Source organism: Porites lutea, chromosome 14 (genome assembly GCF_958299795.1).
Source record: "Porites lutea chromosome 14, jaPorLute2.1, whole genome shotgun sequence".
In the NCBI taxonomy this organism is placed as follows: Eukaryota; Metazoa; Cnidaria; class Anthozoa; order Scleractinia; family Poritidae; genus Porites; species Porites lutea.
Genome location: NC_133214.1, coordinates 2,349,122 through 2,414,935, shown reverse-complemented (window position 1 = coordinate 2,414,935; position 65,814 = coordinate 2,349,122). Strand labels below are relative to the sequence as shown.

Here is a 65,814-nt window from a genome sequence, read left to right as displayed (position 1 = left end):
TTCATTTCCTCCGGGTCTACTGTTTATTATGTGATTGTGTTTGTCAGATTTTATTAGCACTTTAGAATATGTTTATCATTTTTCTTTCCGGTGATGATTTGATTAATTCTCAAAATGTTCTCTCTTGATGATGTATGGATATTGTTAGGAGAAATTTGATGTTGGTCACTCTCGGGACGTAAAGGGATAAACTGTAACAGATCGTGTTGACTACGGTTAAACTGATCACAGAATAGAGAGAAGTCTTTACGTCACGTTGCCATGGTAGTAAAATTTTTGGATGACAGCAAATAAAAACGTCTCTTAAAAAGTGAATTCGCACTGTTTCAACTTCATCGATCTTATTTAATTTCATTTAATTTGTCAAATGTTGGCGAAATTTTCTGGGTTGAATTCGAAAGGACCGTATCTGAGTTTACAAAAAGAAAACGAAAATTTGCGTGTTGTGCTTACCTACTCCATAAAACGGGCGCGTGAAGTTAGCAAGTTTCATGTCGTAGTCGTGCAACAACGGCTAAGAAATCTACAAAAAAGCGTAATGCACGTGTAAAGTTGCTATCTAAACCTATTGCTTTTTTGCTGTTGCAAAAACTCTCTATTGTTAAGATCCATAAATTTTGCTACCATGGTAACGTGACGTCACTATTCAGGCCATTCTTCTCTTTTTTTTTCTTGGAGTAATAACGTGTCTGAAATTTACATACACTTAGAGCTGACCCAGAAAACATAAAGGGAATAAATAAACATACAGTTTCTGGGACTAATTCTTTCAAGTATATAGAATTTACTATCTAAAATCTTAAAACTCTAACTAGGGTTGTAGATAAATTTCCTCCCAGCGCTAATTACTTTTAAATCTAAATAAAACATAATTCAAACCTTTTGAGATATCGTCAAACTGTATCATAATAAAAAAACATTTCAATTTGTTATATAGCTGAAAATTACTTCCCAACGGCGCGCGCTCTCATTGGTTACTTCGAGGTCACATGACAATCAATCAATCATTTATTTTGACACGTTACGTCGAGGAGTTCAAAAACTCGTTCGAAATACGAACGTGTATAAAAATCTATAATAATTACAGCTATATTATAATATTATTCAATTTTAAAAACAACTCAAATTATAAAAGCTTAGTTATAGAAACGTAAAATATAACAAATAAAAAGCGAAAACCTACTAAAGAGCCATATACTAAAAATGTGACTGGAAAACTATAATACACGTTCTAAACAGCTACAATCTTGCACCATAAGACACGTTCTAAAAAGCTGCAATCGTGCAATTTACTTTTGAAGTCATTAGCAACACTTGAGTACTTGAGAGGGTAAACTGTTCCATAACTTAGTTAATGAATAAGTGAAAGAATTCTTCTTAAATTTAAGATTAAAGTTAGGCAATTCAAAATTCAAGCCCTCGCGTCTTAGCCCATACGGTGTATTTCTGTATTTAAAAAGGTTTCCAATATAAGTAGGTCCCGTACCACTTAGGCATTTAAAAAGAACTATTAATGCCTAGTGTAAGAGCCTACAATATAAGGATGTCATGCTAGCCGTAGTAAGCACCTTGTCAGGAGCACCCAACGACTCTTCTCTGTAAAATATCTGTTCGGGGAAGCAAAAATTCCCTACAATTTTCTATAGCTTGAGGAAGGCTAAAAATTTCTAGATGACCGTTCCATTTATGTACAATTTTCGACGCATATGAAATAAATTCCCTACGATTTTTTAAAGTTCAATTTTTCGCATTTCAGTCCCCAAGTTAGGCTATTTTTTTTTATAGAAAAAGGAAACCTAAAATTTTCGGGTTCGAAAATGCGATGGAGAGAGGGATCAGACAATTTCTCACTTTCGTAAAACTTAAAATTTCATGTAAAATTTTCAAGAAAATAAGACTGAGACCCTTGTAATTTCGAAAAGACTGAAGTTCCCCTAAGATGACCGAACAGATGTAAATTTTATAGTGCCGCTTAGAATTCATTGCTAGAGATCTAGAAGTACTCTGGATAGCCTACAAAGTGTTTTCAATGCATTTAGGAGGAAACCGTCGGTGGGTGCCCCTGCCTCGTCGTATGACATTAACTTGTTGTGCGCGATTAATGATCTCAAAATATAACAGTTGCCATCTTCGAGACGGTTACGCTGACCTATACCTATGCCTGCAAATAAAGGACTGCAGTATTCTATATGAGGTAATATAAATGCCTTATAAAGTTTGATCATTGCATCGCGAGGAAGAAAACCTCTTACTGTTCTCAGCGCAGAGGCCTTCGCGTAGGCTTTCTTTAGTTGACCTGATATGTGTTCTTTATAGGATAGGTCCTTGTCTAGAGTAACTCCAAGAATCTTAATAGATTTTAGAAGTTCTATTCTAGCATTATTAAGAAATAGAGAATAGTCACAGGGTCCGACAGATAATGCTTGAGTCTTAGTACTGTTCACTGTTAAATGTTTACTCAAACCACGACGAAAGAGTCTGTAGATCTTTGTCGACAATGAAACTGTTTCCCACCAAAATCTCAGAGCGGGCAACAGTGCAAAATCTCTAACTTTAGAGGGTAATAGTCCACTAGTGTTACCAGCAAATGTTGACCGACGACCGCCGTTACAGCGAGAAAGGTTTAGTAAATTTTCAGCTATATAACAAACCACTTTATGACTGGTGCCTCGGAAAAAAGGTAATTTTGTTTGGATCAATTATTATTAAGTGTTTAATGTTTCAGCCTGTTGGCTCGGATTCCTGGTCTTGCAAATGCGTTAGTCCACTTTTTGTTTAGAAAAATCTTGATACTCTTCATTTGCAGCACCATTGTGAACTCGTAGATGTTTGACAAGGGATGACCTGTAGAAGATAAAAGTTTAATTTTGGGGGGTAATTAGAGGGTGTATGACCGTAAGCTGAAAGATTTTCCTGGTATCGACAAAATAATGGTGTATATATGTTGACATTATTACTACTGTGTGTCTAAGACTCTGTGAGGCCAATGGTCTGGGAAATTAGGTGCCCCCCTCCTCCCCCCACCCCCCTTGCCATTTGTCGTATCCAAATCTGTAGCTCCAGAGCAACGGACTCATAGAATCTCACTCAAACTTTAGAGATGTTCTGCCCGTCAACAAAACAGCGCCAAAATCATTGCTTTAGGCCCCCATATGTGTAACTGGATTTGATTACGCGCATGACCGGCCTGTTAAAAATTCTACCGTCAACTACAATCATGTTGAAGGGAAATTCGAAATGCATTTCTGCTGATTAGTTGAGTCCGTTGGGGGCCCAGAATATAAAGGATATCGGTGTTGCTTCGCAGACGTTACTAACGGGAGTTAGATAACGTCTGCAACGCAGGCTATCAAACTTCGCCATAAGGAAAGTCTCGTTTAGCTTTATATTTCATTATAAGTCCATGAACCGTTCACATACCTATCTGCAAAACACTTTGTACAGCATTGGCATTGAAATGGCTTCTCCCCAGTGTGAGTTCTTATATGGACTTTGAGCGAGTTGGACTGAGAAAATCCCTTGTGACAGAGTGGACACGTGAAAGGCCTTTCCCCAGTATGCATGCGCATGTGAACTGTAAGATTCCCCGACTGACTGAAGGACTGGGGGCAATGAGTGCAGCGGTACGGCTTCTCTCCCGTATGCGTGCGCATATGCACTCTGAGGGCCGAGGGACGCAGAAACGCCTTGTTGCATATTTCACAAGCCAGCTTCCTTACTCTGTCTTTTGCATCTTCTCTCTTCTTCTTGTACGACATTACAGTGGATCCCAATGGTGACATGCCATTTACGCAGGTAGGAAGAGCAGGTTGGCTATTATAGTAGAATACTTCCCAAGGAAGGTGCGATGAGAACCTTCTAGCTTCATGGATGTGCGTCAATGCGGCTGTTTGAGGGAAGTGCATTCTGCAGCTTCCAAATTCACAGCGGCAGGTAAATGAGGCGTCTTTAATTACTGGCCAAGAAAATGCAGAGGAATTCAACGGAATGCTGCGAAGAAAAATGAAGTACATTTTGAAGATCAATTTTTTAAATCAGATCCGATCAGGTTAAAAATTTAACATTATTGCCTCAGGCTCCCGCGGCCACCGTTGAACTGACCACTCACATTTAATTTCTTTGTGAACAACAGGCTATAATTGAACAAACCACATTCCGAAAATTTCTTAACCCATCAATTAATTTTGGTTGTCGGCGTGTACCGTAATCTCAGATAAAGGGAAAAATTCTTACTTTTTGAATTTAACAGGGTTACAAATTTTAAAGTACGAAGGATTTGAGTCAGGCAACCATGCGTGCGTTACCAATGAACCTTGGACTAAATCGTTGTTAACTTATTTATTTATTAATTAATAGTTTGTTTTATAAAAGTTTCAATATTTAGTTATGCATGGAAGAAAAAATTGCTGACAAATAGTTACATTACATACCTTTCATATTGATTCATTTCGTAGGCATTGAACCCATTGTTTACTGAGTGTGACGACATTTTGATAACGAAGAACGAAACGAAAGGATCCAGTCTTACTAGAAAGAAAAAATCAAAATACTGAGTCAACCAACATGTTTTCAGCAAAGCAAATCATGATGATAAAAAAATATACTCAGAGAAATTCAAGAAAATAATGACAAAATACTTGACACTGGTTAAAACTGATTAAGTGAAATGATGGCTTTGATTACGACCGCCACCAGTAACGAAACGTTTACTTGTCTGTCCACACTACTTCGTTTTTTATTCTAGCTCATCAACGAAATTGTTGTATGCTAAGGAAAATGCTATAAAAATGTTCAATGATAAAATTTCGCTAATTTGCTGTCGTCCATATTCTTGATTAGCTGAGAATTATGACTCGAACAATCCCTCATATTGTTTGTAAGCTTCCTTCTAATGTTCAGGTTAACACCAGATTTTTTCAAATCTCCAGTGAGATTTTGGCCTAGCGAGAAATTTTTTGCGGGCATTTTCCTCTAATTAACAATTAAGGATTTCTCTGCAGGCGAAAGATTTGCCCCTCCCGTCAAACAATAATTCATAAAATCTAGAATTCATAACTTAAAAACCACCCCCGTTTTCCATAAGGAATTTCCGCTCACTTTGAAAAGCTATCGACATCCTATCCAAAAAGGCTTTATTCTGTTGTTGTTGTGTTGCTGTTTCTTTTTTCTTTGACACACGCCCAGTTTATGCATGTCGTCGATGGATGGTGACATCGAAATGGCTTAGGACTAAGTTTATTGGGCGGAAGCTGTTTTCTCCATCGGAGCCATTATCTTTGCTCCATTCTAACCTCTAAAATAATATGAGGGGAGAGAACAGATAAAGCTCAGACGAAATTTCTAGTCGAGTTTTGCCAGTTGTCCGATAAGTTAATTTTTTTCGCTCCTAATCTTTGATTGCTACGCCAGTATTTCAGCATGATTTTCCAAGAACAATTACTGTGAATGTCCCCTCAGCTATGGCCTCAGGGTAAAAGAATTGGAGTTATTGACCTTAAATCCGCCATCGGGGACCGCACGGTATAAGAGAACGATGCGAAGCAATCCAGCACAGGAAGAAAGGGATTTCATGATGATGGTGATTCCGAATGCGAAAAAGTCTCTCGACAAAATTTGCTTTCTGTTTAATCGTAGTGTTGAATTGAATGTCGCTATTTCGCAACAACATTTCTTGATACTTAACAATTAATCCGAATGTGCTAACGTCTCCTCTCGTAACTTGAGGTGGTTAATATAGTAAAAAGATCGTACGTACATGTCATTATCGCTTTTTTAACTCTATGGAACAGACGCGCTCTTTAAACTTGAAATCTTTTCATTTCTTTCCTTTTTTCCGTTTTTTTTTTCGGCACTATTAAGAAAAATTCAATTCACTCGGTTATTTAGTTTTAAATCACCCTAAAAGAGAGAAAAAACCTCTGTAGCGCAGTTACCCGAAGGCAATGTTGTGAAGTTTAACATTGCTGCCTTCAAAATGTATAGGTTGCTGCAAAATTCCAAACACTAAAAAACATACCTTGTTCGCCTCACTAGAAGATGAAATAACTCCAGGTGACCCGTCAATGTTCTTATAGCGGCGGCAGGAGAAGGAAAACCCTCATGGACATCAATTTTGGCTACGCCCTACGAATAATTTACGCATGCGCCTTCATTGTTCTTAGAGCGGCAGTTTGGAACGAGAGCCCAAAGTGCTAAAATAAGGTGACGCCCTTGTAACGGTTATTGTGTTGATTACAATGGAGAGCCCCTCCCCTTCCCACGCAGGATTAATTATTCCCCTATAAGGTTCGGGTAGCTTGCAATGCATGCAGGTTCATTTGCCGTATTGCGAAATAACTTTATGCAAGATGATATTTACGACATGCTTTAGAAAACACAAACGCAATAAAATTGTCAAAAACCTGGGAAATAACCTTTGTCATAAGATATGTGCGTCGTAAGCTGGGTTTAGAGTGGACGGTCACTAAAACAAGCTAAGGCAATTAACTGGTGTGAAGGCTGAACGAACTGGTTATGAGAAAGCTGCATAACAAATTAATAGAGATGGAGTGATGTAACAGAGGTTGAAATACCGAGTACAGTGGAACCTCCATATAGCAAAGAGCTAAGGGTCTTTTCCATATATTTTACTATCACTGAAGTAAAGAAAATCGTTCATTATACCGAGGTCTTCGCTATATAGAGGTTCGTTATATCGAGATTCCACTATAAGGTCATGTTTAGGGAATGACGTAACCCGCTTCAAAGAAAAGACAATTGACAGAAATAAAAGGGAAATTTATTTCTACACGGATTTGCAAATATCGGGATTTGTATTCAAAGCTTTTAGTGACAAGCATTTTTTCAACTCCGTACGTAGTTAATAGCCCTATTTTCTAAAGTTAACTTAAAACTTGTGCCAATATATTAAGGGTGATGAGTTTTGGCATTAATTATTTCTCTACATAAGTTCTTCTGGCCTGTTTAACTCAAGCAAGAATTGTCAACCTCCGCAATATCTTTGGTTAAAAGACTTTTCCTTAACTTTTTAAGTCAGTATTTTAGCAGAGATCGATCATCAGAAAGTTTCATCATTTTTAACTCATACCTACAGTATATCGCTTTCAAGCACCTACATCAAACATGAGAAGGAGAGTTTCATCTGTTATCCAAACAAAGAGAAGTAATATATCAAACTTAATAAGGAGTCTTGTGTTTGACATCCAAACACTGAAAAGTAGTGTTTTTAAAACACTAGAAGGAGTGTTTCTTCTGATATCCAAACGTAACACTGAAAGGTAATTTTTTAAACACGAGAAGGAGTGTTTCATCTGAGATCCAAACACAAAGAAGTAGATATATGAAACACGAGAAGTAGAATTTCATGCAGAATCCAGACACTAAGGAGTAATATCTTAAAAACGAGTAGGCGTGTTTCATCTGGTATCCAAACATATCAAGACAACACAAATGAACTGGAAAACGAGACACAGCCGCGTTTTTAGAGCTCCTTCCATTTGTCAGAACTGACCAGCCAGACCATTCCCGTCGCAATGAGAATTTCCCCTTTAATCAAAACTCTCCAGCCAGATAAGTCAACTCCTAAATAACATGCACCAAAGAAATGCTTTTTCGGCAAAAACTCTTGGGAAAAGCCTACTTCATTTTCAAACTGACTGGTCATGCAATGGTCCGGCCGGCCAGTTTTGACAAATGGAAAGTGCCTTTAGACTGACTTGCGGGACACCTATATCAGTATAGCAGATAATAAACTGTGTCGAGTGTTTGGTAAAGCTTCTCAAATTAGCGATAATTTTCGATGAAATTTGAAACTTAAGTTCTGAACACAGCAATTAGTGAGTTTACGCAAGAGGACGGCAAAACGCTTGTGCGTGACAAACGTGACAAGGCTACGTGTTTTGTCGTGATCTTCACGTAACATTAATGTTTTCTGCTCTTTTACAAAAAGATTTGTTTGTCACACCAGTTTTGCCGTCCTCTTTCCTCTCCCGCCCTGTTGCGTTAATTCACTATAAATGTAGTAAAGGGTGTGAAATAACAGTAGTGATTTCCTTTTCTTCTCTTCCAGAAAAACCAGCGATAAGTTTAAGAAAAAAACCAAACGCATGAAGGTGCGCTTTGTACTAGGTACGATCTCCCTAAGAGGAAAGCTTAATCTTCATTTCTGATTTGGTAAAAAAGTAGTCATAAGATTTTAGCCAAGTGTACCACGTGATTCCAGCACCAAAATGATTGGGATCCTTGTCGCTTCCATTCAGATACAAACCATTCAGGCTGCTCTGGTGACACTTACCATGCCACCAGCCGCTCTTGAATCTGCGCGCGCAGTTTCCCGCCCATCTGTCATTGTCTTGGTCTACTGTAGAGAACAGGTTGCCATTTTCAACTGTAAAGGAATCGCCGCCATTCCCAGCTGAAATCACAACAATAAACGTTGTGTCCTCACTAAGACAAGTTTGGCCAATCACAAATATATAAATTTTTTTAACTTTCGAGGTTGAAATTTTAAAAAAACAAACAAACAAACTAATCAGCAATTACTTTGAGTTTGTGAATGAAATCATATTCTGTGACCATATAAATTAAAAGCTGCCGAGGAGTATTTACCTGTGGCAGTATTCATTATGCTGTACAAGGTGGTTCTAACTTTTGAGTCTGTGGATGAAATCCTATGGTGTAACCATTCAAATGAAAGCTACTGAGCAGTACTTTACTGTGGTACTGTTTATTACGCTGTACAAGGTGGTTCTAACTTTTGAGTCTGTGGATTAAGTCCTATGGTGTGACCATTCAAATGAAAGCTACTGAGCAGGACTTTCCTGTGGTACTGTTTATTATACTGTACAAGGTGGTTCTAACTTTTGAGTCTGTGGATGAAGTCCTATGGTGTGACCATTCAAATGAAAACTACTGAGCAGTACTTTCCTGTCGTTTATTATGCTGTACAACGTGGTTCTAACTTTTGAGTCTGTGTTAAGAAATGAATAGCGTTGTCATTCAAAGTAAGCCCCTTCGATGATTGCTTTGAAATGGATTTGTATAAAATTATCTTACCAAAAAAAATTCACATTTTTCTCGGCATATTTTGACACCCGGCACTTCTTAGAGTCAAAGATTCGACTTTTTAGTTACCTGTGAACCTTCCACTTGTCAGCTTGTATTTCTGGTCTGCTCCAGAAATCGTAAACCCTTGGTAAACCGCAAATATATTACTCCCATTTGGAGCCCCAAGACCAATCCGAAGCTTCATCGGATTCCTAGTCAGCAGATGAATTTTATCCAAACCCAGCCAAAATTCCCCTGTCAGATTACCAAACCCATTCTGATACTCCACCCATGTACGATCACTGAACCTTTCCGAGCCATCGAAGCGTTTCTGAAGCACTATCCAGCCTCCCGGGGGCGTAGTTTGGTCACAAAAGACTGGAAAGGAATCCTTTGATGTAACACCTGGAGGCTTTATAACGTAGACTCCGCTGGCAGTAAATCCCGCGTTGTAAATTTCCGTACAGTCAGCGAAAACTACAATTCAATGACAATTTATAATTAATACAATGTATCACTTATGAGTTATAAGCGACCTCATCCTCTCTCAATAAAATACGTTGTGTCGTAGGTGTGAAAGGATACGACGCAAGCTCAAATGCAAGCACAAGAGTATATATATATATATATATATATATATATATATAGAAAGTAAACTTCTGTGTCGAATGAAGATACTAAAAATAATGAAAAACGAAAGTCTTCTTTGCTTTTGCGCTACGCGTTTCACCGCTGATGCCTGAAGAGCCGCAACAGCGGTGAAACGCGTAGCGCAAAAGCAAAGAAGACTTTCGTTTTTCATTATTTTTAGTATATATATATATATATATATATATATATATATATATATAAAGTTGTCCCAAGCATCTCTCTCTCCCGTCCTCATAAACACAAATATATCTTAATCACAAATGAAGACAGAAAACATTTAAAATAACAGTCATTTCAGTTGTGATGCGCGCGCGTTACCTTCGTAATTCAGCAATTTAAAAGTTCTGTACGTTAACGGCTAGTTAGTCACCCTGAAGAAGATCACTGAATGTGATCGAAATATAGGTGGATTGAAAGGAAACTGTTTTCTGTCTTCATTTGTGATTAAGATATATATATATATATACCGGTTTGCAACGCAGCCGTTCACACGTAACTTGTGCCAGCTTTTATCATCACTTTGAACATCTTCGTGTTGAAATGTGAGAGTTCAAGGGGAGGGGATCCTGGGAAGATAAGGGGGAGGGGTACGGGAGGCGGGAGAGGAAAAAGAGAGGAGGTCTAAAAGGGAGGGAATTAAGCAGAAGAAGTCGGTGGAAATTACACGTTTTAACTCTCCATGACGTCATGTCATGATGTAACAACTGACCTGGAGTTGGCGTCGTTGGAGGAGCTTCTGTCACGTGACTATTACCAACGCCGAAGCTGCAATTTTCGAGTTTCTCCTGAACGGCATTCAATTGAAGAGACATATTCTTAAGCTGAGCCCATATGGCAGTCAAGTGACTCGTGTGGTTAAATATTTCTGGTATGAGTCGTGTGTTGTTTAACAATTCGCTTACTTGTTGCTTGTCTACTGCGGCTTTTCAAAGAAAAGCGATATGACGATTAGCTAATGTTCAAACATTATATGGTGAACAAATTAATCAACTCAAATGCAAATCTAGTACCATTCAGGTTTTATAGAATATTACTTATGACTAGACGTACTTTTCACTACAAATCATTTCATGAACCCCCTGCAAGAGTCATTCAGTAATTGCAAGAGTAATTTTTGGAGTCTGTGGATCCGTGAAATCCTATGGTGTGGCCATTCAAATGAAAGCTACTGAGCAGTACTTTCCTGTGGTACTGTTTATTATGCTGTACAAGGTGGTTCTAACTTTTGAGTCTGTGGATGAAATCCTATGGTGTGGCCATTCAAATGAAAGCTACTGAGCAGTACTTTCCTGTGGTACTGTTTATTGTGCTGTACAAGGTGGTTCTAACTTTTGAGTCTGTGGATAAAATCCTATGGTGTGACCATTCAAATGAAAGCTACTGAGCAGTACATTCCTGTGGTACTGTTTACTATACTGTACAAGGTGGTTCTAACTTCTGAGTCAGTGGATGAAATCCTATGGTGTGGCCATTCAAATGTAAGCCACTGGGCAGTACTTTCCTGTGGTACTGTTTATTATAATTATGCTGTACAAGGCGTTTCTAATTTTTTAAGTGGCGTGACCCCTCAAATGAAAAAAAAACTGTTTAGCATTGGGTAATAGTATGCATTAGTATTTACCAAATCAGTGAATAGCGCTTTTCGTCAGACCACGTGATGGTACCACAGAGCACATTTTTTTTTCAGATTTGGTCATATGCACGTGCTTCCATGTGCATAATCATGTGTGCATAATTTATGAAAAGACAAAAGGCAAATTCCCTGGAGAACATTCAGTGGTCTGAATTAGGAAAACAAAACATACAAGCTAAAAAGGTCTATACCTGAGCAGTATGTTGGCTTTGTCACAGAAGGGAAGACAAAAGCAGCTTGAGTCGAGGTAGGGCATACAGTCACAGTCTTTGTCGGTGGAACAGTAGACACAACTGGACTTGTAATACACTTTGAATCTATAAAAAAATATGAGAAATATCATCAAGAGGTACAGAGACAGCGTGAGTTCAACGTCACGAGTACGTGAAACCAGGTGATGATTAAGGTTAACCTCGTTCCTATTCGTCCCCGGCAAGCTGTGATGTGTATGACGTCACCACGCACGTCACATTACGCTTGTCGGCTCCAAGTCTCCTCCGCTCATTCGAATAGTGCGAATAGGCCCGGGGACGAGTCTGAAAGGCGAGGATAAGGAGGCCGACCCTGGGTTTGAAAGGGTGATGAGAAAAAGATTGCGTCATATAAAAATTGGATTTACCATTTGTATCTCTGCAAACGTAGATTATAAGCCTCATGTTGTGCGTAGAACATCTTCCACCTGATGTCTGACCCAGAGAAACTTCTCGCCCAGAAGAAGTGGCTGAAATATGAAAAAGCATTTGGCTGAGTCAACACTGAGAGAAAGTTATAGTTCTTCAGTTTGCGAAGACTCCTAAATCGACGGTATAGTGAAAAGCCATTTCTTTCTTCATTTTTTTTTCGCTGCACAGTAAAGTTGCTTGCTACACTGATTTTATAGTCTCTCAAAGTATAAAACACCAAAATGATTTTTTGCTTTTATCTCGGTTCCACATCCCTATTTTAACTATTTGAATAGTTTTCAAACACTGTTATAGTTACTCTTGTTTTCCTCACTTTGTTGTAGTTATTCTTAATGTATGTTACTAAGTATTCTTAATGTCTTCTACGTCACATTTTCCATTCACAATTAGCATAGAACTTGCGAGTCTGGAGCCCTTACCTACTCGATAATAGTAAGGAAAACAGCCCTTTAAAAACTATTCCGTCATTAAAAAAACGCAAAAACGGAATTTGAACGTGAAATATAACTTTGGAAAATTATTGATAAAAGGTTGCAAGAAGGTGTTAGGTCAGCAATCAGTATTTCAAACAGGAACAACCCTATTCAAATAAGTTTAATTGTAAGGTTTTAGTCTGTTTAGTGTTATTTGAAATGGTCTTTTCCTAAGGTTATCTTAACGAAGGAGGTTATTACAAGACTCCAAAAAATAAAACAAAAAAAACAAAAAACACTCACACAAAAAAAAAAAAAAAAAAAAAAACCACAGACACAACCAAGAACAAGAGAAGTTGCGCTTTAAAATGCATAAAACACAATTTCTAAGTAAAAATTAAACAAAGAAAAATAATATGTTGAGATACATGAATGAATTGTCATTTTACCAATGAAGTAATACTCCTTTCCTGGTTCAAACTCCAAGCCGCTTGGACCAACTGCACTAAACCGCTGAAATACCATTGTGAAGAATCGCAGGTGCAGCGGTGTATCACACTTCATTAGTAATCTGTTTTGATTGGAAGAGTTTATTGCGCAGTTGTCATATGCCTGCCTGTTGACCATCCACAAGTTCTCGTACATCTCTTCTTGTGGTATGCTTCCCATTACGGGCGTCGGGATCATTGCGGGATTCGGGCAAACGATTTTGATTTTGCTCATGGGTAGTACTGCAATGGAATAGTTCGTTTGAAATCTGCAAGAAATGAGAGCACTTGGTTCTGATCATAAACTGTGGTTTTAAGCAAAGCGAAGAATTATTCTGGCCCGAGAGGGTGAATAATCTGGTCACAAGTTTTCAAACGTTTGATATATGGCGCTTAATCCACCGCATAAATCATCCGGATAAGTATATTTAAGGGAAACAAATTGCGTTTTCTACTGGTCAGAGATTTATCAATAGGTCCTCAGTGAAATTCTCAAAAGATTGTAAACCATGCTTTCAAATTTTAAGTTAGAATTCTGAAATCAAGTTTTGCACAACACTATTAAACTACGAATTAGAATCAGTCTTAGGAGAAATAATGACACTATGTAAAGAAGTCATCAGCGCTGTTTTTAATCAATCTGTTTGGTATGAAGCTAATGATACGTTAACCTCGGTTAAAATTCCTCTCTGTTATATCAACCAAAGGAGGTACGATTAACATAGTTAGCCTACACTCCGCGAAGTTCACAGATCCAGCGTTTAGCATTATTATAATTGCCGACAAAATTGTCTTCCGCGGTGAGTATTGAGATGACTGAGATCGGATCGAACGTAGAACTTGGATCATTCTTTGAAAAAACGATTATTTCACTTATATATAGCCTTGTCTTTTTTTGACAGAGTATGGTATTTCTCCAAAGATAAAGCATTCAGGAAGATTTATGCAAGATCATGAAGAACAAAATTTGAACAAACTCTAAATTAAACAAAAGAAATGAAAAAAGAATCAAAGTTCACGCCACGCGGCAAAGCAAAGATTTTGCAATAAAAATAACCTAATCACAGCATTTAATACTTACATGGGATTAAACGGCGTCCATTGTATAGAGGGGTACAAAGGCAGTAAAATCGTCGATTTAAAGTGAAATAGTAAGACTAAAAACCTAACTAACGCCATTTTGCTTTGTTACAACCAGCCAGGCTGCAAAAGAGGATGTGGTAATTAGAATTCAAATTTTTTTTTCGTGTCTAAAATTCGGTGACGTTCTTAGCATAAGGGTGTAAAATTGGAAATCACCGCGTTTTTGTCGTAGATTTTACCTACGCTCTGCATGCAACTAAGAGAACAAGTTTAAGCCAGACCAATGAGTCAAAATGCTGGTACAAGTCTCGGGTAAAGGAAATAGCACTTTTCTTGTAATACATCGTCTTGCCTTATGACTGTTTTATTTCAATATATTATATAACCATTAGAGCAGGCTACTTCCTCAGCAGAATATAATTAGCACGAGGGTGTTTATCAATGAATATGAAATTAAACTGACAAAACCGAGCGGAAAATTGCTTTTAACGAGTTCACTGTGACTCATGTAATTAATTCTAGATGTCGTAGTGGAAATGACTGGCGTTTTTTATCAGGACTAGGCAAATTTTTGTCCTTGTATAGTTTTGTAAAGTAAAGATAAGAATACAAATATGACTACCATATCGAATCCGTGTAATACAAATATGACTACCATATCGACCTCGTGTAACATACATTCAACATCAATTTTCTAATTCTAAGCAATTCATAATTCTCAATAGAATGTCCGAGATTGTTTTATGAATCAAACTTTGCCTTAACCGACTAAATTGGCAAAACTCTTGTCCTTTCCCTTTTTTCCTACGTCTTGGACATCTTTACTTATAGAGTTACTGTACTTGAGAAATGATAACTGGAGCCGAACCCAATTACAGTTAAATTTATATCACGATGATACCGGACTAACTCCGCTTCTAATTTGTACCGTCTTATGTTGAAGCTCAGCCCCTTGCCACAACTGAAAAATCTAGAAAGTGGTTCCAAAAAAGTGTTTGCGGATTACCAGCACTTAGTAGAAGACTAAATATGGGGACTTTAACATACCGTAATCGCATATTTTGTAACGAGAAATAATCCGGATTAACGGATTTAGATTTAACTTGCGCATGACTGTAAGGTTAGTAACTCAGGATTTTGTTCGTTTTTAACTTGGTATAAAACAACAACAACAACTGCGTAGCGTTCTCAGTTAAGATTTCGCAATGTATTGCAAATGTTTTAGCGCAATCTTGAGCATGCCGAACTCGAGTCTTCACTTTCCTTTTCTCAATCAAGGACGGACGCGAAATTATCGGACGGGTACAATTCAGTCTAGTTGAACGATTCACGGAGGATCTATTAATGACCTAATCGCATTCGTTGTCTACTTTTTGTTAGTACTGAATTCCTTTGAAACTTTGCAAAAGAATCGTGACTTTTTTCTGAGTAAACACACTATGTGACATCAGTTATGCTGAAAAAAAGTTTTGTTTTGGAAGCAATGATTTGAGTCCCTGACTTGTAGGATCTCCTGATGTTAAGTTATCACAAAAGAAAAATATTTTTACATAAATCAGTGCATGATGTCGTTCCGAGGCTCTAGCCGAAAAGTTGCTAGCACAACAAACACAATAAACATTAAAATTGCTACTTACATTGGATTCTTTGAGTCCCATAGGATCGAAGGGTTGTTAACAGAATTTTGTACCAAAGCAGTAAATGCCAGGAAAATAGTGCCAAGTATTTCCAAATACTTGAACATAATCGTAGTAACAGAGCATATGCAACATATATGATCTCTACTGGTTACGGTGAATAAAATGCGTGCCTATACCACAATCTCTTATGACTTATTTCAAAACAGCGGAAGTTTGAATTTCAATAACAAAGGTATTTCGACGATTTCATGTCAACGCAATATGCGTAAAACAAACATCTTTTTCGAGATCTAGGCAAATACATTAAATACATTGTAGCAAGGTGCTACAGCATTTATCTATCTTTATAAAGTTAATTTTTCGGGGCAGACAAGTGACAACAGGAAATAGGTCTGCGTTCGCAGACTGGGTAAAATGCAATTAATGTTGTAACAATAAAAAGAAACCAACCTGTGTGTACAGCCACGCCCGGTCTCAGAAAAAAGTCGGAGAAGGGATCCCTTCTCCAATTTTAGGGACTTTAAGATGCCACGACGATGACGACAACGAGGCCTTTAAGAAAGTAATAGTTTGACAAGGCAAAACCACAACTCTGCACGTGTATCACGCTTTTTTGTACATTTCTATGCCGTCACTGCACGACTACGACGGGAAAATGCCTAATTTCGCGTTTTATGGAGGACGTAAACAAGCGACGGCTAAATTTTCTTTCTTTTTCTGAACTTGAATGTGGTTCTCAGGAATTCGGTTCAAAAAGAGTTCCGGCTTGCTTTACAGGACAAAGTAAATTAGTTGGAGTGATCGCGATAGACCGTTAAAAGAACGCAAATTCACTTTTTAAGCGACGTTTTTCGTGGCTGTTGCCGTCGTGGTATCTTGAACTCCCTTCTTTACTGTGGTGAGGGGACGGCTGTAAACAGGCTAGCGGGCATCGAAATGGGAAGTCAGGAAGGGAAGAAGGGAAGGGAAGGGAATTGGGGAGAGAAATTTCTCAGCTCTCGAGAAACTAATCGAACATGACGTCTGAAATCTTTCCACTGAAAATTTTGTTTTCAGAACGGTTACATTAATTTCTTTTAAAGTAAGTTTTCGTGTGAGGAGTTCGGCTCTCTTAAGGCTGGTCTTCACTAGCAACGGAGTCGGAGTCGTAATCAGAAGTGTAGAAGTTTGCGATTTAGTGAAAACAGCTTTTTGATCCCGCTTACGATCTTCGTCGTTTACGATCAAGTAAAAACTAGGTCCTAGGAGTCGCAAGCAGAAGCAGAAGAACTAGACCAATCACAAAGTGTGGTAACGCGCATTGTGATTGGTTCATCCTTCCGCCTCTGCTTGCGACTCCGACAATCTGGTTTTCACTAGATCGTATAAGCCGAGTAGGAGGAAAATGGAAATGTTCTGATTCTTCCGACTCCGATTCCATCGCGCTTATGGCTCTTTTTACGACTCCGAATTTTGATTTTCACTGAGTCATAAGCGCTCTCACGATTCCAGCTTTTAGCCCCCCCCCCCCTGAAATAGATGGACCTCGCAAAAAATTAACAAAAGCGAAGGTCTTCTTGCAATCTCACTCAAATTTCTCACTAACGATGGACCTTGTGGTAAAACATGGAATGGATTGATCAAAATTATTATGGATCAGTAAAATACCGATCCAGTCTAACTATCTCCTATCCAGTCCAGTCCAGTCCGGTCCAGTCCAGTCCAGTCCAGTCCAGTCCAGTGGATTTTTCCTGACAATCGTTGTTAAGTACTAAGGACGAGTGGGACCTGGAAACAAAGTTGTTGTGTTTTGAAGAGTTTTATACAGAGCATGGAATAGAAGGAAATGCATTTCAGAGGCAAAAGAAATTCTTCAGCTGGGTACAATATTATCTTGTTACAATACAGGATTTAAAAAGACTTTTAGTTAGTGCTATTATGGTTCCACGATCTTGAAATTGAAGAGTTTTCGAGTTTTGCCTACCGCTAATAGGGTGATCTTTGCGAATGCCAGGACAAGCTTGTTTTAATTTAGCAAGTCTAAGGGACATAAAGCTTTACAAATTGTGGCAATTTACGTGGCAAACCTGAGTGGAATACGAACTCGCTGTGATTACCAGTTTAAGGTAAGAATTGGATTATTTTAAAGAATACACAAAGTGTATTTGTCCTTAGAAAACACAATATAGGGGGTTTAACTTGTTTGCATGACAACTCTCACGACACCGAATGATGACCTGTGTCAATTAATATCCAGAAGTGATACACACACTGTCTGGGTTTGCATTGTACATCAGCAAGTTTGTTTTCTGTCTGTAATTTCATCGATATCTGAGTTGGTTGTCTCAACAAAAAGTAAATGACCTCCGGTTGTCAGCTTTTAATGCAAAGCACGACCACTCCTCGCGAATAGACCTTGGCACGGTTTTCGACGCCATCTTGACGAGTAGGCAAACCTGTGAGAAATTACAGTGTTTGTATGAGAATCTAATGTCGAATAATTTCCGTAAAACGGCTGTTCTTAAAAAAATATCAATTGTAAACTAAAACTACAACGCAAAGGATTGTCTTAAAAAAATTTAGGGGGCGTAACTGTGCGTAGATTTCTCCAGAGGCTTGCTTTAGATTTTCCATATATTTGTCTGTAATTTTCCCGGGACTTTCTTACAGACAAATGTATAGAAAATTTTAAAAAGTGGTTCTAGGTCTCCTCGTGCATGTAACGCCTTCATTTTTTTTCAGTAGAATTCTTAGGAGAGAAGCTTTAGTTTACAAATCATATTTTTGTCAGAACAGCCGTTCTGCTGAAATTATTCGACATTAGATTCTCATACAAACACTGTAATTTTTCACGCATTTGCCTACTTGTCGAGATGGCGTATAGTACACAGTGGCGAGGGGATATGAGTTTTATGTTGGAGTGACGAGAGCTAGAAAATGGTGTCTTACATCTAATATCTAATTTTCAATATTATGGACAATAAGAAATAATGTACTTGTTAGAGATTGAAAACCTGTGTTTCACACAGACACTGCTATTAATTTCCACAAATTAAATGTTTAGTAAAAAATTACAAAATATTATCATGGAACTTCTTATTATAAAGGGCAGAGAACTGTCATTTTCTCAGATGTAACCTGCTTTACTTTGAACAAAAACTCTGACAGATGATCAGCCCATAAATTCTCCCTCACAACAAAATATGTGAATTTTTTTTTATTGTTAAGGGATAGTAATATCTAGCTACTTCTCTCTCATTTAATCTTTTGAAAAATCCTGGAAGTCTTCATATCATTGGAATTGATCGTTAGGGAGACAGTGTGGCCGAGTGGTTTAGAGCACTGGACTTGCAATTTAGTGGCCTCAAGTTCAAGTCTCACTTTGAACACTAGCTGGAATTGTTGACAGTAGTCCCGAGTCCAAATCCTCGGCCATGCTTGTAAATGTCCAGCTCAGGTCTCCCTCTGGCCAGCCACTGACTTATAAGCCCCCCACCCCCCCAGTTATAGGTTTATCTTCCTGTAAACAAAGAATACTTCTGATCATAAGCCCCTGGAAGTAAGCCCACTTTTGCTTCAATTATAAGCCCCCTCGGATATAAGATTCTCCGCTTATAGGATCCCCATCCCCCAGTTATAGGCCCATCTTCCTGTAAACAAAAAGTACATCCGGTTATAATCCCCTGGATGTAAGCTCCCTTTTGCTCCAATTATAAGCCCTCTAACCAAAAAAAAATCGATTATAAACCCCCGGACGTAAGCCCACTTTTGCTCTAATTAGGAGCCCCAGTTATAAGCCCCCTAGGATATCAGATCCTCCGCTTATAAGCACTGCACCCCCCAGTCATAAGCCCATCTACCTGCAAACAAAAAAATTAATACATCTGATTATAAGCCCCCTGGATGTAAGCCTCCTTTTGGTTCATTATTATGAACCCCCAGTAATAAGCCCCCTCGAATATAACATTCTTTGCTAATACCCCCCCCCCCTGCCACCCCCCCAGCTATAAGCCCATCTACCTGTAAACCAAAAATACACCCAATTATATGCCCTCAAGATGCAAGCCCCCCTCTACCTTGTGTTGAAATTGAGTTTTATTTCTTGTGATGTTTTGAAGCTTACTGTGAATCACACAAAACCGTGAACACCAGAAATATTCATGGAATGTTATTGTGTTGCGAGAAATTAGCCAATAAGGCGCGAGATAACTAAACTGTAAACAGCAATGGTAATTAGTTTGTGGTTTTGAGGTTTGCTTGCGTATCCTGAACTTTATTGTAATTGGCCAGTGCACAATCAACACTCCTGAAATTTTTCAGGTGTTCACGGTTTGTCTGAGTTTGGCGGTAATTTAAAACCAGTAAATGCAAAACATATTTTGATCAACACTGCTATAACTTGTTTTGAAGCACTTTTTCTATTGTGTTTATAAGCCCTTCCATTTATACGCCCTCCCAAAACCCCTTACGAAGATGTACATTGTATATACCCAGGGCTTATAAGTGACATTTTACAGAATAACCCTCCACTGGTGGAGGGCTGTCTAGTTACATGTATCAGGGGAAGGGTTCACACTGGTCTATAGCCCTCCACTGGAGGAGGGCTGTCTAGTTACATGTACCTTGGGAAGGGTTCACACTGGGCTATCTCACTTAAGGGAAGTCTGGGTAGAGTTGTACTGTCAAGGCCTTGAAACCATGTCTAAGACAAAATTCATTTTGCTACCCTGTTTAAGACAAGAGTCTCTATTTCATGACTTTAATTCATTTTGTTTTACGTACAAAACTAAGTAATTTTCGAAACTGACATCATGGAAACTTACTACATTATAGTCACTCTATGAAAGACACCCTGTTCAAGGCAATAAATTGTGAAATTGTATTTAACCTTTTTAAGACTCAACACCCTGTAAACCATACCCCAACTGGCGGCACATACCCATTTAGGTCAAATATATGTAAAGGAAAGGCCCCACCCCAACCCTCCAACCCCCGATACCTTATCCTAGATCAAGAGTCCGGTCATGTTAGTATTTTTGATCATAGTTAGTAGATGAGATTGGTTAGGAAACCCAGCCATCATCAAAGTTGAAAACAATGTTGCTGTAGGTTATGTTGGAAGCTCCCTCACGGCCTGACCATGCACAATCCTTTGTTTTCTGTTCATAAATTATGACTGAATAAATTAATGCAATGATCCTATTGGCCAATAACTTCAAAATGATAGGAATGCTATTGAAATTTGTGCACGGTCAGGCCCCAAAAAGCTAACACAAACCTATAACAAAGGATTTCCCAACCATTCCACTTTAATTAACTATGTTTTGATCCACAGTCATAAATTTCTACAGGAGTGAAGGCATTAACATTATTTAGAACCCTAAAGCAAGAAGATTTGAATTAAGGTAAATATGAATATGAACGTTTTAAGGTAAATATGTTATAATATGTTTTGTTTATTGACACTGTATTTAGTTGTTTTGGGCCAGAGGCATGGTGGACTTTGTGTAAGTCTGGGGAAAAGTGCTTTCTTTCTTGAAAAATAACTTATGCTCCCAGTAAACAATAGTTTCATTGTTGACCAAGCATGATTTGGCCTTCGGCCTAATTGACTGGTAAAGATTTCTGGTGCCAAGAAAAAGGCCAATACACCAACTACTTAATTCTAACCCTTTAAGGTCCAATATCCGGGTACAAATTCTCCAGAGTGATCACAATACATTTCCTTAAAGTATTAGTGGAAAGAATATGATGATTGATCAAAGCATTTTCCCTTGGGTGATCATTTTATTACTTCTCTGATCTTATAACCTTTTTTCTTGATTATGAATCAATAGTGTTGGGAGAAAATTGATGTTGATGACTCTTGGGACTAAAAGGGTTAATGCTCGTTTAAACCTGGTAATAGCTGGGAGATTCCTTATATGGAGTTGTCTTGTGTTTATTTTAAGGGCTGAAAAGGAAAATGGCGGGAAACGAAGATCAACAAACTAACGTAACTGACGGCGAAGAGGGCACCATGACAAGTGAGTACATGAATAAGCTTCATAATGAACGTATGCAAAGGCAAAGGAATCTCGCCGAAACAGTCCTGTCACAGATGGAAAGCCAGTATAAAGCTTTCGGCGGAGAAAAGGAAAATCAGAAAAAATGGGAAGAGGCTGCAAAAATGATCGCTTATGCTCGTCAGAGGGAAAAAGAGGGAACGGAACAAGTGGAAAGCAAAAGAGAAAAGCTTTTAGAGGAGCAAAAAAAGTTAAAGGATCAATGGTTTCAAGAGGAGATGGAAAAGAAAAGACAGCTGGAACAACTACGCGAAGCAGAGAAAAGCAAAGCGAAGGAGGAGGCAGAAAAACTTGCCGCTTTGGAGATGCAGAGGAAGCAGGAACTTGAAAATGCCAAACAAAAGGAAAGTCAAGAATTGTTCACTATGAAACAGGAATGGCAACTGCAGGAAGATGCGAGAAAAGCCGCTGAAGAGCAGAGACGAATCGAAAAACAACAGCAAGTGGAACGAGAAAAACTGAAACACCTGGAAGAAGAAAGTGACCGTGCCATGGCGGAGCACAAACGAAAACAGGAGGAAATGAAGAAGCAAGAACAAGAGTGGATGAATTATGCAGAAGACCTCAAGAGAAAACAAGAGGAAAAAGCGAGGATTGAGGCGGAGAAACAGAGAGTTTGGCAACAGGAAAAGCTGAAAGAAAACAGTGAAATTAACCAGTTTGTTGAAACGAGAAAAGCTGTGGAAGATCAGAAAAAGAAAGAATGGGAGAAAGAGAGGGATAAAACAGCCGAAGAAGCGCGCTTACTCGAGTCAGGAGTGCGACAGCAGTTTTTGGACAAGCAGGGGAAAGTCGTCTCTGAACTACTGCAGAACGAACTGGCAAGAGAAGAGGCGAGAAAAAGAGAGGAGGCGGAAATGAAGAGGAAACAAAGAGAAGAGAGGCGACAAGAGGAAGAGAGAAGAAAGTTAGAGCTTGAGGAACAGTTGTTAGCTAAAGAGAAAGAAAAACGGGAAAGGGAACAGAAGGTCAAAGAACTTGAATGGAGACGTTACCTTGATGGGATAAAGGAGAAAGAAGACGAGAAAGCGCAGAGAGACACAGCGAAACAAAAACGGATGGCGGAACAGAGAAAGGAAGATGAACAGAAGGCTGCCGAGATGGCGGAAGCACAACGGCGTGCGAGGGAACAGCGACGGAAAGAGGAAAATGAAGCAATGCAAATAGCTGAGAAACTGAGGTTAGAGCAAGAGCAGAGGAGGAAAGAGCTGGAACAAGAGCGAGAAGAAGCAAAGAGGAAGGTGTTGTTACAAGAGAAAGAGAAGAAAGAACAGGAGGAGGCCAAACGCGAACTGGTCATGCGCAAACAAGAGGAGGAGGAGAGGCTAAGAGAAGAGAATAAAAAACACCAGGATATGGAAATGAAAAAACTTCTGGAGGTAAGGGACTGGTCATAAATTCGCGAACGGGGGAGGGGCGGAGGGGGCGTGGAAAGATTCAAAAGTTAGAGCTACCTCGTAGTAATGAACTGTTCCGATGGAGAGTACTGGTTATTAGCTCAGTTGTATTTGAATGATTACACCTTAGCATTTCGCCCACGAATTCTAAAGTTAGAACCACCTTGTACAGCGCACCACACCACAGGAGAATAGTACTCTGTAGCTTTCATTTGAATGGTCACACCATAGGATTTCATCCACAGTCTCAAAAGTTAAGACCACCTTGTACAGCATAATAAACAGTACCACAGGAAAGTACTGTTCAGTGACTTTCGTTTGAATGGTCACACCATAGGATTCCATCCATTGACTCAAAAGTTAGAATCACTTCGTGCAGCATATTTATAATAAACAGTACCACAGGAAAGTACTGCTCAGTAGCTTTCATTTGAATGGTCACACCACTGAATTTCATCCACAGACTCAAAAGTTGGAACCACCTTGTACAGCATAATAAACAGTACCACAGGAAAGAACTGCTCAGTAGCTTTCATTTGAATGGTCACACCATAGGATTTCATCCACAGACTCAGAAGTTAGAAACCACCTTGTACAGTATAATAAACAGTACCACAGGAAAGTACTGCTCAGTAGCTTTCATTTGAATGGTCACACCATAGGATTTCATCCACAGACTCAAAAGTTAGAAACACTTTCTAGCATAATTATCAGTACCATAGGAAGAGGTTTCAGTTGAATAGTCGCACTCAAATTGCAATTATTTTTTTTAGCTGCAGCGAAGGCGGCAAGAACGAAGCGAAGCTCAGGCAGCGGTGAATGAATCCGAGCTCCTGGAACAGAAAAGCCGAAAGGATGAGCGCTCCAAGGGAGCGGCGGATAGTGGGAAACTTCTGCTGGAGAAAACCTTCAAACAAGAGGAGGAATTTCGGGAGCAAGCTGAAAGGAGACGACGCGAACGTGTTGAGATGCAAAAGAGGCAGCTTGAGGAGATGAAAAAGGCTGAAAATGAACTGATGAAGAAAGCTCAAGCTCTTCGAAAAGAAACTGACCATGGTGACAGCCATATGGGTTCACCTTCGTCACGTAACGGTAATAAAACAGAAGCAGAGTCAAAGTGGAAGAAGGGTTTCTTTGCATCGTTGTTTGGACGTAAGTAGGAACTGAACTTTGCCATAAAAGTCTTTGTTCATGACTTTTTTTTTCGTCATGACTGTAATTTGATATGAAATGCAGTAATTTTGATTCAAGTGCTCATGGTACATAAAAACTCTCGCATATTCGCCACTTTAGAATAGAGAAGGGAACTGGGACGAGGTTACTTTCGTAAAGACTTCTGAGACTGTTTCTCGAGACAGAGAAAAATTGGCCAATAACTGACCAGTGAGTCCCTAGAACAATCCCAGAAGTCTTTGCGAAAATCCATGCTGCCCAGTTGCTTTCTCGTTTCTACAGTGGTGAACTTCCCGCTGGAATTTGGCCAATAAGAGCCAAAAGAACCATTCCAGTCGGTTGCCAAACAAAAATTAGGGGTTCTTATATGCTGGTTTTTACTGTAACTGGCTTTATTACACTATTTCGGTTCCCCTACTAACAATTGGCGAAGCCAAGAAACATAATTAATTAAAACTTCTTCCGATCATTTTGCATTCTGGAAGGATGCTTTCTCGACGCAGCTTACTCTGAAAATTAAGCAGTTATAACGTACAGTCGTATTCATTGGTATCAGATTTACAAAGACTCACAAAATTCAATGAAGCGATCAGAAAGGGATGCAAATACATTTTGCGGGTCCCAAGCGCGGGAAATCGCATGAGAGCAGGTGTCGATGCGTTTTGTCTTTTGATTGGTCGAGAAAAAAGTGACCGAGAAGCTTTTAGCCAATCATAAAGCGTTACGGTACAAAAAAGTATCACGATAGCGAGTTGTTGAAACAGTTCGAGGTAGTTACATAATCTGCAAATCTTTTTTACAGGCCTTATGTATTGAATGTATCTACGTGTCAAGGGCATCTTGTCTATGTGACATTTAACAAGGGTACTCGTTAGCTCTCGAAACCTTTAAAGTTATTGAAAATTCAGAAAAAAAAATTTCTGCCCAAGATTTTTGAAAGTCCTTTTTAAAATATATAGTCTCATATTTAAAGCCAATATATATAAATAATATATATATTTATAATTTAAGCGTTTCTTGTTTATGAAAACGAGTTGAAAACTCCGTTTTTAAAAATTTAACATATTCAGCAATTCGTGTTAATCTCTTCGTTGAACGTTTATTTTAAAATTCTATTATATTCCGACAATTTGTTTCTGAAATCCCACCAAGTTTTCTTGACAGAACCGTTTTAACACATTTTAAAACAATTCCCGAGGGTGGATCAACCAATTTTTGTACGCACAGAAATAGATAGAGTTTGCTTTGTTCCTCCGCCCTTGTCTTTTAATCGTCAAGCCTTTGGAATAGTTGGAATACTGTTGTAGAAATGTTCGGACGTTGGTCACCCGAACCAATAGTGTCGTCATTGGTGTGTTAAAATTCTGTGATTGACAAAAAACCTAGGTGAACTTAAGTTATAATGTTAAATCTGTGTAGAGTACTTTAAAGGTGCCAGCTAATCAAACTTTGCTAACACAGTGACGTCGTGACCTTAAAGCGCATTTGCAGGATTATTTCAGAAAAGTTTTTCTGAGGTATTTGGTTCTTTAAACTTTGTCCAGAATGCGAAGCCAAACCTGCACGTAAAGAAATATTATGGTAATTTTGGGAAAGATCGTTTACCGTATAATAAGATTTGAGGATTTAATTTCCGGAGAATTATGTAAAACATGGGGACGGGGGAATTCGACGGTCTCTCTTGGTAGCGAAGTATTCTTGGGTGGCCTATTGTGGCTGCTAGATACATTCAGAGCTAGACTGTTCACAGTCCCCTATTTTTCCTTAAGATAGTCCTGGATGAGTGTCAAATCTACTTAGGGGCCGGGGACGGTTTAAACCCCGACGCTCGCCCCGTAAGTACATATGAAACCAAGATGGCCGCCCCTACTAGTAAGGCGCTCGATCTTGACGATCTTACGAAAAAATAGGGGACTGTGACCAGTCTTTTCAGAGCAGAGTTATAAATATCTATAAAACTTTGAGTTAAATATTCTTTTACGGCCTTTAACTTAAACTTAAGTAATAGCTCTGAGTCGTTGTAACAAAATGTGCCGTCAAAATTAAACGGAAATTACAATGCATACTAGGAAAAGTTGTCTGACACTGTCAACGTCGTTTCCATCTTGGCAATTTGCTATGTAATTCCTGAGTTTGTACTCAATCGTGTTTGACAGTTTTAATATTACCTGTCAAATGATCTTAATTTTCCAATAAGGAATTGAGAAATATAAATCATGAATATGAATAACATTATTCTCACTAATTCCGCTTCTAAATGCAAAAATGCTCCCCTAATATGTTTAAATAAGACGAAGATAACGAGTTTGAAAGTGCGAATTTCTTTCTTGCCAGGATTTATAAGCTCTTGTATCTTCTCTAAAAGTTTGTGTAATTAACGCAGATGGTTACCAAATTCAAACTAATTAATTTTAAAGGAACCTTTATTTGACAAAAAAGTGACATTACCATCGGTCACTTATTGAAGAAACTTTCTTTTGGACTTCTCTCAGTAAATATTTACAACGCTTAAGGCAAAATGAGGAGTCCCTTTAGTACGCGAAATTTCTATTTGTCTGTTTCCCGCTGAAACGCTGGTTATTGGTTAGGAATTGATTCCATTCGTATCCAGTTTAACTTTGAGATTTATTTTCAAAGTTCCAGTTTTGAGAATTCTGTCGTGCTACGGCTCCACCGATTGTCGAATTTCTACGAAACGACAGCTCCATTAAACAGCAGGTAAAAATTTGGGTAGAATTTTATGTTTGAATATGAAATGAATGCCCAAGTGTTAAGCAAACCAGGACCTCACGTATCCAGTTATTATTGTACCGATATCACAATTTTACCATTCGATGCGTATTTTCTATGAATAAGGAACATCCCCTCTCTATGTTGGAAGAAAAGAGCAAGTTTATCAGCTATGTGTCTAGAGCATAAAATGTCCTCGGCGTAAATGTAAATTGAATAAAAAGTTAGCTTCAAGCAGCTGTGGACATTGAACTGAAAACTACCCAAGATTAATCGTCTTTGGTATCAGAGTAAAAGAAGACTCAGCTTCGAACTAGTGTGAGAGACTAACTTAAATGTAGTCGCGTTGGTTTTTGGTATGGATTTACCGCCGCGAAGCTCCAATTGGGTAGCGTTCGAGTCCACCTCTCTTCTCGTAATTGCCATTACAGCAGTTGCGGGTAATGTTTTCATATGTCTTGCAACAGCAAGAAATCCTAACCTACGAACGACGACGAATTTATGGGTAACGGCCTTAGCTGTTGCGGACTTAGCTCGCTCATGCATCACCGCGCCAATGACTGTCGGAGCTCTTATTTCTGGTCGCTGGAATTACGGAACAGTAGGTTGTGTCATACAGGGATTCTTCACGTACTTTCTCACCCTCGTTTCCTTAATAACCATGGCGTTTATGGCCTTGAACCGATACTGCCGAGTTGTCAAACCATCACTTTATTTGAAAATTTTTACCAAACGACGCTCTATCGCCTTGTTGTCAGCATCTTGGTGTTTCTTAGCGCTGACGGTCGCTTTCCCAGTGATAATAGGCTGGGCCGAGTTTTCTTTCTATCCCGGTTACGCCGCCTGCGTTTTAAAATTCCACACGCCAACTATGACAAGAACCTTTCTCATGATGGACGCTGGGCTGATCCTCTTCCCTTGCATGGTTACAATAGCCGGATGTTACTTCAAAGTGTTGCGAGCCGTACGCCTACACAACCTTCAGGTTGTATGTTCACTGCAAAGATCATCTCACAGTAAACTTATAAGCGGAACGAATATAGAAGAAATACGAGTGACAAAAACGCTCTTCCTCTTAGTTTCCACGTTTGCAATTTGTTGGATTCCCGCCTACACTATCGCATTTCTGTGCCGTGGAAATCTTGTGATGATTTCGTTTCAAGGGACCCTTGCTGTCACGTTTCTCGTGGGGCTCAACTCAGCATGTAATCCCTTCATATATGGGTACATGAATCGCTCCTTTAGAGTAGAGTTTTGGAAGCTTATTCCTTGCAAAAGGGTGGAAAACCAAGTGGTGCCGCAGTTAGAAATGGAAAACACTTCACCCCTGTCTTACGTTGGGACGCGGCATTAACCATTCGATCAGCATCAAAGTTCTCCTTATGATATCGATGCTTTATAAAACAAAGCTGGTGATGAGAATTAGGGACATGATCACACAGCTTGAATCTGGTTTTTACTTTAACAACTTCTTCCTAACAACCTCTAAAGGATGTCTATAAGAACAACAATTAGACTTTGAATTTTGATGGTAGAGTTTGAAGGATTAAGACCATGAAACCATCTGCTGCTCCGTATTGTACCAAAGCAAAAACTTTTTAAACCCAACTTAGCCTGCGAAAACAGCCGACGCCGCACTGGTTTCTCCTCGAAATAGGGTGCTTATTCCATCCCGTTTAATTTGTCAAATGATGGCAAATTTTTTTGGAGTTGAATTCTAAAGGACTGCATCAAAGTTCAGGAAAAGAAAAAGAAAGTTGTTGTCTTTTGTTCCCGTCCTCAACAAAGCGTGAAATTAGCCAGTTTCACGTTGTAGCCGTGCAACGACGGCAGAGAAATGTACAAAAAAAGCGTGATGCACGTGCAAACTTCTAAACCTATTGCTTTTTGCCGTTCTCGTTGCCGTCGCCGTCGTCGTTGCGTAAGCTACCTAATGATGTCCGTTGAACGACGGCAGAAATTCCATACTGGTGACGGTTTGTTTGAAACAAATTTCCCTCGTGGTACGACCAATCAGACGCACTACCCAGATCTGACTGGCAACACGTCATCAGTACTGAATTTCTGCGCTCGTTCCCCAAACGTCTTTTCGCGCGGAAACCACCGGTGGAGTCACGAATTGTCTGTTTCAGGCTAAAACCAACTGCGCTGCAAGTCAAAAATCGAGAAATATTAAAGTTTCGTTTCGTAAACGATTGAATTACAACTGGTATCATAGAAAAATAATGCCAAAGATGTGTTATTTGATGATCACACGAAAGTACTGCTCAGTAGCTTTCATTTGAATGGTCACACCATAGGATTTCATCCTCAGATTCAAAAGTTAGAACCACCTTGTACAGCATAATAAACAGTACCACAGGAAAGTACTGCTCACTAGCTTTCATTTGAATGGTCACACCATAGGATTTCAGCCTCAGATTCAAAAGTTAGAACCACCGAGTACAGTAATTCCGTTGTATACAGAACCAACTGTGAGTCTTCAGCCTCTTATATATCCTTTTTGTAAGTTTTTTTTTCTCCGGGTTTTTTTGCTTTGCTGAGGACTAAGAAGGGTTAGCAAATACTTAGATATCACGTAAATATTCTGAACGTTTTTCGAAAGAGAAGTGTTAAGTCTTAATGTTTCGCTATCCGAGCCTGTCAGTAGTTTTCTGCGGAAACGCTGGTTATTTTAGTTGCTAGTTGGTTATTTTAGCTGCTAGATTGCAGAAGAAAGTTCAAATCTTGAGAATTGTTTCGCTTTACACTACACGAGTACTTGACTTAACAGGAAACTGCATGGAAAATTTTGGACAGAATTTCAGTCTGATTCCTGAATGGAATCAGAAACAGCCTGCCGTTTGGGAAACCTGTGGCTAGCATTTACTAGCCCCCAATTTACAACAAAATCGTAAAAAATGCACTTGACAAAATCCCTGAAATGTTTGTAAATTGTAAATAAAGTTCCTACCAAGTGAGGTTTTTAATTTACAAAAAGCTCCTTTTTTCATTTGTATCCGACTGATTTGGTAAATACTAAAAAAACTATCCCCCTCAGGGTTGGCGAACAGTGCTAGATATATACCTCGACGCTTCGCGTCTCGTTATATACCCACCAGTGTTCACCTCTCCTTCGGGGGATATTTGTATACTACTTTCTTTGTACGCTGGGAATGTCAAAACTTAACTAGCTGTTTATCAGAATCTTCAGTTTCCTGGGTCAGCGCTGGTGAAAGTACACCGTCAGTTACAGCTGTAAAGTGAGTGTGCTGTCAACTGAGGACGACATGGCTAAGAAGTGATGACGTCACAAAAACTGAATTTTAGAATTTATTGGATTTGAGTGAAATTATCAGAAAGAACTAGGTGAAAACTGTCCGTGTGCCAAAAATCAGCTGGTTCGAGCAAATTGGCGCTGCGATATATCCAATGCAGACGACTTAAATAAGAATACTGGATAGAATAAACTGTCATTTTTGTCTCGCCATTTTAAAACACGCAAACCAAGCAAAAGGAAATACTGTTTTTTTATAACCACCTCCTTAGGTGCAAAAAGTGCACCTGGCTTGAATCTTACCCTTTACGGTCTAGAGTAAGAAGGATTTATATGGAGTTATTAAAGAATAACCTTGCGTGTATCTCACAGCCAATTTGCTCTAACAAGCTGATTGTTAGCAAATAGACAGTTTTCTTCTTGCTCTTTGTGAATATCTCTGTCAATGCCATAATTTCACAAATTTAATTTTTTGTGACATCGTACTGAGTCGTTTCCTGTTTGAAAATCATTCTGTGGATGATTCTAAGTGGACCCAGTGTGAGTAGAGTAGTCTTAGATAGTGATGAATCAAGCTACGTGATGAACATATATATATATATATATTTTCAATTAACTGTAAGCCGAAGAATAAACACGTCGCCGCATGTACGGATGTAGCACACAGGAAGCCATTAAAGAGATCGCCCTTGATATTTTGTTGATGATTTGTAAATACACACGTAATCCATAGGGGTGAAAGCTGTCACGCATCTTTAAGGTTAGAATATGTTTGTGTGAAGGATTTCAACGTGATAACGCAAGCCGGACACAGATTGCCGAGAACTCTGAAACGACTCTAGATTTCGCCGACTTTCTCAGCGTTTGACTCGCGAAGTTGTTTCGAAGTGAAAATGATCCGTGTACATGACAAACCTGAATAGTAATTATTTGATGGTATACGCTGACACAAATATCTTCAATTATTCAATACGTGCCTTTTCTTAATGAAAAAAAAATTAATGCTAAGATAATCGTTTAACCCATTCACCACTGGTACAGTCTCAGCAATGCGTTGCGACTCCAGGCAACGGGCGGGTGCTGCCACGTTTCTCGTGTTTGTAGAAAGATTTAGGCGAAGTTTTCACTTTGCTTGTCGATTATGTTTCCTTATATTTCATATCCATGTCAGTATTAACCTTAGAATTATTTTCGACAGTTTTTATATGCTGGTTTCATAAGTTCAGAAATTGTCTACTTGAATCTATAACGTTTTCTATTTGCCGGGAACGTTTTTCAAGGGCCCTTTAGATTCTGACAGAAAACAGCAACACTACTCGTGTGCCTTATAGTTGGTAGTTTTTTTTGTTTAATATAACATAACGAACATGAAATTTGAGTCGGTTATTTGCCGTTCGAGTTTGTTGGGTCCTATGTATTGTTCAATGCAGGAAATGCCATTAAAATTCAAATTTGAAATATTCACTACCATACCTTAAAATTGATGTGACTTGATCACGCATCAAATCGAAGATTTTATTAAGTGAGCAGGCTTCTCGTTTGTAACTACAGAAAGAGGCGTGGACATCATTTTTCAATCATTTCACTTAATAAAAGTAACGCGGTCCTGAAAATGCTGAACGCTTAAAAAAACGCGAAAAATATTTTTACTATATGTAAAAAAGCATAGAAATATCAGCCTTTACAATAAGATCTTTAAATAGAACGAATGGATGCTAATCGGTTGTCAAGAAATATGACTTTTATGACACCCTTTGGACATGAAGCGCTTTTATGACGTCGAGTGATTCCTGCCTATCAAAAATATTGCATCGGGTGATGTGTGCCCCCAGATGCCATTTTTATCCTGAACAGGACTCAGCGTTAAGGCGTATAATCGTGTGGATTCGCAGGTAAGTGAGAAAATGATTCTGTTTAGCTTTTTTGACTCCCTCTGCAGGCGGCCAAAGGCAAAATTTCATGAGAAATGTCCAAATTCCGCTCTGTAAAAAACTGACAAATAAATAGTATCATGTACAAGCGATGCCAAAGAGGTTACAATTACATACTTATCCAAAAGCTAGATGAAAAGATGTTACCAACACTGAACATTTCAACTGTTACAAAAGAACGAAACATATATTATCTGAGTTTGGATTAAAATGTTGGAAATGGCATTGAAAAAGTGTGAACCCTCGTTGATGCAAAATCACAAACATAAGAGATCACAACAATATTTTGAACTATTTATTTCACGAAAGACTTAGTGCATTAAGAAACGAGTCTAAAAGGCGGCTTTCACGACTCAGCGTTTACCTGCAGGATTGATGGATTTAAACCACGGAGATGAGAAACTCTACGCCTAACAATACTATCATAATTACTTTTGCCTTTCAATGTGTATGAGATTTAAAGGAAAAGCGTTAAATATACAGTTCACCTTTCGGTTCATTTCGCTTAAAAGCTGGCTTCAGGCGATTCAGTGTATTATCGAGAACAAATAACACTTAAAATCTTTAGCCGTATTCTACCTTTGATATGTTTCCAAGAAATGGTTGAATTTCCGCGCGTTAAACGGGAGGGGGATACCTTCTTTCCTCAGCAATGAAAGTCTTTTAAAGACATTCGCAACGATAACTACAATACATATTTCTTTTAGGTATATATTGTTTTCTCTTAACGACTGAAATGTACGCAAGTTTTAAGCTTTTAACTCCAGGCAAGTTAATTACTTAGTATATCGTAAGACCCCTTGTTAAAAATTGAAATTTACTAAATGTTTTTCGATTACAGACCCCGAAATCGAAAGAAGGAAAATTGAACTCATAACCTGGGTCCTATAAGCTTAATGGCATACACAGTTCTTTTGAACATCCTGCCGAGTTTTTAATTAATTTCTTGGTTTAAAATGATCCTACTTAATTGAAATAAGTGGGAAAAGATCAAAGAAAGGAAAATAGAAATTTCCCGACCATATGCACACGTATATTCATTCATTGAAGCGCAAGGAAGCAGGTTTAAGCTGCGGCCATATCAAATAAATACTACTTCTTGTGCATTTTATTCTTTTGACCATAAGTTAAATACTAAATCTTGAAAAGACATATTTAAACTTTAAAGAATGACATTTCGATCCGTACCAACCTTCTCCTTGAGTTAAAAGTAATTTTTTTATTGTTCTCGGTTAGCGATTTTTATTTATTTTTCATGAACTAATTGAAGACAGCTGTCGAATGAAAAAGCAAATACGATCTGCGAAATAAGGTTTTTTTTCAGATAAACTAGGTAAATAATATGGATACAACTGTCATCTTCAATTCCATAACTTATGTATTCTTGCTAATCTCACTGAACTGAAGATAATTATTTCAGTTCCAGTATTTCAGTTTAGTAGCTCCAGCGGGGCCATTTCCTATGAAACAGTTTTGAAAAAAAATTAACAGCGCAGAAGGCAATCTCGTGTTTATTCAGGTCCATTTCCACCATGCCTGTCAAAGTTTAATGGTTTAAGTATCATTTCGTTTCTTGACCTCATTTTGATGCTGTTTCACTCCAAACAACTGTTAGTATTTTGTTTGACTTTCGAGTGTGGACCTTCATGCTCTACCAATCTCTATAAACCATCTCTGTTTTTGAACTACCAGTTGTCAGGAACAAATCATGATCATCGGGGTTGTTTCACTTGCAAATTGGTTCTAGCATTACCGAGCCTTATTGACGAGATCAAGCAAAACTAACTACGAGAGAATGACAATGGCAGGGGCGGGTCTAGGGGGAGGGTGCAGGGGGTGCTTACCCTCCCCCCTGAGATGACCTGCGGTTTTCTAATACAACTGGTACTCTGCAAAAAAAAACTATGTGGTTTATTGGTGTTGAAGTAGAGCAAGAGACGAGTGCACCTCTCCTAAAAAAATCCTGGATCCGGCCCTGAATGTGACTAACAATAGACGACCGTTTAACTGTGACAATAGACGGATCGAAGCGCACCAATTACTGATTACGAGTCTTCATAGCCAATAACATCACGGCTTGGCTGACAGACGACCAATAACATCGCGACGTAATTGACCAATCAGATCAATAACCGGAGTATGATACCATCAACTGACGTGATACAACTCACGTTGACTCTGAAGATGACTACCGCACAGGTTGTCGAAACGTCATTCACTGTCAACAACAACAGTCCTATTCAGGACTACGTTCACCCGGACGATCAGACTCAACCTACTTTTGATTACTGATTCTGTGGACGAAATCCGTGAATGTGACCATGACAGTACTATATGCTCCTCATCGGTATTTATCAAGTGTTATCATCAAAACTGGCAATTTTGCTTAAACCCTTTCGATCCACGTAGAGTAATAAGTAATGGAGCCTTGAGCTTGATCCCTATAAATGAAACCGGCCTGCGGTCAGTGTGATTATTCAAACCTGACCTCTTTGGCAGTTAACTTTCACATGGTATCAACAGTTTGTCGGTATTTTGCAAAATGAGGTTTGGAAATTTTGTTGAATGTTGTTGTTGACCTCGGTTTCAACGGTCTCAGGAAAGGAGTTCATGTTAACCGTCGGCATGATTCCTGATAGGCAATAGTGTTGTGATGTCAGTTGTGGACGGTCGTACGGGGGGATCTCTGGCACGGTTCACGGACCAAAAAAGTAACTAATCACGAATCTCAGATATCAAACTTTTATTTCAGTTTCGAGACACATAATCAACATGTAAAGTACCGTTTTTTATCTGGTTCTTCCGCAAAAAGAAAAGTGGTAAAAGAGTGTCTAAAAAACAGCTCGAAAGTGGCGAAAAGAAAAAGCACGACTGCAAATAGCAGCTTACAAAAATTCATCATTTTCATTTAATGCTTTCACGTTCTTTATTTTTCTTCCGAAGTTCTCGAAACTAAAAATCAGGGAGAAATAAGAAATAAAATCACCAATATCGATTATTAATTCGAGCTTTTCTCGGGGCACGAACAACCATTTGGTCACGGAACACCACTACTGAATTCACGATTCGCGAAAAACAATAATCACGTATCACGAAAGTACTACTGTACGACCCTCTTTATAGGTTTGAAAAGCTGAGTGAAGCTAAGCGATTTAAACACGGTGCAACGAATCAAAGAAATATGTTTTTATACCATAGCCGTGTGTCTAGGTTGACTGGTTGGCTATCCATGTTTGTTTGTATTTTTGACAACTTCGTTGCTTGCAGGTGAAAATTCTAACGACTACTAGTAAAAGAGGCCTCGGCTGAATTTATTTTTAAGCGTTATTTGGCAAAAACGGTTGCGTTAAGATCTCTAACATCTTAATAATTAGTTTTAAAAATTGTCAGAATGACAACTGAACAACTCAAAATAGGTGTGGTTTTGAAAACAGCAACAGGCTCTACCAACATGTATAAAATTTCTGTTTAATGCATAATTGTTGATAGTCTTATTCTTGCGTACACCTTTTTTTTTCTATTAGATATTGCTTGCGCAAAAAAGGTTCAGTATTTATTGTTGTGCGGGTGATATATATATATCTCGTTTTCGTCTAGACCGTCCAATTAAAATTCTAGGATCTTTTTATTTGTAACAGATTTTTCTACAATTCAAACACCAGTTTTCTACCAAGATCAAAGATAAGCCCTCATGGCTAGTGGCGAGGACATCACTCTCTTAACACTGTTCTCGATCCTGGAGATAATTTGTCTTTCGTTCAACGTGATCGTCTGTGTAGCCATTTATCGGAGCAAGTCCCTGAAAATACCAATGAACAACCTGATATTTCACCTGGCAATCTCGGATTTTGTAATCGGTCTGTTTATCCTACCTCGACATGTGTTTACTGCGGCGTTTCGACATCCCGTTGGCATCGCTGGGGACTACCTTTGCAAGTTTATCACGGGTAGTGGAATTCTTTGGACTAGCTCCACAGCATCTGGGTTTCTGCTTATCGCCATCGCTGTTGAACGCTTTATGTCACTTAGAATTCAGAATCAGGGAAAGGAAATAACTACTGCGCGGCTTAAGCGAGTGGTCGCATTTTGTTGGATTACAGCCGTATTGGCGAATCTACCAACGCTGATTGTGTTTAGTTATGATGAACAAACGGACTTCTGCCATGAAAAGTGGCCGACATGGGTCTCTCCAAAAGCTTACGTTGCGTGTATTTTTCTTTTTGGTATAAGTTCAGTTTTGGTTATGTTTGTTCTGTACACTCAAGTGATATATACACTTTGGAACAGGCAAAGACGGGCGACAGAAATTTCCCAGGCGGCGCGAATTCGCGCGAGAAAAAATATCACAAAGTTACTGGTTCTAGTAACCTTTATTCATACAGTTTGTCGTTTACCCAACTACACGACTTATTTACTGGCATACTATGCTCCGTCGGTCAGCTATGGATCAAACGTTTACAATTTAACCGTGTTGCTGATCCTACTGAATTCCACACTACATCCGTTTATGCTGTTCTCGAATGTGCAGGGATTCACACGGCCATTGTTCGTATCGTTCTTCTGTTGCCGTGATAACAGAGTCGTTGTCGAGCCAGAGAGCGAGCACGTAAGTTTGCAAGCTGTACGACCGTCATTGTTTCTTTTACGTGACACAGAAACCGGTTTGATGTCCAGACCTTTGGCACCCCCCAGCCGGCCGCACAGCAGTTCGTGACAGAATTGACGAAGGCGCACAAGAATGCGATCATTATTCCGTTCAATCTCAGAAGCTGAACCTTTGAATCTTGCCTCCCTTTCAGAGTCAATCATGCAGACTTTGAGAACGGTCCTAGCTTTTGAATCTCCCATAAAATCCCATAGTGTGACCATTCAAATGAAAGCTACTGAGCAGTACTTTCCTGTGGTACTGTTTATTATACTGTACAAGGTGGTTCTAACTTGAAATCCTATGGTGTGACCATTCAGATGAAAGCTACTGAGCAGTACTTTCCTGTGGTACTGTTTGTTGTGATGTACAAAATGGTTCTACCTTATTTGGAACTGTACTTGAAATCCTATGGTGTGACTTTTCAAATGAACACTCTTCATCAGTATTTTCATATCGTTCTACTTGTTTATCAAGATGTACTCATAACATGAAGTTTCGCCTTTTTTTTTTGTATTTCAATACAATTTGAGTGAAATGAAAACGGGTTAATCTGACTGTAGCTTTTGCTTTTGTGTAATAAGAAACCCTTATCTATTGAAAGCACCTTTCAGCTGTATTGAGCGTTTAATATTAAATATATTACAAGTATCCAGTCGAACTGTGTTAAAAACGACACTCAAAAAGGTTACAGCAACTCTGAAGAAACGCTGTTGCATGCAGATCAGTTATTAAACACCTGACCTGCTCCCAACGTCAGTGGCTTCATAGCTCAGTTGGTAGAGCATCGCACCGGTATCGCGAGGTCAAGGGTTCAAGCCCCGTTGAAGTCCTGAAATTTTTTTTTTTCAGGCGTCTTTACGCAATTGCATAAATTGCGTTCACTGCGACGAGCATTTCTTCATTTTCACAAAATAGATGGACGGACGGAAAATCCGTTCATTCATTGTCTCCAGTGCGCGTCTGTCCCTCTTGGCTGGTGGAAACTGAACATAAAGAAGGGACATCACTAAAACTCAGTGGAGGATAGAGGACACAATTTATAGAATAAGTGTTCTCGCCGACTCTTCCCACAACTCTCCAGTGTTCATTCACATAATCATAACACTCGATCGTGGACACACCCCGTCCACCAAAACAATAGATTTGGTTTTTATAGACCACGTAACCAAACTCGCTTCTTGCGTCATGTAATCGCGCGGGAGCAAAAATCCATTTGTCGCCAGGATCAGGGTGATAAATCTCCATTGTCTTAAGGCAGTGGCGATCATTCCTGCCACCATATACAAAGATACTGCCAGCCCATGCTATGACTCCAAAGCTGAAACGAGGCGCCAGGAGTCCCGGCATTTGTTTCCATTTTTGAGATTTGACATTGTAGCATTCCATAGTGGTCAGCAGTCCATCGTCATTAATGCCTCCAATGACGTATATCTTACTTTTCAAAATGGTAACACCTAATAGATTAAGAGCAATGCAGTAAACACCCGCTAATAAGAACCTAGTGGCTTAAGAACCTGCTGGCAGAAGTTTGGCACTTAAATACGCAAAAGTATAAGAACCAGTTCGCCAAGCAAGATCAAGCAGGTTCTTATATATGTGGGTTACAGTTAAATTATGATAAACGTTTTTACCAAGGAGTTTGACTTCGAGATTGCCAATTGATATTACAAGGAAATACTGTAGTAAGGAGGTTTACAATTTGCGGTTGTGAATAAATACTGTATATTTAAGGACTAGACTGATGATGCATGATGATACTGATGATGATGATACTGTAGAGCCACCTCAAATAGGCCCTTTGCAGGTAGCCGTTCACGTGGTACAAAACCGCCATGCTGGAGAGCAAAAGTCGCACTGGGACAAGACAAACAAAGGTAATAACCATTTAAAATTATGTATGCTTTTTATTTGTCTTGTCCCAGTGCGAATTTTGCTCTCCAGCATGGCGGTTTTGTACCCCGGTGAATGGCAAGCTGCAATTTGAAGACGAGTACGAGTACGAGATTTAACTTAAAGTTTTTGCTCGTGTTCGCCATAAAAGACATTCCGGAAAGCTTCATTTTACTTTTTTTCACCAAAAACGTTAGTACGGTTATTTATACTGAAGGAGGTTAAACCCTCTCCCGATGGCAAACTCATAAAACTTCTTACATTTGATTACTTGTTCCCGCCACTACAACATTGGCCGTTTTTATGCTAGAGACGTTTAAGTCGTCTGAGACGTTAAAGTCGTCTTAAGACGACTTTAACGTCTAGTATAAAAACGGTAAATAAGGCAGACGACTTTAACGTCTGACGACTTTAACGTCTTCTGTTAAGTGCGTCCGAACGACGCACTTAATAGACGACTTCAACGTCTCAGACGTTAAAGTCTTCTGGTATAAAGACGGGACGTCGTAAACTAGGACGCATTTATGCTCGACTCGTCCAGAGACGACTGGGAGGAGTGCAAAACAACATGGCGGCTAAGAAGAGCGGGCTTGGAGTTCATTTTCGGCGCCGCTTTAACCCGTGTCCAGTGTCTTCCGAGAGTAGAGCCTAGTCCTTTTTTCAGAAAAATCTACTTTTTTAAATAAGGTCGTCTACTTTTGTGCGTCCCGTTTTTACACTAGACGACTTTAACGTCTCAGACGTTAAATGCGTCTAGACGACTTTAACGTCTCTAGCATAAAAACGGCCAAAAATTCTCCCTAAAACTCGTGGTAGAATGATGACGGCTACCAAGTCTTCCCGCCAAAATGACACTGGTTCACTCGTGAGCACTACTCAGTACTGAGGAAATCTCGTAGTCATTGTCGTCCTCGTCTCAGAATCTAAAGCTTTCTATTGTTAAGTGACGTGTAAGAGTCTGTTACCATGACACCTTCGTGGCCTTATCATCTCAGGTAAAGAAGACCACTGACCAAAACGCACATCAAATACGTGTGCGGCCATATCATCAGGCTTTCCTCCAGTTACGTATATGTTGCTTCGTTTCGAACAAACACCCGCCTCACGGACACTGCGACCTGCAAAGAGTAGAAAATACAGTCAGCTTTCTCGTAAGCGACCACTCTCGGTGCACGAAAATCAAATCATTTAGGTGGTCGATTGCGAGTAAATACGCAAGATATGCAAAACTGAAGGACCACACATTTTAAAACCTGACTGTCGAGTACCGACCACTTTTATATGAAATACGGTCAAGTCTCTCGAAGACGGACATCTTTGTGACGGGCAGCAAGAAATGTCCCTCTAAGAGTGTTTTTTTCATCCTATGGAGAGTCAAATGAAGGGAGTAAAGAAAGGCAGGGACCACCTGTAAGTGTCCTTTTTATAGAGGCGTCCTTTAAGACAGAGTCGCCTGCAGTAAACTTTTTCATGAATTTATCGATGTATTGTTAACCCACCAGAGGATTCTCGCAAACTAGTCGAAATACCAGTAAGACCGGGAAACGATGCGTTTAACTAATATTTCGATCGTTTTACAGACACCTCTCTCAACAAAGATTTGTATGAGACTGACACCTCGGTAAAACGGACAGCTAGAATTGGTCCCTGCCCATGCTCTCTTTCTTTGACTCCCTATAAGAAGGGCATCACACTTAGACAGACACTTTGTGCAGGTTCCAAGGAGTTGACATTACATATCTTAATACTTTTGCTCAACCATACGCTCCGGAGCTTATTTTTCTGCGAGAAAAGTACTCAAAGGAGAGCTTTAAACACTGCTTTGACGTTTGTTTCATGTTTGTTCGATCCTAAAAGGGTTCAATCGAGGTTTCTGGGAAGCTGCCCACCTACCCCTCCCCTAAGTCACAATTTTGCCCCAAGTGAGAAGTAAGTGTTAATGTTGAGTCAGAGGAGGGGTAGGTGGGCAGTTACCCAGAGATTCTGCGCTCTACGAAATGAGCCCTTGATACAGTTAGTAACACATGAATGTCTTACCATCTCCAACCCAAGTCCATTTTCTCGTCACGTGATTAAACCTGATCACTTCCCTCTTCGAAACAACGTATAATTCATCCTGCACCACAACTGCACAGCGGTAATTATTGAGGTCCTTGATTCCATCGGAACACTTTAGCTCTGGACAGGGCACGCATGCGTTATTATCCTTGTCAAACAGGTCAAACTTGCTTGTTTTCGTGCTGAAAATGTACACCATGTTGCCTGAGTTTCTTGGCGTTCCAAAGTCTTTGTCCTCTCGTGAAAAGCGTCTCGCAGTCAACGCGTCTTCTACTTCTTGGCGACACTTGTCCTCTCCTTCTACTAGCTCAGGTATCACGCGAGTACGGAGAAATTTTGTGCTCATTTGGCGAAACCGCACGGTTTTCATAACCGAGACCAAATCTTGGTTACTGGTGATAATGAGATAAAGTAACTGAGTTGTCTGAGTTGCGCGCCCAACAGAAAAGAGAATGGGGAGAAGGTTGTTATAGTGAAGATGACAATGATGATAATAATGATAAAGATGACTATGATGATAATGATAAAATAACGATGGTAACGATTATGATAATGATACTGATGACGACGATGAAATGACGATGATGATTGATGATGATGGTGATGATTACGATGATGATGATATTGATGATACTGACGGCGATGATGATGATGCTGATGATGATGAAGATGATGCAGACGATGATGCTGATGATGATGATAATGATGACGCTTATGGTCATGATGATGGTGATGATGATGATGATTATAATATTGATGACGTTGATGAAATGACGATGGTGATGATGACGATGATGATGATACTGACGACGATGATGATGATATTGATGATGATGACGATGATGATGATGATGATGACAATGATGATGCTTACGGTCATAATGATGGTGATGGTGATGATGATTACAATACCGATGACGACGATGAAATGACGATGGTGATGATGACGATGATAATGATGATACTGGTGAAGATGACGTTGAAGTTGACACTAATAATGACGATGATGGGGATGCCAAAAGGAAAACCAAAGGAGAAAAAGAAAGCAAAGAAAGACTTTACAGGTAAGCTGCATTTTACAAGGTGACTCGGCGCCTGGAGGTGATTTTAATCTACGTAAAGCAGTAAAACAATCCTAACTATATCATACTGTCAATTAAAAAGGAAAAATGTGAGCTTTGGGTAAAAGAAATTCAATTATGTGTCGTCAAAAATAAGTAGTGATCGTTTGTATTTTGAGTTTTTAAAATCTGCAGGTTGAAAAAGTGTAGCAAGACTCTCCAGTAAGTCAAAAACCGAATTAATGCTAGTGCAATGCAATGCCATATCATCAAAGCAATCGCAAGCGTTAACAATAAAAAAAATTTGTTGTGTCAGAGCAGAGTCCATAACGCGCAGATCCGGAGAAACTCCGATGCTAGGCTTATGTCACGGTGTTTTCGCGGACTGGTTTATTTTAAGATTCATTTTAGAGCACTTTTCCATATGAAAATGTGATCCTTGAAAGATATTCTAAATACGTTCCAAATTCGTTCTAAAAATAAACTGATCGGTGAAAACGTCGTGACGCTAGTACATGAATATTGCTCACTCACTCCACGTTATGGGCTCCTGGTCAAAGCATTGTCTTACCGCATCTCCGGAGCATGCTGGTACCATTTCCACACAGCTTCATACACTCTGTCTTCCAGCTTGACTCTCAGATTATTGCTCCTCAGCAGAGAGATTAACTGATCGGTTGTTAAATGGACAAAGTCATTTTCTTTGGCAACTTGAGTGAAGTTCCATTCTATGTATTCCATTGCTTTTTGTTTCAGTTGTCCAAGGTCAAGGTCTTCCGATAATTCTACAAACTTGATGCAGTTGTTTGCTCTTAGGTGTTCAATGCTAAGACGTTCGCAAGCAAGAATAGCCTCGTCGATCTAAAGTCGGGAATGAAGGTTGAAGTTAACAAGATTTGACGACCTAACAGAGAAAGTTTTCGCTCCAAATACTTAAATAAGCGGTAGGTACAGTTCATTTCGTATTGTCAATAAGGAATACATTGATTCTGACTGATCATCACCAAGCCTATACTAACCAATCAAAATTGAGGAAAACAATCTCGATTGACCAGGTTCCCAGCCTGGAAAGCTGAGTAGTAAGCTGAGGGTAGAATTTTGTACTTACTTGAAATATTCCTTTAATACGTATTTCTCGCATTTTGTCATTCATTTGTGATCAGAATTCTGTCGTATTAAGGTACAGTACAGTGGCGGATCCAGGGGAGGGGCCCCGGGGGATCCTGGCCCCTCCCCACTTATATTTAGACCAAACTGAGGCCCGAAGGGCCGAAAAATGTTTTTGGAGACCAAGGCCGGCGTTAATAAGTTATTTATTATATGACCTTTTCACTGTGACCTGAAGACAGTGATAAAAAAAAACACGTCATCTCAATGAGTTGACGACTTGAGCCCGCGTTACAGTCAGGTGACATTGGTCAGCGACAACCTTTTTGACAGTTGTCAATTGACTATAACATGGATGTCAATAAGAATGTCCACTATCAAGTTAAACGCAGATTGTTTATGCCTTGGACACCTAGCTAACAATGCCCGGTCATTACAAGAAAACAGCCAATCAGAGCGCGCACACTACCGTAGCCATATAATAAAATCAAAGAAACCTGACAAGTATCTTGCCGACGATTAAAGCACACTCATTAAAGATTAATAGCTCAGTGAAAAAGTGAATGAAGAAAAATATCCAATTAAACGTCCTTTTTTGAAGTAATGTGAAGACGTACTCTCTCTTTTAGCCTTGTATTGTTGTTTTATGGTGTTTCAATCTAAAAGATAGAAGGGACTACTGTAAAATTTTGTGATATAGTGCGCTTTCCTCATTTTGAAAATATAATAGGCCTTTCTCGAGAGTTTTCATTTAAAACCTTTCACAGCCGTGCATACTATCTAGGAAAAAACTGATATGGCTCGCTAATCCTTATAAATAGTTAAATTCTTTTTACCACTGGACTCGCCTGGTCAGCCAATTCTGATTAACGCAAAGTAAGGGCCTGAAGTTATTAAAAAATACTTTACCTGAAGGTAGCAAAGAAGTCGTAGCATATCGTTCATTTGAAGAAAATTCAAAACCATTTTTCCCGTGTACAAAAAATCTAACACACTGTGAACAATTTGTTTGTCAAACTGCTCTGGAATTTCCAGCTCTTTAAAATGTGTAGGCTTTTCTTCTTCGTCGACTTGCGTGGCTACAAGCTTTTCGCGGAAAAACTTACATGTTCCCGCTAAAACAACTCGATGCGCTGGGAAACGTTGCCCGTGGATACAGATGAAGATGTCGCAATTTTCTTCCTTCGTGCGCATGTCTTGAAAACTAAGAAAGGCATTTGTTATGTGAGAGCTAGATACGAAACAGGTTTCGTTTGATACAGTCGTGGTGCTTGCTGAAGCTAGATTTCGCTGCCAAGTCATGGCCATGGTGACATTGAGCTTGAATATGTTCGTGTTCTTTAGTGGTTACGACGTCAAAATGGAAACACTAAACGACCTTGAAAATATCTTACTGCTTTTTGTGTTTAAGCCAGTTAATAGTCTCACCAATTAACCCTTAAGGTCCATTAGCACGGAAGTATAATTGATTCAATTGAAATTCAGACTCGCATTAAGAAAGAAGAAAGGAAACTCTGTTTACGTGTCAAATCAAAAACAAAACGCGATGAGCGAAACACGTAGCTTCTAGTAATGGGGTGTCAGCGTGGTTTGCTTTTTGTCCCGAAACAGCCAAAAGCTTTGGTCGTTTGGCGCAAAAATAGGAAATTTTAACCGTTGTTCTTTAAAACATTTTTTTGTGTATCCTAGCCTTAATTTGTTACTTGAAAGTTGCCAAGATCGCTTGTTAAGACTACTGCTATTAAATGGATCATAGTATTGCTTTTTATCCTGATTATTCATAAAGTATAATGATCTTAAGATTCCGAAGACCTCAAACACGTTTTTTAGCAATGGAGGTTTAACTTTAAACTGAACATTTTTTAAGGTTTCTGATAACCGTAATGTGAATAAGCTAGTTAACCGTTAACGGTGAAAGTTCCCCTTCACAAGACAACTGAAAATAGGCTGTATACGGGCATGCATAAGTTTCTATATGTAAATCTACTTCTTAGTAAGCTCTAAGGGTAAGAGAAGTATTAGCAGCTCTCAGAAATGTCAGAATGCACCTGTTTCAACAGTCATTTAATTGTAACAATATTGAACACAAGCTCATTTCCACTTCAATTTATTTTACTTTTTGGAGACATGCAAATTAGTCCTGACTCTTTTATTTTGTGAACAGAAATCCTTCGGTGTTATTATATTCCAAATACGCTTTTTAGCAGAAACTTTGCATGGCAACATTTGTTTTTCCTTTGTTATGGAGCGTGGGTTAGAGAGCGTTTTTCACTTTATTTTTTAGCCGTTTTAACTTACGTAGAACCGATGTAAAAATTAACGTTGATTATTTTTTGGCGCCCTTTTAAGGCTTGTTTTAAGGCGGTTATGGACAAAATATACTAAGTTTTGGTCAATTTAAATAAAAGGTGAGAGTTTAAAATGATTCATCAAAAGAAAAAAATAACATTGGATACCTTTTAAAAGGCGGTATTTGTGAAACCTAGTTTTTGTTATTTGTGATGTGACAAGTCAATAATTGTTTGAGTTACCACTGTTGATTATTAGCGCCTCTAGATTTTTGGTTTGTTCTCTCTACTCTTTTTTCATTAGCCTCCAGTTTCACTACAGTAGAGTGAATAGCAAAACATCCTTTAAAATTTCACTATTTCTTTTCGTAAAATCCTCAGAAATAAAAAGCACTGTGCAGACGTTCTGCCACCAAAGAGGTTCTATTTGAATGGTAACACCGTAGGAGTTTGTCCATATCGATCACAGATGCAAAAGTAACTTTGAGAAATCATTCATCATAACTTTGCCTAGGTGTGAAAGGAAATGAAGGAACAATGCTACCTTGTTATGCCATATACTATGTTTTTTTGGCTCCATTTAGTTAAAGTTATTTTATAAAAGCAATAGACCACACTGTCTATGAGTTTAATTTACCGGCGTGATAACCCACTTGGGATGTTAAGAGAACATTCGAAAAGTTTGTAAATCACTCGCCTTCGGCTCGTGATTTACAAGCTTTTCTCGTGTTCTCCCAACATCCCACGTGGGTTATCACGCCTGTAAACCCATAGAAAGTGTGGTCGATTAGCGCTTAACCCGGGGTTAAATTTAACCCGGGTTTCTCTTTCTTGTGTTCAAAAGCATTTTCTCGGATAATTTTCTCTGTTATATATAGAGCTTTCAATCATCAGCTTGTAGACATAAAGAATTAAAACTGAAATGCTTCAACTTTTCTTTTGCTAGGGGGTGTAAAAAAGTTTTTTCAATTTCTTTCGTGCACAGCAAACAGATGGCTTTCAGAACGTAAAAGCTGTGCGCGCTTTTGTTTAGCATTGGCGATCCATGACGACATAATGAACAAACATTTGTTTGTGAAATTTCTTTTCGTGCAGAACGTACGTCTTGGAAACAATAAACAACTATGGTGATCAATCTGTTGGTGTTCTCTCTCAGTATCTGTTTTCTCTTGGGAGTTTTAATCCTGATAATTTGGTGACAATATCGTCCATTAGCCCGTTATTAGTAACCGTCTTAATTTGTTCCCTTTTCAACTGCTTTTTTATTTAGACTTGCCATAAGTCGACCTCAGCAGGGAGTCCGTAAAGTGGTACAAAGTGAAGTTTTAAAAATGATTTTTCACTTTTACATGGCATTTAAAATCTGACTAAAGGAAAGCGTTTCCCTCATGCCTTCTGTTGTGGCTCGTTGTAACATTCTATAGGCCAAGACTAGCCTGCGTAGCAGGCGCCAGTCATTATTTCTTTATCCTTTGCCCCTAAAAAACCGGCGCTCGTTAAGCAGGCTAGGCCAAGACAAAAGTCTTGGAGCCAGGAAATCTGCCTCCTCCATTCATTAATTGAAGCGCAAATTGACGTGGATAAATAAACAATACCCGACGAACAAAAAGAGAATGACTTTCTCTCAAAACGTCATTATTTCTTTTCACAATGCAACTGAGATATTGATACGAGGTTTAATATGCTGACTGCATTAAGTAACCTCGGACAAAGAAATTTTTAAAAGTGTACTTCTCAAAAACGAAACTTGCGAAGCCCTTGGAAAATGTTTGAACTACGACATATTGTGTTCATCTGGGTTTTTTCGAGTCTGCCATTTTGTTTTTGTCGCTTTTTCCAGCCCTCCTTTCACTGGGATCCACGCAATCCGCTGTAAGTACATTCTTTTGCTCTGAGGTTGTAATTTCTATTTTCTCTTTCCTTTCCGCGGACATGACCAGTATTGGTTAAAATCAATGTTACATTCCCTATAAATTATATAATTGGGAATTAAAGAAATCATATCCCAGTTATAACTGATTTCCAGTGTAAACTTATAGTAATGAACTTGGTGTTGGGTTAGAATTTAAAATACGCTTTACAAATTAACGCCTGTACTTTAGCGTACAATGTCATTTATTATATGAAAAACAGTGATTGTGATTAAGTAATCATAGCGAAGAGTTTCAGTTTTTAAAACTTCCAAGAGTTCTAAAAGTCAAAATCAAGAAAAAGAAATGGCAGCTTTTTATTATTTTGAAACCCCGTGAAGGCCTAAAAAGAACGTATACACGTGTAAACGTACTGCTGAAAGTGTGTTTTTTGAAATGTCACTCTATAAAAGGGTTTGTAGGGTTATTGGTTATCAAACTGTGTTTAACAAAGCCGCATTCTAACGGTTAGCTCAATATTAACATTTATTAATTTTATAAGTTTGTTAAGAAACTATAAAACACGAGCTAAATAAAAAAACATTTATCTTCTTGCTACAAAGTACCATATCTCGCGATCCAATAATTGTTTAAATCCTTTATAACGGAGGAAATTGGTAGTACCTTCGGCTCTGAAAACTGATAGACTTTTGTGGCTCTCGTACATAGAAATGGCGTTCAATCTCCTGAAGAAGACGGTAACTGATGTTCATAATTGGTACTTGCATGTATCGACACGTATAAAATGTGAGGTTTTTAATTTTATTGTTTTTAAAGGTTCACTCCGCATGGCCTTGAGATCAGTGTTCTGCCAAATTCCCAGCTCAACTTCATTTGCCCGAACCCAGCCAATGTGCTGACGAAGCAAGAATGCAGTATTCCAAAGGAACAAATGAACGAAAACATGTGGATAGTCGACAAAAGTGAATATGACACGTGTACTGTAAATGCGAGTGTCTCAAGCCTTCTTCTGGCTAGCAGGAATATTTTTAACTGCCGGAATCCTTCACAGCTGAGGTATCTTGAGATGGTGTTTAGATCGCATAGCCCTACTCCTGGAGGATTGGAATTTTCACCAGGAAAGAAATATTACTTTATAGGTATGGGTATGCATGTGGTAGTTAATTTTTTTTTCTCAGTTATTTTTTGTTTTTACACTTCTTTTGGGTATGGTTATGTATGCTAATGAAGATGAAAAACAAAGGAAAAACAATAATTACCTGAAATAAAAAATGAACTGCGAGAGATACATTTAAATTCGGTCAAAAGGTGCGCCCATCATTTTGCCCTAAGTGAGAAGTAATTGTAAATGTTAGCTTAGGGGAGCGGTAGGTGGGCAGTTTCCCAGAAACCTACACTGATCCATAGGCAATAGGACGCCGTACCCCACCACCCTCGATCAAAACGGACCTCCCCTCCCCCACCCACCCACCCTCGTCCTCGCCCCTTTCTCTTTTCCTGGTTGTGTTCAAAATCATTATACGTTACTGAGAAACTGCCTGCCTAAAAACTAAACTCCGACACCCAGGGTACCAGCTATTCGGCTCTGTCACAAGAATACAAGCTTTAATCCTATGATGTTATTTTTCTCTTTAGCAACCTCGAACGGCACCATTCAATCGCTTGCCTCGCATGAGGGAGGACACTGTTTGTCATCAAACATGAAGATGGCTATTTATGTTTGCGTTGGAACATCAGGTGTGAAAGTTGGGATCAATCGAGGTTTCTAGGTAACTGACCACCTACTCCTCCCTTAAGTCACTATTCTGCCCTTAGTGAGGAGCTATTGTTCGTGTTGACTTGGGGAGGGGTAAGTTTTCAGCCACCCAGAAATCTAAGTTGCCGAAAGTTCTCCCTCTAAAATCATATTTCATTAATTTATTGAGGGCGAGAAGAGGAGCCCGCAATCCTCATCTCCAGGCTGCTATTACGCATGCTCGGTAAGTATGTAGTTTTCGTTTGGACTTCCAAAATGGAATGCGCAGAACACAATCTTATCACGCGCGTTTGGACCTTCTATCAGTCGTGATCTGATCACCAGCGTTTTGACCATCTGCCACGTGAAACTTACGCAAAGCATAGCGTTTGACCAAAATTGTTTTGACCTTTGATCGTTGTCGCCCGCACTCTGTAACCTTTGGTTATTGCGGAAGACAAGAGGAGCCCTCAATCCTAATCTCCAGGGCTGAGTTGCTCGAAGCATGGTTAGCTTTAACCATTGGTTAAGCAGTATCAAAACCAATACGTTGTCATGGTATTAAACGCTGGTTAACGCTAACCATGCTTCGAGCAACTGGGGCCAGGTTATTATTACGCATGCGTCGCATGTACGTTGCCAGCATTAGTTTGGACTTCCACTAAAAATGAATGGAATGCACAGTACGCCATTTGAACAAGAGTGTCTCGACCTTCTACCCCTCGCATTCTGTTCACGCGTGTTTTGACCATCTGTCACGTTAAAACTTAGGCAAAGCAGGGCGTTGGAGTAAAAGCGTTTTGACCTTCGATCTTTGTCACCCGCACTTCCTAACCTTTTGCCGGTTGTTACTTGTACTTAATGTTAATATGGTTTGGATTAAAACTGACAGACAAATCATAAAACAGCATAATATGAAATCGATCTGTTTATTTTTAAGATAAATTTTGTGATTATCATTATTATTGTTATTTTTAGATCCTAAATGCATCAATGTTCCAGACGTTTCCTCATCTCGTTCAATGTCCGTTGCTCCTCAAACTTTGACAGAGACCGTGAGTTATTGCCCAACACCAAGCATCCCCGCGTGTCCTATTCAAGAGTCCAGTCCAATGATGTCATCCTCCGGAAATCCAAGCATTTCCTCGTCTACTATTCAGCAGTCCAGTCCAGTACAGTCATTTTTCGAAACTCCGAGCATCTCTTTGTCTCCTATTCAACAGTCCAGTCCAATACAGTCATCGACAATTTCAGCGTCCATCAGTCCCTCAAATAGTGCGCTTGCGTTAGCGTCATCGACCGCTGTCCAGTGCCAGGGTTAGAATTCAGATGACTCTCTAAATTATTGATACAAATCAGAATTATCTGCTATTAAAGAAAAATCGTTAAAATAACACCACTTAATTGCATTGCATTTTCTAGCTTCTATTACGTATACCATGTTACTAACAGATCCAAATTCAAGTCCTCAAAAGAAGAGCTAGAGATGTAACTTGATTGGCCAATAATAATAATTATTGGATGAGGTTTTTGTGACATCCTGAATAATCAAATGTTATCAACCGAGCCGAAGGCCGAGGCTGATAACACTTACCGAGACCTTGATTATTTAGGATAACACAAAAACCGAATCTAATAACTGTTTTATTGTACATTGTTTTGAAGAAAATAACCACAAACATACCGTCCTAAGGAACCTGAATTGATATTGTTGAGAAAATCATGCATTGCGCGCGCAACCTACAGATTAGTCAGTTATCTGCAAGCAGATAACTAACTAATCTGTAGGTTACGCTGATTTCCAAAAAAAGCTGTAGGCTCTTAGCCAATGAGAAGACAAATAGTGGGTACAATGTGTAATAACACAATTAATCTGTTACGTAACAAGATTCTTTACCCTTTTTAGGGGAGTCCATTCCTGCAGAATTTTACTCGCTATTCGTGAACCAGACATACGTGTTGGCAGCGATCTACAACTACACTTCTTTGCTCCCTGGCCTAGACCTTCTTGTTAAAAGCATAAATTCTTCCTTACCAGTAACAACCCAGGAGGTGGAGGTGAACCAAGTGCAGAACTGCAGTAATTATACAGAGGTAGCCCCCATAGCACCAGCATGTCCTCTTGGAGTACAAGCCCCTAGTAAGATATGACCAAGTGGTAGTCCTATTTACTCCTAGGTGAAAGGTGACAAAGCATTGAAATAAATTTGTTTTTTGGGCATATGTTGAATAACAAATGCTACCATGTGGAAGTACTGCTGAAGAGGTTTCATTTGAATGGTCACAACACAGAACTTGAAAGTCAATAGCGTGATTCTGTGGGTGTTGAGGGTTCGAGGTCAGGGATTAAAATCAGAGTGCGCGGATATTTTTCATCAGAGCTTTCTCTGGTTGTTGCGCAAAACTGACGAGCCCCAAAAAGGGCAAAACAGCTGTCTATGGCTACAATCGCGCTCTGTTTTGAGTTCTTTCGGTGTCGTGTTGATGTCTTGCAGAGTTGATTTTCACGTAGTACGATCAGCATTGCAGTATTCTGCTTGCAGAATTTAATATGTCTACATTATTATTTTTGCTGATCAGGTCTTTATAGATCCTACGTTCTTCAGCATATTCGTTTGCCGTCCTTTGCAATCCTTTGTGGTTAATGTTTGAGCTACAGAATCAACCATTTGAGATAATTTTCTTACATAAATATTCATTTGATTTTATTTCTTTTCTTTTTTGCCAAGTTCTTCGCAGCTGCAAAGAAATCATGGACGCAAGTTATACGCTAAGCGGTATTTACCGAATTGATCCCCAAGACGGACAAGGCGGCTTCGGAGTTCACTGTGATCAGGAGACCGAAGCGGGTGGGTGGACGACCGTCCTTCGAAGAATGGATGGCAGTTTAGGTTTTCACCGGGGATGGAATGCCTATGTGGACGGAATGGGAGATATGACTGGAGAATTCTGGATCGGTTTGCGCAAGTTGCGAAGATTGACTGCTAACAAACAGTTCACCATCAGGTTCGATCTCCAGGCCCCGAATGGAGAGAAAAGGTACGCTGAGTATACTGGGAATTCACTAGGTGACTCGTCGACAAAGTACCGGATAACTGTTGGAAACTACTCAGGTAAGAACCCGGGGGGGGGGGGGGGGACTTTAAGAATTTTTGGGTGGGGATGTGCCGCTGGGACCCTGGAACCCTTACCCTATAATAACCTAAATAATAACCTAAACTCCCCAAATCCCCCCACCTCCCCCCGCCCCCTCCATCCAAAAGTAGCTTTTAGGCTGAGTCGCGTAAATTTAATTTAATTTATATTTTTGAGTGGCAATTCCCGGTCTCCCTAGTCTAGCCTAAAATCTTTGACCAACTGATCAGTTTTCTGGAAAATGATACCCAATTCTATACCCAAACACTCTGATTTATCAACCCTATCCCAGAGTAAACTGCTTGAAAACCATACCCCCCCCCCCCCGGGATTTAGACTAACTGGGTCTGGAAGGGTATTTTCGGGATGCGGGATTTGAATAAAACACGGTGCGGGATTCGGGAAAACGCGAGATATCTTGACGGGAAACGGGATCTCACTGCACCCGGGAAGCGGAATTTCAAAATTTGGGCCCGGAATGCGGAAACTGCGACGTTGTTGGCCTTGGAACTTAAGAATCTCAAAAGCACAGCTTCGATTCAAACAAATATGTTGTCTAAGCAGTACATCAAACGTTGCAAACAACAAAAGTGAACTTTGAAAAACTGTTAGGTTAACAAGTTTTCAAAAACCACAATTGCAATCCGTTTTAATCTTCTTCAAGTTTATTCATCTGGGCCTCCCTTTGTAGTTAACGTTATTTTTACCTTCGTTTATTGTTATGTTTGGGTAATTGTTATGTTTCACTCTGAAATTTACACTCCTAAGCGAGACGACGAGCATCCCCACCCCTTTTATATGCGGAGTCTCCCCCCCCACCGGGATTTTGTGACACAGCCATTTTAACTGATGTTTTTTGATTGTCTAATAACAGCTGGTAACGCTGGTGATTCATTCTCGTACCATAACAACATGAAATTCTCAACGAAAAATGCCGACAACGACGCATCTATACCTTCATCCGTGAACTGCGCACAATTGGCGAGGGGTGGCTGGTGGTATAATGACTGCCAGCGAGTCTGCCTTACTGGTCAATACCTGAACGGGACACACGCTTCTGGAATAGTCGGAATACAATGGAGGGCGTGGAAAGGCGAAGCCTATTCTTTATCACAAGCAGAGATGAAGATAAGATTAGAATAATCCCGTCGAACTAAGCACGAAAGGAAATAACTGTTCTTCGTAAAACCTAAATGGAAAATTACTGCTCAGTAGCTTTCACTTGAATGGTCACACCATAGGATTACATCCACAGACTCAAAAGTTAGAACCACCCTGTACAGTTTAATTAACAGTACCACAGGAAAGTACTACTCAGTAGCTTTCATTTGAATGGTTACACCATAGGATTTCATCCACAGACTCAAAAGTTAGAACCACCTTGTACAGCATAACAAACAGTACCACAAGAAATAAACGCTTTTCAACGTAACACCGTGTAGTTGAAAAGCTGTTTCATTACGGTTCGTAGCATTTTTGTCACATTTGTGTCAACCTTTTCTTCTTAATTACTCAGTTTTTTAATAGAGGTTACGTAACTACATTTTATTATACACTATGATTATTTGTATAAATATCGACGTATAGACTTTTTAGGCTATCTCGCCTTTTGGACAGCCGTTATCGGTGACCAAACTAGAAGTTTTGTTTATTCTTTCTTTTGCTTCGATGGATGGTGATTCTGCTCAGCCAGAGACCGTCCTTTCCCAAGGTCAAGCAATCTTTGCTCCTTCACTTTCTGCTGGCCCTGCTGCAACTGGTTCGCCTGCGGCTTCCGCACCGATGTTGGCTGAGCTTAAAAGTTTCTTGTCTCACGAACTTTCCTCCTTTAAGGAAGAGTTGAAAAGGCAGAACGACGATTCCATCAACTCTGCCGTTAAGAAAATTCGTTTAGAAAACTCGGCTCGCCATTCCTTTAAATCTAAGGGCAACGAGGAACAGTACAACCACCGAGAGAAGGTCGCTACTCACTTCGACAGCGCGATTGAATCCCTCCATTCCGGCAAACTCCTCGAAGTCAGGAATGTTTTAGAGGAAGGTAAGAACCTTGTTGCGACCCGCATGAAGCATATAGTTCTCGCTGATTTACACGGTTGGGATTTCGTTACTGAGTATAAACAGATTCCTTTAGCTGAGGACGAGTCCGACGAGAAGAGGATTCGCAAGGTTTTGAAAGATGTGGAAAGTCAAAGGGAGAAGAGAAAGACGGAAAAGGTTAAAAAAGCCAATAAATTTAAGCTCGATTCTAGACGTTCCTCCCCTGCTCGATCATATTCTAACGAGTTTCCTGTTTTTCCTTCCATGAGCGGCTGTTACCTCTGCGGTAAGCCAGGGCACTTCTGGAGGAACTGCTATCGTTCAAGAAACTCTCCCGCTTCAGGCAGCAACGCAGGCTACTCTTGGCAACGCCAGTTGGTACAGTTACCATTGCAGCCAACAATTATGCCCGCCAATCAGGGATCCAAGTAATTCTGGGTCCGATGTTATTAATTTACCTTCGTACGACGATTCAGGTGAAACCGATTTTATAGATTTATTCGATTACAACAATGCAGATGTCATGTTCCAGGATTCAGCTCCTGAGCAGTCAGTTCAAGGCCGTATTGCTGCTCGCAAGGCTTGGTGGTTCAATAATTTGCAGTTATCTGCCCTCGTTTTTGGAGTTTTATTGAATTGTTACATGATCCCGTTCATTGCTCTACCTCCACCTTGTTACCTTACGAACAATAGAAGTGCGCTTAATAATGCAGAATTTGTTGTCAAGGCTATTAACGAGCTTTTACTGAATAGATGTGTGATAGAGGTATTTTCGAGACCTTATTGTTGTAATCCGCTTTCTGTTGTTGTAGGACGTAAGTTGCGTTTAGTTTTAGATCTTAGTAGATCCGTTAATCCTTTCGTTAAGAACTTTAAGTTTAAATATGAAGGTCTTCCTACTTTGGCGGTTATGTTTCGTGAGAATTTTTGGTTTTTCACCTTTGACATTGAGTCGGGTTATCATCATTTGGATATTAACTCTAATTTTTGGAAATTTCTAGGATTTTCGTGGTCTTTCAATGGCGTTGTTAGGTATTTTGTTTTCAGAGTTTTGCCCTTCGGTCTGTCTTCAGCTTGTTATTTATTTACGAAGATGTTTAAACCGTTCGTTGCTCGTTGGAGATCCTTTGGTATTTTTGCTATTGTGTATATTGATGATGGAATCTTTGCCTGCAGATCGTTATTAGATGCTCAGTCCGCTAGTAAATTAGTCAGGTCTGATCTCCAGCTTTCTGGCTGGAAGTCTAACGAGAAGAAGTCCAATTGGGAGCCCCGTCAGTTGGGGGAGTGGTTAGGAATAATTGTTGATACAATTCGAATGCTTTTTATCATCCCAGAGAAAAAGATTGTGAAGTTAAAGTCAGTTTTGACTGGTCTTATTAACGAATTTCCTAACCTTCGTGTTAGGGACGTAGCTCGTGTTTCTGGATTTGTGATTTCCCTTTCTGTTGCTTTGGGGCCTATTGCCAGATTATTTACTAGACAAATGTATTTTTTCATTCAATTGCGACATTCGTGGGATGATGTACTTGTTGCAACTGAAGGAGTTTTACACGAATTAAAATTTTGGTTAATGCATGTAGAAGCGTTTAATGGCTATCCTATAAATAGACCTTTGTCGTCTACCGTGGTTTTAACCTGCGATGCCAGCGAGTCTGGTTATGGTGCTCACATCTCTTTTGGTGGCGAACGGAGGTTTTGTTCCGGAACGTGGAGTTCTGTTGAGCGTGCTAAGAGCTCTTCTTTTCGTGAGTTACTGGCTGTTTACTTAGCCTTGCAAAGCTTTCAGATCTTTATTATTGGTAAGAAGGTTAAGATCTTTTCAGATAATCAGAACGTTGTTCGTATTGTACATGCTGGGAGCAGTATCATTCACTTGCAGCAGATTGCTGTCGATATTTTTAGTTTTTGTATGACTAACAGCGTGTCTTTTCAGGCTCAATGGATTCCCAGAGGTGACAACGAGCTGGCCGACTATTTGAGTCGCATCGTCGATCCTGATGACTGGATGTTGCATCCTGATTTGTTTAAGTTGATTACATTTAAGTGGGGTCCTTTTGATGTTGACAGGATGGCGTGCAGTTACAATACTCATTTGCCTCGTTTTAATTCTAAGTTTTGGTGTCCTGGTACTGAAGCAGTGGACTGCTTTACGCAGGATTGGGGGAAAGAATGTAACAATTTTGTTTGTCCGCCTCCTCACTTAATTAGCGCAGTATTATATCACATGGAATCGTGTAAGGCTAAAGGTACTCTTGTTGTGCCAGAGTGGAAATCTGCGCCTTTTTGGCCATTGCTATGTTCTTTTGATCGTTCGCTTTTATTTCAAGACTTTGTTAAGGATTTTTGTTATTTACCTAAATCTGGTGATATGTTTATTCCTGGTAGGGGTTCATCTTTTGTTTATTCTAACAAAAGGTCCGTTTTTTCGTGCATGCCCAGGTTTAATGTTCTCGCTCTTCGTCTGGATTTCTCCTGCTAAGCGCGTTATTTTCGATTTGTCGATTACACGTATGTTCCTTTTTTATTTGTTTCTTCATATAGATGTTTTTCAAGCTGGATTGTGGTCTCAGAGGTTTCAGCCTTTGCCTAACAAGTTGAAAGGCCTGGCCGACTCTCTTCCTGCTTTTGTACTTTGCTCTAAAGCCACGTCTTCCAATGTTAAGTATAAAAATGCATGGCTTAATTGGAAAAAATGGGAAAAGGATAATGTAGGTTATAATCAGTTCCCCGTTTCTCCTTTTTTGTTTTGTTTATATCTAAGAGAGAAAGTTGAATCATGTAATTCTCCTGCACCTATTGAAGCTGCTTTTTATGCAGTTAGGTGGGCTCATGAAATTGCCGGAGCTAGTTCTCCAACCGAATGCAGTCTGGTTAAACAAGTTTTGGAAGCTTCTAAACGTTTATTGGGTAAACCTGTTCAAGGGAAACAATCTGTTGACGTTGACTTAGTCACTAAAGTTGCAGAAAAATTTAACACTCCTCAGGCTTCTATTTCTAACCTTAGAATCTGTTTTATATTTATTATTGCTTTTGCTGGTCTCATGCGTTGTGACGAAGTTATTCGCATCAACAGAAGTCATATTTCTATTTTTTCTGATCATATGTCAATTTTTTGTCCTAAGCGTAAGAATGATCAACGTTCTCAAGGGCATTTCTTTTATTTTGCTAGGTCAGGCAAGATTACTTGTCCTGTTTCCATCACTGAAAAAATGTTATCTAAATTGCCTGATTATCCTGTTCAGCCTTTAGTTTGCAGACTTTCATCAAAAGGCACTGCCCTTCAACATTCTATCTCTTATTCTAGAGTTAGGGAAATTTTCCGCGAGACTATAAAAATGTTTGTCAAAGATGTTGACAGATACGGTACTCATAGCCTCAAAAAGGGCGGCGCTACCGCATCAAACGCTGCTGGTATTTCTGGAGAGTTTCTGGATAGGCATGCTGGCTGGAAGTCAGCCAAATCTAAGGATAGTTGTATAAATGTTAGTACCAAAGATAAGTTAATGGTACCCAGAGCAATCACTTTGTAACTTTTTTGCTTTTTTGAAGTAGACTGCTTTTTCCCGCACGTTCGTTTCTCGTCTTTGTTTTTTCTCTCGCGCTGGTCCATTGTGTCCATTAGGCACCCAGCAAGAGTCACACTCCATATATGTCGTTGTGTTTTCATTCGCGATTTGCGCGCTGTGCGAAGGGTAGTAATGAATAAACGCTTTTCAACGTAACACCGTGTAGTTGAAAAGCTGTTTCATTACGGTTCGTAGCATTTTTGTCACATTTGTGTCAACCTTTTCTTCTTAATTACTCAGTTTTTAATAGAGGTTACGTAACTACATTTTATTATACACTATGATTATTTGTATAAATATCGACGTATAGACTTTTTTGGCTATCTCGCCTTTTGGACAGCCGTTATCGGTGACCAAACTTATTGTTAGTTCCTTAGTTAGTCTAAAGCTCTAATCCTCGGAGCTCGATACACTGCATTCGATCGAGGAGTACGTTCCCGGTTTTTTTTGTCCCACTGGGTTTTTTATTCCGGGTTTTCGTACCGGGTAGTGTATCATTCCTTTGATTCTACTTTTTGTCACGTTCCATATTATTTAAATGTTCGTTTATGTTGAAATTATATTATTTCTGTAATTTTTTATATTACTTCAAGAGCATTTGTATTGTTGAACTGTATTGCTAAGATATCTTGTCAATAAAGCACGCGCTGGTCCATTGTGTCCATTAGGCACCCAGCAAGAGTCACACTCCATATATGTCGTTGTGTTTTCATTCGCGATTTGCGCGCTGTGCGAAGGGTAGTAATGAAGTACTACTCAGTAGCTTTCATTTGAATGGTCACATCATAGGATTTCATCCACGGACTAAAAAGTTTGAATCACTTTGTACTCTTGTACACCATAATAACAGTATGATAAACAGCACCACCAGATTGCTTTTATGGAATGCTTTACGTATATCTTTATAATCGCTGTCTTCACAACGCGTGGTCGATACTCTAAAGTCTTACCTTTACTTAACAAAATTGTTACCATGTAAGGGACCAGCCTCCATCCTATTCATTAGGGAGTTTTAGCAACGACGAAGGCGACGGCAACGAGAACGTCAAAACAGCAATAGGTTTATTAAACAAAACAACAACTTTGCACGTGCATCACGCTTTTTTGTTCATTTCTTTGCCGTCACTGCACGACTACGGCGTGAAAATGCCCAGTTTCACGTTTTATGGAGGACTTAAACAAGCGACGACGAAATTTTCTTTCTCTTTTTAAACTTGAGTGCGGTCCTTATAAGAAATTACCTCCAGGGAAATTAGCCTACATTAGACATTTTCCGCCAATTGGAGTAAACGCGACAAAGTTTGAAAAAAACGCTAATTCATTTTAAAAGTGACGTTTTCAATGCCGTCGCGGTCGTCTATGCTAAAAGTGGACAGAGTTTGCGTCACACTTCTCTGGCGGGATTCGACAAAGGGAAAGAGGCTTATGAGAACTATATTGAATACTATGTGATGTAAGCAAGTCCGGTAAGAGCCCTAAGGCTTATAGTTACGGTAATATATTGTTAAAAATAATTAAGTTTTTGTACACTGCTAAATACACTACTGAGCCTCAATTCAAAGGCCTCCGAGTCGATTACAATTCCTACAATGCAGTAAGTACATAAATTACTATGTACAAATGTTGGGTTCAACTCATGGAAAAAAATGGCAAAACTTCTTCCCTCCGGAATTTCGCATAAACATTCTTGATCTATCCCAGAAAAGCAGGGTTAATTACTGAAAATACAAAAAGATACATCAAAAAGTCAAGTACGTCACACAAGCAAACTTCACAAGCAACCGCGTTTCCGAATAATATTCTTCACATTATTTTATACTAGTAGTGCATGGGTAATATTTTCAACTTAGTTTACTGCTGTGGGAATTCATTTACGTAAAACTTGGCAAATTTACGAAATTTTTTCGTCTGACGTAAACATGCATAAGGAAGGTTATTCCCCTAGGAATATCTAGCTTTAACAAAAGGCAAAGAATCAATAGATTTGAAAATGGGTTGTTATTCGTGATGTCTTTTGTTCGAATATTTCAATAAAAATTCATTTTGAACAACTGTAAGATTTAACTAATGAAGTTTGTCCGTATGAAAGCTGTCCTTCTTATCGTCTTGAAAAAGGACGATGATGATATCCATTCAAAATCTTCTCCATCTTTGGCTGGCGGTTGGTGTTTGCTGTGCTGGATTCCAGCCCTCGTTTCACTGGGACCCGCGCAATCCAATGTAAGTACGTAAACATTCGCGGCTAACAGAGCGGTGTTTTGTACTTTCAGTTATTTTAGGCGATCAATATTCTATATAGTTCCCAAAATAAGCCTTTTCTTGTTGCGAACAAAACTCGAGACAGTGCTCCAACAAACAAGCCTAACAGTCGAAGGCCACCAGGCTTCAGAAATCACTTTTAAATCATGGACCACAGGGTTACATTTCATCGACGGAATAAGAAGTTCGACGCTCTCCGCATATAGACAATAGGGCCATTTATACGAGGAAAAATAAGACGCGAACTGTACCATTTATACGAGCATGTCTTATCTAATAAGACGCGTCTTAGCTAAGCCGCGTCTTATTTTAGACGAAATGTGCCGTTTATACGGAAAGTTCGCGTCTTATTTAAGACGCGTCATATGTAAGACGCGTCTTATTTTTCCTCGTATAAATGGCCCTAATGAACCACGCAAAAATGCAAGGTGGTTTTATACCCCGTCCACAAGAAGCTGTGTAAAAACTATGCTTTTCAATTCCAAATATCGCTCCCCTTTCACCTTGAAATCCTCAATGCGAATCCTTGCCATAAAATAAGTCAGATAATTTATGAGATAAACTAACATCAAAGCCAGGACTTGAGCTAAGCATTTGAGCCAGGTCTCCAGCCAGGCCGGACTTCCATGATTGCCACAACCCTAAACCTAACCCTAACCTCCTATGATTGCCAGCAAAACCCTCCTCTTAATGGTCATGTGACTGGCAGGAGGTGAAAATGGCGGGAAGGTGAAAAATTGTCGAGTCCTTCGTCGCGTCCTGGCTCGGATAAACATTTCTTGATATCTTTAGTTTCTTTTAAGATTTCAGAAACCAGTGGAGATTAAAGTCCATCTAAATTCCAAGCGCAACTTCATATGTCCCAACCCAGCCAGTGTGTTGACCGAACAAGACTCCAGTATACCAGAGGAGCAAATGTACGAGAACATGTGGATAGTGGACAAACAGGAATACGATACATGCAGTGTAAATACGAGCGTCTTAAGCGATCCTCTGGTTAATAGAAATCTTATGATCTGCCGGAATCCTTTGCAGTTAAGCTATTATGAGATGGTGTTTAGATCTAACAGTCCACCGGGAGGACTTGAGTTTACACCAGGAATCACCTATTACTTTATAGGTAAGAAGGAGCCCCCGAGGAGGGGAGGGGAGGGGAGGACTCTGCTCGATTAATGGGTACCTTTATTCAGGCTCTCAGGTATATGAAAGGGTAGGGATCTCACTAGCTGAAGTACAGTAGAACCTTGATAACTCAAATTCTCCGCTAACAAGAACTAAATTTCCACTCCCTTGAATAAAATTTCACTGAAATTAAACCCGATAACTCGAATTCGTCGCTAGCCTGCGAACAGCAGACGTATTTCCGGTCGTCGCTTTTCTCTCTCCGAAAAACCGGAAAATGTGTCTGCTGTTCGCAGGCTAATTCGTCGCAAACTCGATCCGTTTTTCGTTTCCCTCCAGAGTTCGAGTTACCTGGGCTCTACTGTATATGAAATGGTTGGGAAATCTGTCATTTTGGTCTGTAAAAAGACCAAAAGGGGCTGTAAAAAAGACAAGAGAACTTCCTGGTTTAGTTTCAATTCATTCGTATTGTAAAGACAATGCATTTACAGCTGTTAAAAGGGATGCAAAGTTCTAAACTAGGTACGTGAAGTACGTGAATTACCATTTGTCAATAGAAGGTGTACGAATGTCTAAAATGGTTTTTGAAAGGTTAAGACGGGTTGGACCTCGGAGCGTGAGCCTCCCCCTAAGAAACTTTGTTGCGTACCTCCCAGGGGAACAAGCTGGCGCTCGATCACTGCAGAAAGAACTTTCTGAAAACTAGAATCATTACTTTTTTTTGCTGCCTCCAAAAACACACAACAGCCCACGAGGGGGTTGAAAATGCGTTAAAGGATGAAAAACCTATCGGTAGAAAGAGGTTTGTTGTTTCCATTTCAACCAATGAATGGGTGACTCCCTTAAAATCATAAAAACTATATTAAAGTGGACTCTCTTTAGGAAGGACACCTTTTAACGGGACAGGAGACGTTTTAACTAGGTGACTTTTTTTAATTAAACGCACAAGAGGAAGATGTTTGAAGGGTGTGGATCCTTTACGAGTAGAATTCAAGTATACAGTATGGAGCCAAGGAATTATAACGTGCAACCACGAATGGTAGGAGGGGGTGTGTGTGGGGGGGGGGGGGAGGGGGGTGGAGGAAATGTAATTGCCACCAAAAAAAGTTCGACAGCCTTTTCTGAACCAAAGTTGGGACCTCCCCCCTAATCAAAAATTCCTGGATCCCCCCTGAGTGTCAGTTTTAGCGGGGTGTCTTACTTATAGAGGAGTTCGTAAAACAAAGTGCTTTATATGGGGCAGAGCAAGTCTTTCCTAAAAACATAAACGCCTCGGCTAGTTAGGTAGATACTAAAACACATTTGGGAGAACTAGTCATCATTTCATTCGTATTGAGTTTGTTTTGTTATAAATTCCTTTATCAGCGACTTCCAATGGAACTAGTGCATCCCTTTTCAATCTCGAAGGAGGGCGCTGTGTGTCTTCTAACATGAAGCTAGCGATGTACGTTTGCAGTGGCCCCTCAGGTCAGAACATAGTTAGTAAATGTATCGTGTCTACAGTGAACTGTCACAAATGTTTCTTTGGTACGCTAACTAAGATACGATGTAATAACCTTTTCGTTCACTAAGTGTCAGTCGTTTGCAGCCAAAGACCTCTTGGCCTACAAAACGTCCTTATTTATGATCACTCAGCGTGTTTACCCATCCATCCACCAGGCCATTTATATTAATTTGTCGGGTATTAGCGGAGCTCCCGCGCGCGAAGCGCGCGCAGCGGAGCACCATGGGTAACAAAATTTGGTAAACTATCCATCAGAGAAAATTTGGTTATGACGTAGAGTACGCCCACCCGTACACACACTTCATGTAAGCCGATGTCAAATGTCACAATAGACATGCCCAACTTGACTAGCCTTTCAGTTTTGTAAGACATCCGTATGAGTACGATTAGATTGACAGCTGTCAAAAACAGACATCCGCTGACAATTATCACATGACCATCTCGCGGGCTCAGGTCAAAGATCAGTCGTTTTGCCCCTACATATAAGCTGATATAATATGTCACACTTACCAATTCAACGTAAAAACGAAACTACCCCGCGCTGGCCTGTCAGTCGGCTGACAGTCGTTTAAAGTTATATTGGCAAGCCAAATTACGGTCAATTGACAGCTGTCAAAATGAGATATGTGCATAGATTAACTTGGGCTCAGGTTCGCTCAGGTACACGATCTGTCATTTTCCACTACAAGCCGGACGGATATGTCTTACTCACACTCGTAGTCTATTAATTCGAATATTCGCCATTCTAATGAAGGTTAATTGACAGCTGTCAAACTAGAGTATACGTTGACCATCATCACCTGACTGTATCGCGGGCTCATTTTTCTATCCATTGAGGTCACCCATAGCTTAGAAAATCTATCTATCCTAGAAAATTCGGCAATCACGTGACCTACATCGACCACCCGACCTTCCGTCCGTCCGCACCACAGGCATACCAATGTTTAACTCACACTTTCTTGCTAGTTTGGGAGCCTGCAACCTGATATTGTACATCCATGTTTTGATTAAATGACAGCTGTCAAAATAGTGTTTCTGCTGACCAGTATCGCCTGACCGTATCGCCGGCTCAGGTATCGACCCACTGAGTTTGATTGTTTTTTGAATTTATCCGCTGACAAGTTGCTACTTTTCAAATGATCGCAGGCTCAAGTTCAATTTTTTTTAAATGCGTATAAAATAAGTCGTGTTCATGAGCCGCACTTTTAAAATTTTGATTTCGAACTGACCTCGGACGCGAAAATTCAACCGGCTTTTACATGCAGGGAAGGCAATCGTTCTTTACTTTTCTCACTGTCACGCGTTGATCACGCTCTAAGTCCAATTTTTGTGTTCTGATTGGTCAAAATTTGACAGGTGAGTTCATGCGGAAAATTTATGCAGCGTCTGGAAAATTGTTTACTTTGACAGCTGAAGCTGACAGAGTTTTGTGTCAACTTGTGATGTTTTTAATTGTCTTTTTCCACTTGCTGTACAAAATGAAATACAGCTGCTATCAAGATTGTTCTGTAATTCATGGCTGGTTTGTTTATTGCGCTTTTATTGACAAATGCACCGCTTGTCAAAGTCTTTGGAAATCCGATTTCGGATGGCATCGTTTTCAAAAATGAGCCTACTCACTTGCCCTTGCTTGAGGCGTAAGAGGGTTGAAAAGTCTCAAGCGATTCTGGAACACTTGATGACCTTCAGAAGCAGCATCTCGACTGGTAAGCCTGAGCAATTATTGTCTTTGATGTGTGTTTTTTTTTTCGGTTTCCTGACGTTCGAGCGTATTGTTTATGTGGCTTAAGTTTATACACGAGCAATGATCTAACCTACAATAGTATCAGGTTTAAAAATCCTTTAGACGTCTTTTGACCGCAAATTCAAAGAAAAGGTTCCGAAGAATATTTAGTTATGATTTTGGCTGTAAACAGAAAGCTCTGAGCGATTTTCTTGCCTCGAGTTCATCTTGTAAAAGAGCAGACACCGGGAAGCCGGCTTAAAACATAAATAAGCTTTATATGCTTACCTGACTCATGATTTTCAGAGACACTTTACTCTCAATAGTTGTCTTCGTGAATGAAAATTATTGTCTCTGTACATGTTTCACCGAATTAAATTTATTTTATTGATTGTTAGTAGTCCCTCTCGCAATTTTTATCGCTGCACCGGTTGTTTCGAGTCGAACATAAACATCGCATGCAGGAATACTCAAAACGCAGCGCGTAAATAATCACTAGCTTTTAAAGATTACACATAACAAGACCATAAACAGTTTTACAAATACAGGGAAATAAAACCTAAACATAACAAAATCTCTATCATGTTGAAGCGTAAGTCTTTTAATCGCACTGCAAATTTGGTGCCTGTCAAAAGTGAGAACCCGTCCGGCTGGCCGAAAAGGGGATTTTGGGAATTTTTTTCATCGTTTTCACTAAAAGCCCATAATTATTAAACTGCATATCACATAGGAACAGATTTTTCTAACTGAAAAGTCCCGGCATTATGGAATTCTCTACGTGAAAACGTTTTATAATGTGGTCAATGCTATAATTTGTTGTGCAAAGGAAGGGCGTGCTTTGATCACAGGTAACCCAGGCTCACTGTTAGTGCCACGTTCGGATTTCATAACATGGTTAAATATAGAGAACATATGTGGCGAAGTTTAGGTCTGGAAATTTGCTAGAAAATGGAAATAAAAATCGATGAAACTTATCATGTGGCAAGTTGTTGTTGTCCTTAATGTGTACACGAAGTTTCGGGAAAAATAGTCTGCTTCACCGTTCCTTCATAGTATTATATTTCAGGGTTGTCCAATTATTAGTCTCTCAAACGGAGCAATGTTGGAGAGACTGGTGAATGCCACATTATGATGCAACAGCTAATGCAAATATAATACACTTTCCAGGCCTAATCTACTGTGATCGAACATGATTGCTATTTTTGGGTGTACAAATAAGACTACTAACTCAATGTAAAGTTTGTTTCACTCCTGGACTGTCGAATTATTTTTCTCTAAAATCACTTAGCCTTTGCCTCAAAAGTCACATGAATGTACCCTGATCTGTGGATTGCAAGTTTATTGTTTCATTTAAATTATGAATTTATTAACGGGAGCTTCGCTTTTAGCCCTGGCTAAATCTATTTAGTATATACACACTCAGTGATCTTGGTAATTCAAGCAATCTGATTGGTTAGCTATCTCGGACTATGACGTTATATTCACCGCGCTAGGCGGTGAATATAAAGCCGAACAAAATCGCTGTCGTGAACTGGGTGTTTTGCCAAAGTTTCAAAGTAAAACCTTTTTGAAAATACACGAATATCCAAGTGCTGATGACTTTGAAGGCAAGAAAAGACTTCATGGTGTTTAAGCAGCGT

General features: G+C 39.5%; 6 protein-coding genes across 7 annotated transcripts; 4 read left to right on the top strand and 2 right to left on the bottom strand.

Annotated features, from left to right (window-relative positions):
- Window positions 1-6,756: 6,756 nt before the first annotated feature.
- LOC140925133 (fibrinogen gamma chain-like) lies at window positions 6,757-15,808 on the bottom strand. The gene is made up of 7 exons (XM_073375088.1): window positions 15,634-15,808; window positions 12,875-13,182; window positions 11,949-12,050; window positions 11,521-11,646; window positions 10,406-10,618; window positions 9,133-9,522; window positions 6,757-8,413 (listed from the first exon to the last, which is right to left on the bottom strand). Exons 1-7 carry the CDS (start codon window positions 15,738-15,740, stop codon window positions 8,139-8,141), a joined length of 1,521 nt encoding a protein of 506 aa, XP_073231189.1. The 5' UTR covers window positions 15,741-15,808; the 3' UTR covers window positions 6,757-8,138.
- Window positions 15,809-17,475: 1,667 nt separating this feature from the next.
- LOC140924419 (uncharacterized) lies at window positions 17,476-25,409 on the top strand. Of its 2 annotated transcripts, none has more exons than XM_073374450.1 (4): window positions 17,476-17,741; window positions 20,967-21,020; window positions 21,567-23,059; window positions 23,851-25,409. In XM_073374450.1, the coding sequence occupies exons 3-4, from the start codon at window positions 21,581-21,583 to the stop codon at window positions 24,235-24,237; spliced, it is 1,866 nt and encodes a 621-aa protein (XP_073230551.1). In that variant the 5' UTR covers window positions 17,476-17,741; window positions 20,967-21,020; window positions 21,567-21,580; the 3' UTR covers window positions 24,238-25,409. The 2 variants fall into 2 exon arrangements, with proteins under 2 accessions (XP_073230551.1, XP_073230550.1); XM_073374449.1 differs by having other exon boundaries at window positions 17,477-17,741; window positions 20,951-21,020.
- Window positions 25,410-25,674: 265 nt separating this feature from the next.
- Window positions 25,675-28,639, top strand: LOC140925116 (histamine H2 receptor-like). Its single transcript, XM_073375071.1, has one exon. The coding sequence runs from the start codon at window positions 27,339-27,341 to the stop codon at window positions 28,332-28,334; it is 996 nt and encodes a 331-aa protein (XP_073231172.1). The 5' UTR covers window positions 25,675-27,338; the 3' UTR covers window positions 28,335-28,639.
- A 3,212-nt stretch (window positions 28,640-31,851) lies between these two features.
- On the top strand, window positions 31,852-37,017 carry LOC140925125 (adenosine receptor A2b-like). The gene is made up of 2 exons (XM_073375081.1): window positions 31,852-32,128; window positions 35,806-37,017. Exon 2 carries the CDS (start codon window positions 35,859-35,861, stop codon window positions 36,879-36,881), a length of 1,023 nt encoding a protein of 340 aa, XP_073231182.1. The 5' UTR covers window positions 31,852-32,128; window positions 35,806-35,858; the 3' UTR covers window positions 36,882-37,017.
- A 640-nt stretch (window positions 37,018-37,657) lies between these two features.
- LOC140925126 (kelch-like protein 24) lies at window positions 37,658-44,254 on the bottom strand. Its single transcript, XM_073375082.1, has 5 exons — window positions 43,841-44,254; window positions 42,396-42,685; window positions 40,743-41,155; window positions 39,671-39,823; window positions 37,658-38,269 (listed from the first exon to the last, which is right to left on the bottom strand). Exons 1-5 carry the CDS (start codon window positions 44,237-44,239, stop codon window positions 37,752-37,754), a joined length of 1,773 nt encoding a protein of 590 aa, XP_073231183.1. The 5' UTR covers window positions 44,240-44,254; the 3' UTR covers window positions 37,658-37,751.
- Window positions 44,255-47,800: 3,546 nt separating this feature from the next.
- On the top strand, window positions 47,801-53,342 carry LOC140925001 (uncharacterized). Its single transcript, XM_073374964.1, has 7 exons — window positions 47,801-47,847; window positions 47,907-48,229; window positions 48,726-48,827; window positions 49,804-50,142; window positions 50,732-50,965; window positions 51,555-51,938; window positions 52,835-53,342. Exons 1-7 carry the CDS (start codon window positions 47,801-47,803, stop codon window positions 53,101-53,103), a joined length of 1,698 nt encoding a protein of 565 aa, XP_073231065.1. The 3' UTR covers window positions 53,104-53,342.
- Window positions 53,343-65,814: the final 12,472 nt, after the last annotated feature.

Coding starts and splice junctions, on each gene's coding strand:
- LOC140925133 (XM_073375088.1), bottom strand. CDS start 15,740: ATGTTCAAGTATTTGGAAATACTTGGCACTATTTTCCTGGCATTTACT. Junction 10,619..11,520: donor AAAGCCAACATACTGCTCAG/GTATAGACCTTT, acceptor TTCTTTGAAAAG/CCGCAGTAGACAAGCAACAA. Junction 9,523..10,405: donor TCCAACGACGCCAACTCCAG/GTCAGTTGTTAC, acceptor ATTGAATTGTAG/TTTTCGCTGACTGTACGGAA.
- LOC140924419 (XM_073374450.1), top strand. CDS start 21,581: ATGGCGGGAAACGAAGATCAACAAACTAACGTAACTGACGGCGAAGAG. Junction 23,060..23,850: donor AAATGAAAAAACTTCTGGAG/GTAAGGGACTGG, acceptor TATTTTTTTTAG/CTGCAGCGAAGGCGGCAAGA.
- LOC140925116 (XM_073375071.1), top strand. CDS start 27,339: ATGGATTTACCGCCGCGAAGCTCCAATTGGGTAGCGTTCGAGTCCACC.
- LOC140925125 (XM_073375081.1), top strand. CDS start 35,859: ATGGCTAGTGGCGAGGACATCACTCTCTTAACACTGTTCTCGATCCTG.
- LOC140925126 (XM_073375082.1), bottom strand. CDS start 44,239: ATGGCCATGACTTGGCAGCGAAATCTAGCTTCAGCAAGCACCACGACT. Junction 42,686..43,840: donor GACTTCTTTGCTACCTTCAG/GTAAAGTATTTT, acceptor TCCCGACTTTAG/ATCGACGAGGCTATTCTTGC. Junction 39,824..40,742: donor ATGGACTTGGGTTGGAGATG/GTAAGACATTCA, acceptor TACTCTTTGCAG/GTCGCAGTGTCCGTGAGGCG.
- LOC140925001 (XM_073374964.1), top strand. CDS start 47,801: ATGGCGTTCAATCTCCTGAAGAAGACGGTAACTGATGTTCATAATTG. Junction 48,828..49,803: donor TGTTTGCGTTGGAACATCAG/GTGTGAAAGTTG, acceptor TGTTATTTTTAG/ATCCTAAATGCATCAATGTT. Junction 51,939..52,834: donor AACTGTTGGAAACTACTCAG/GTAAGAACCCGG, acceptor GTCTAATAACAG/CTGGTAACGCTGGTGATTCA.